The sequence below is a fragment of the Canis lupus genome, chromosome 37 (genome assembly GCF_003254725.2).
Source record: "Canis lupus dingo isolate Sandy chromosome 37, ASM325472v2, whole genome shotgun sequence".
Taxonomy (NCBI): Eukaryota; Metazoa; Chordata; class Mammalia; order Carnivora; family Canidae; genus Canis; species Canis lupus.
The window spans coordinates 19,330,715-19,402,803 of NC_064279.1; the positions used below are offsets into that span (position 1 = coordinate 19,330,715).

Sequence of the window (72,089 nt, forward strand, 5' to 3'; positions counted from 1 at the left end):
TTTGTATCTATACTTTATACTCTTGTTTTACAGAGGTAGTCACAAGTTTATAATTCATGAGAAAATGCAATATTTTTCATCTACTTATGACAAATTTTTCTTCTGAGTAGTTTTCAGTTCACTTGTTTTCTACTTGTTTTTATAACTTTTTTAGTAGTGTGTTTGTATTGACTCTGCATAGATCTCTCCAATCATCTTTCAATAAGGTGAATTTTCCTGGACCAGCTATTTGCAGAAAGCTGCTGTAATGAACAACCTGGAACTGAGATTTTGGCTAACAAGAAATTTTTATGAGTTAGCTTTTTTTATTTTTTTTTCTTCTCTTTAGCTGTGGTGAAAGGCAAACAGCTTCAAACTTCAATAAAACACCTTCCCTACTTCCCTAACTTTCAACATAGGCTCAGTTATTACCTGAAATTTAGCATTTAAAAAATTCTTCTTGTTCAACTCATTTTTTTCCTGCTTTTTCAGAACCAAACTGATAATAAAGAAGTTCCATAAATCAGCCCCATACATGTAGTTCCTTCTTCTGCAAATAGAAATTTCTGTGTTTTGCTTTGGTATATGCATTTCACTTTGGAGAACTGCAGTTTTGAGATTTACAAAAGTGTTTTTTTTTTTCTGAGATTTGCATTCATGGCTCTCTTCTATTTGCTTTTGCCCACTGTTTAATCTTCAACTATTATAATACAATTTCCACCTATTTTTCCCTCTAATTTCAACAAAGTTGGAATTTGTGTTTCCATTTTTCATCATCCTTGCTGTATGAGTAATTCCTATGAAAAGCAAAAGAAATATAGTTGTTATGACCCATCACCAAAATGGAAACTGTTTCTTAATACTTTTTTCTTTAATACTGACCTACTATGCTAATCTAGAAAATGGTGCAGTGCAGTTGTTTTTAGAAAAACATTGGCTGCTATCAAAAGCACTATGAATCTTAGTTGTTTTCTGCAAGTGAAAACTCACTTTGCAATCCCTGAACATTACTAGTGACTCTAAAATTCTCTTTATTTTAAGCCTTCATAGAAGAATTACTGAGAAATTATGATGGTACATTAATAATTAATTATTTAAATAATTTTATATAAATAAAATATTTATTATATTTCATTTTATTCTTTTAAAGATTTTATTTATCTATTTACTTGAGAGAGAAGACTCGAGTTGGGAGAGGGGCAGGGGGAGACAATGTCAAGCAGACTTTCCTGAGCATAGATCCACTCCAGATCCATCTCACAATCCCGAGATCATGACCTGAGCCAAAATTCAAGTCAAACACTCAATTGACTGAGCTACCCAGGGGCCACGAATATATTTATTTTAAATAACAAATTTAAATAAACTTAATTTTAAATAATTTTGCATAAATTCTAACCATAAACCAAAGAAAAAAAACATAATGGAAATGACTGAGAAATTTGATCCAATATTATGAAAAGCAAAACTTGCATACAGTGAAAAAAAAGAAATAAAAAAATTAAACTGGAAATCATGATTTGCAATATATATGATAAGTTAAAGGTTTGTAATTTAATATGCAAACAATTCTGACAAATCAATAGTGTAAGTATCAATACAAGATTTAAGGATGAGTAGGGTGGCTAAGTGGCTCAGTTGATTAAGCATCTGCCTTTGGCTCCGGTCCTGGGATAGAGCCCCCAACTGGACTCCTTGCTCAGTGGTTAGCCTACTTCTCCCTCTACCTGCCACTCCCCCTCTCCCCCATTCTCTCTGTCAAATAAATATATAAAATCTTTTTTAAAAGATTGAAAAATGAGCAAAGGGAAATTTCCTAATCATATATATCTTCATAAATTTGCATTTAACCCAACCATTTCTTGTGTTTCCACCTGTATTTTATCTAATATTGCTGTTTTTAGAAGAAATGCATCAAAATGAGAATAATGATTCTATCTTGCAAAAAAAATTCATTTGGCTAATAAACATGAAAATATTCAAAAAGTATAATAAATGAAAATGATAAGGCAGCATTTTTTTCCTATGAGACTAGTAACACTAAAAATAGAAGTTATAGTCAGATTAAGGGAAGGGATTTTCACATAAAATATAAATCAGAATGTAAATTGGCAGTGGCATAAACTTTGACATTTTAGCTCCTTAAGACCTTTTTTTTTTTGGCCCCTTCAACTCAAAAATTAACTTCCGGAAATTTATCCTCAGAAAAACTTTGTATAAGAATACCAATCATGATATGGTTTATTTTATGAAAAATATGAACAACCTGAATGTCTAACAGGCAAGAACTGAAAAAATAAATTATGGTTTGTGGATAATGAATATTATGTGGCCATTAAAAATAAAACAGAGATGATAGCTATACTAGCGGTGAGCACAGCATAATATATAGAGCATGGCATAACTTATTGTTAATTGTTGTACAGTGTTGTACAATGCACCGTAAGGGCAAAATGCACTCCAAATTTCAAGGATGCAGTATAATAAAAGGAATGTAAAATATACTATCTATAATTTTTATACTGATTATGTGGTGAAAGTACAATACTTCAGATATATTAGGTTAAGTAAAATACATTATTTATGTTAAATTTACCTGGTTCTTTTTACTTCTTTTAATGTGGCTACTAGAAAACTTCACATATGTGACTCACATTATACTTCTAATGAACAGTGCAGCTCTAGAGAATGAAAGTATGATTTAGTACAGAGGTCACAAACTAGTAGAGAATGCTTAACCCGCAGACCGCTATTGCCGGTCGGTGTAATATTTTAAAGCATTTTTATAATTGCCAGCATTATATATATAATATATATATATGCATAATTTTTATGTTTTACATTATATATATACAATTTTTGAAAATTTTTGATATCTGGCTGATTTCTAATTTCTCCTGAGAAATTAGAAAATGGGACAAAACTGCATTCATGGATTTATTTTTGATGGCAAGATTTTACTAAAGTGACAATGACTACCCCTAGCTAGCTCAGAGCTCTTCATTTTGCATAGCCCAGCTGCCAGTAAGAAACAAAATCCCTCTGCCAGACCTTTGAAGATATTTAGGTTTGAAATCCTTGGGGCACAGGAAAGCATGATGTAAAAAAGTGGGGATTTTACCCACTACATTTGTTCTAGCAAATGTTCTCTATATTGAGTAGTTTCCCTTTTCCTAGCTACAAAAATTGATCAACATTTTACAAGGTGAAAATCTTACTGAACATTTAAACAGTGGCTCATAAGTCAGGTAACAAAACCAGAATGAAGCAACAGCTTGCATCATAGTACAGAAAATACTAGTTTTGTTTAATGCGGAGGCTGCTCCTTTAAATTTTAGGGACCTCCCAGGTCCTCTCTGCACTATTGGCCTATATGACAGGCTTTAATTAGCACAGATTTTTCACGTTCATGGATAGATTAGAAATTTGGAAGTACTTAATGAAAAAGGTCTGTTACCTTGACCAGTCTGAAATTGCAGTTAGAGGACATTTGCTTGCTCCAAAGGCTGACTGCATACAAATATATGAATATTAACACTATGAATACAAAAATGAAGTTTTAGGCTTTTTACTAAAGGAATATTCATTTTGATCCACCGATAATACCCCCGAAGAATGTGAGTGGCATCTTTGTGTAATACCAATGAATTAAATATAACTAGATTTTTTGACACTCATTCAGTCTTCATAGCTTTCCTTTGGCCTGTTGAATTAAGGAAAATGAGGTGAAAAACGATCCTATTCTTCTTCTGTAGCTCGCTCCTCCAATGCAGTTTACAGCCTAATAGAATAGAGACTAACAAATAAATAGACAAATAGAGACCTATGTATATGCCAGCATGCATGTGTAATACATATATACATAAGTGAATAAGTAGAATGGCTACTCATTATTGTAAGTGCAGTGAAAAAAAATGAGCTGAGGTAAAGAATGATAGGAAGAGATAAAGTGGTGGTCAGGAAAGCCTCTTTAGGGAGGTCAAATTTTAGGTAAGATCTGAAGAAAGAGAAGTAGAGAGACATGTGAAGAGCAGAATAATGTTCCAAAAGCCTCAAGGTAGGCAATGCCATTCCAGAACTGAAAGAAGGTCAGAATGGCTGTGACAAAGGCTGACCTGGCCACCCAGCCTGTGAGCCGTGGAGCAGACCTGCCTGGACACCATCATGCTGACTCGGGCATGGCAATATCGTAGCAGAGGCAGCTGGACACCACCACCCTGGGTAGGGTCTCTACATGCTTAGCATGAAGCACACAGCCCACAGCACTCACCTGAACCCGCAAGACCACACCAACCCCCAGCCTCCCTACTAGAGGCTTTGCTCTTCTCACATAGTCTTGAAATGTTAACTTTCTCTCTCTCTCTCTCTCTCTCTCTGACTTTATAAAATCTACCTTTCTCTCTTGATCAACCTCTTCATCCAGAGCTGGGACTCTGCCAAATGGGGCTCCTTCTTGGACACTAAAGTTTTCCACTCTCTGCCAATTTTTGAGACTCTTCGCCTTTATTTTCTCTTTACTGTTTAAATCAAAGGGCTTAGGTGGGACAAATTGAGATGGTAGAGTCAATGATCGGAGGAATGGAAAGAAGTTTGGGTTTCATTATAAGTATAAAGTCAGATAACTGAAGAACATTAAAGTGGGGAATGTGACAAGTCCCATTTATATTTTAGGATGATTATTCTCACTGTTATAAAAAATGTTTGAAGGCGGTGAGAATGGGAGCACAAGGATGTTAGGGAGGGAGGTGTGTGTGGGCGTAGGAGTGGCTGTGTTTGCACGGAGGTGAGATCAACATGTTGAATGAACAGAATCATGCTAACAATAAACATTGGCGATTTCAACAATTGATGAGAAGAAAAAAATCAATATTTATTGGATGCAAGCTACTTTTCATGTTTCCTACATCCAATCCTCACCCAGGCCTGTAGATGAGATTGAGCTCATTTTACAATTGAGGAAATGCAGACTCAAAACAGGTTGTCTAGTCACACAGAGAGTAGCTTAGATTCAAACCAGATTGTACGATTACTGAGCTCATACTCTCACACATATAAATTTAATTCATTAATTCATTAACGAGCAATGCTGAGAGCCCGTTGTTTGCAAAGTTGCTCACTGCTATTCAAAAAGGGAAAACAAATGGCTGAAAAAATCTTAAGCCTTTGTTTACTGTGATGTAATAAAAACATAAACATGATTTTTTTCTATCAAAGACAAGAACATAGTGATAGCCCAGACATCTCAAGTTTTTGTCTCATTATCAATGGCACTTTTAATAGGTATTCTCCGTTTGAGTTCTGCATCTCAAAAATAACTTCACATAAAGTTTGGAGGAAACCACAGTAAATCAAGCATGTTTCTTCTTTAAAAATTCCTAGCAAGGCGATTCCAGCTTCTCCAAAGACAGAAATGGGAAAGAGATAGTGGAAGAAACCATGCCATGATCTAAATAAAGTACCACGTACTAAATAAAGTATTGATTTGCCAAGAGCTTTGCTGAGCTCTTTTGGGGGGGGGGCAGTCAGGAAGATCGATTACTATCAGGAATGTTCACCACCTGTTTACCCAGCCACCTTGTTGCGTACCCACTCTTCCTTACTTGCGGGGTATGAGTGAGGATGGAGAATTCATTTTGTGTCTTAATCATACCTGTTAGCACATCTCTTATTCTATGTGTTTTTGCTTTTTGTTTGTTTCATTTTTATTCCAGAACCAAGTTTTTGATATTTGTATCCTTTTAGTTCAAGCTAGCCATTTAGTAAGGCAGATTATTTTCAGCCTCGGAGTGGAGAATCGGGCACATTTTGCCTTCTAAGACCATCCACTGGGCCACTCGATTGCCTCACGCTGGGCAATTGGCTACAAGATTATCACTGTCCCCAGTGGTAAGTGGGAGTATGCAAACCCTCTTGCTCAAAAACAAGGAAGCTTTCAGTAACATTGTGTTTCATCTTCTTTTCTCTACTTCCTGCCTCTACTTCACACCCCATTCTGGCAGGATAGCCCCCATGGAAATGTTTTCTTTCTGTATCAACCCCCCACTTCCAAGAAATTAATTAAATGATGTCATGCTTCATTTTATCTGATTTGGAAGCAATTCATCACCCTTTTGCTGGTTGTATTAGTCCAAGTGATCAGCATATTAATTCATTTGTGAGAATAAGCTCAAGGGTAATTACAGTGAGGAGGTTTAATGCCTAAACGTGTTAATGTCTGTAATCAGAAGTATTTTCTCAGTACGGAACAATTGTTAGACAATTACTGTTGGATATGATTGCCCTGGTAGACAACAGACGCGGTGTCAAGAGGGAAATAGCACAAGCTTGTTTTGCAAGTACTGTATTATCAGCAAGTTCTCTCTTTTTTCCCCCCAACAATATTTTCTACTATGTTCAGCTCCTGTATAGTCATCCTAGTATTTACTCTCTACATTGTTGATTAAGTAAAAGAAAGTTGTATTTGTTATGTAAAAGGATCACAGGAGACAGCTTGGCACTTCCTGAAAGTCTTACCCTTTTCTTATTCTTTCTCTTCTGGTGCTTTGATTTCTTTCTGCATAAAATTACCAACTTAATAGCTTCCCTTTATTTCCCAATATGCCCCAGAGTCTCCATTACCTATTTTTTTTTCTTATAGTGAGAAGATTCTTATGTCTGACTGAATATCAAGACCCAAACATTCTTAACAGAGAGCAATCCCTCTCGATTAGCAAGTTGCAGTGAATTGGATAAACACAGTGGGAGAACTTGATTATTGATTATCACTCATTACACAGCTGGAGTGATCTTGAATGTGAATTTGGATTTAATCTCCCTTACTTTTCATTCCTTTTTCAAATTTTTCTCAAAGTTTTATGATGTAATTAAAAATGGAAATGCAGTCATAGCTTCCTCTCTATATGGTATTGCTTTCCTGGACCTCCTTTAGGCATGTAGGAGATTATATGGAGGGGGAACAGTACATGTGGCCCCAAAACATGCCATTTGGGAATGTGAATTATTCTGAAATAAAGGCAATCAAGATCTAGCTAGCTAAAGAAAAACTTACCTCAGGCCTCTGGTGGCAACTGCCTCTGTAAAATCATGATCTTTCCTTCTCTTCCACCTACAAGTATCACTGCGAAGTCTCTCATTGGCATATTCTAAACAGGAATCAAAAGAGCAGATGGGTCATCTGGGGGGCTCTTCGACGAGCCTCTGTCTTTGGCTTAGAGCGTGATCCCAGGTCCCAGGATCGAGTCCCACGTCGGGGTCCCTTCATGGATCCTGCTTCTCCCTCTGCCTGTGTCTCTGCCTCTCTCTCTCTCTCTCTCTCTGTCTCTCATGAATAAATGAATTTAATTTTTTTTAAAAGGAATCAAATGAGGATTCTGGGAAACGTAGTTCTTTGCTTCTGCTTTGCAATACCTTATAACGCAGTGGTGGCAATATCGAGTTGACACAGAAAATCCAACACACTTGACATCTTAATGAGTACTTAAAAAACAAAAAAGACCTTATTGGGATGTAATTTACATGGCACAAAAGTCACCCATTAACTTAAAGACTACAATTCAGTGTGTATGTATCTCAGTGTGGAGAAATATAGCAATAGGTACATACAAAGTTATCCAATCCAATCCAATTTTAAAACATTTTCATCACATTAAAAAATAAATCCTATATCTATTAGTAGTCATTTCCCCAATTCCCACTATCTCACACTTCCCAGAAGTAGGCAGCAAATGATTTTTCTGTCTCTCTATATTTGCTTATTCTGGACATTTAATACAAATAGAATTATCACAATACCTGATCTTTTATTGACTGGCTTCTTAGTGTAATATTCTAAAGTTTTATTCATGTGCAGCATGTGCCACTACTTTATTCTTTTTATTGCTGAATAATATTCCATTTTACAGATATATCACATTTATTTATCCATCTTTCAGATGATAGACATTTGAGTAGTTTTCATTTTTTGGCTATTTTGAATAATTCTGTTATGAAGATATATTTACACTTTTCTGTGCAGTCAGACTTTTATTTCTGTTTGGTAATGATGCATTATATTTTCTAAGTAATATCTGTTGTGAGCAGTCCTCCATGGGCCTTTTGTGCTCCTAAAATTTATGCTGATTGTATCAAAATGGAAAGATCCTGACTTCTCTTCCAGTTCAGCCGTTTCTCAGGATTGTTGTGCATCTGGCTTGCTTATTGCTTGCTATAAAAGCAGGGGTCTCCATAAGATCCAAATCTCTCAGCAGCAACATAAATCTGCTTAATGTGTGGCATCTGTCAAGGTCCATTGTTCTGTCCTGCTTGGGGGTGGGGGAACTGTGGTAACCTTGCTGATGCTCATGCTACTTGCATTGCTGGAAGAATTTTTCTCTGAATCCTTTGTCTCTTTTTTTACATTTAGTATCTATGGCAAATTGAGGCAAGTTTACTGCCTGCCATACTGCATGAGGTTGGATGTATTGACTACTTTATATCAGTTTTTTCTTTGGCTCCTCACAACAAGTCTATAAGATAGAAAATGGAGGAGTATTGAAGCCAGGTCACTTGCCCTAGGTCACAAACTAATTGGATCACATCTACATCTACTGCTTCCTTTATGTATTCCTGAATTAGAAACACACAGGAACCTCAGAGTGGATCCTGATAACCAGACCCTAGAGACTATCTTCTAAGATCCTATCCTAAGAAAGGATTATAAAAAAATTCAGAGAACAAAAATCACCACCCTAGAACTAGACATATGCAGATCTTTTTATATTTTATTATATATCTCCTGGTTTTGTCCATTTGATCTGTGCCTACTCCTTACTCCTTGCCACCTCGTGGCTAGATTCTGGTTGACTCACTTTTATGGAGAATACATATCTACATTTCTGAAAGTCAAGTGTAAGACTTGTGGCTTTTACTTATCTCTAACATTTGCCAAAACTCTCTTGATCCAATACCCCAAAAAAGAATAGCATTTTATCCAGAGTTACAATTACCTGGTTTACAAAGCCATTAATGTAATGAACCACTAACTAAAAACAGCTTCCTCAGTGTCTCTATTACTATATGAATCCTTTCCTTTTTTTTTTTTTTTTTAGGACTTTATTTATTTACTTGAGAGAGAGAGAGAGAGAGAGAGTGAATGAGTGGGAGGCAGAGGGAGATGGAGAAGCAGACTTCCTGCTGAGCAGAGAGCCCAATGAGGGCTCTATCCCAGGATGCTGAGATTATGACCTCAGTTGAAGGTAGATGCTTAGCCTACTGAGTCACCTACGTACCCCCAAATCAATCTTTTCAACTCAGTACTTATGGAAGAAAATTTTCCTGTGAGAAAATTTCAAAATATCATTTGAAGTGATTATTTTATTTTGAATTCCTCAGCCCTTAAGGATTGCTGCGGTACAAGGGGGCATCCCATTTAGCTGCATGACACTGCTTTGTACTGCTGTTTATATAATCATGCTGCTCGGCCTTAGATCAGCTAATGTGAAATGCATTTACACAGAAGGATATGAAACGTGCAAAACAAAACAGAGAGCTTACTGGGCTCTTTATTTAAGTTGGAAACTTTAAATGTCTCATACTTAGATGCTTTGAAAAATATTAAGTTCACATAGCAGATCTAAGAATGTAAACCCATGACTAAAGTATAGTATATTTGACAATGAGCTTTATCTGTTATCGAAAGGCCAGTGTACTTCTCCTTGTCATCTTTGTGGCTTTGGGTAAACCATTTAATTACTCCAGGGCCTCAGGTTTCTTTTTGTCAAATAGACTTCATTCATTCATTCATTTATTCATTTGACACAGATTCAAATGTAATAGGGCCAGACTCTGTTTAGGTGATAAATATCAGTATGTACATGAAGCCTATCTTGAGAATTCATTACATAGAAAGATATAGATTCTAGAAATGAATAACTCAGTGTAATATGATGATAGCAATCAATATATGGACAAAAGTGCTATGGAAATATGAAATTATGAAAGTAAGATAGGACAAATTCATAAAATTCATGGAAGAGTTTAATTTTAAATCCTGATTATGAATTTGCAAAGAGAATAAGAGAAACTTCAAAGAGTTATTGTGATAGTTAAATGAGCCAGCAAATATGTCAATACTTCAAATTTTTAAAAAAATGTTTAAGTGGAAATTAACATAAGTTAAACACAATTGCATATGAAATGAACACTGATCAGCCTTGAAAATATAATTTACCACTAGTATATCCCTACTCCACCTCCCCCCACAAATATATTTCTATAAAGTTCTTTGTGCTCAGGTTCTTTGAGATAATTATTTAAATAATGAATTAATTTGAATATTGAGAAAGTTCCCATTATGTTCTGGGTATAGTTAAGCCTGGGGTTTAACAATTTTAAAAATACTCCTACTCTCATAATTTTAAAGAGAAGAGATGGATATGAAAAAGGAAGGAAGGAAGGAATTTTATAATTACTAAATCACATAATGGCAAGAACTAAAAGGAAAATAAAATATATTAAATATATAAAAAACAAAAACAGAAATATTTTGAATGAAATCATCAGGGAAGAACTCTGAAAAAAATGACATTTGAGAAGAGAGTCTCATAAAGTAAGAGAGTAAGCAAGTGCAATGGTTTTAAAAAGATATTGTAGCAAATGACAGCTCTTCGATGCTTCCCAGTATTTGCAATTCCTGTCAATGTAGTAAAACGCCAACCTTGAGTTCAACCAATAGTTCATCTCCATTTCTACTCTGAGCTACCGAGAAGTAGTGGAGAATATCAAATGACTGAGTAGATAAATCTTCCACTACCAATTCGGTCTTCTATTCAGTAGAGTCCTGGATGGTCCCCATCAAGCATTCTGATTTCTATAGTCAGAATTCTTCCCCAATCTCCACCAGAACTACGTCAGATCTTCTCCATGCTTGGCAAACTCTGTGCCCCCATCTTTTTCTCTCTCTTCCCTCTCCTTTTTGTAGAAAAAAATAAGTAGAATTTATTATTAGGTACTCTTGCAAATTCCTGCCATAAGTAGCAAGATTCTTGCATATGCAATTTAACTCTCCTTCTTCTCTCTTATTTCTAATGGAATATGTATGGGGTCACCAATGTCACCTCAATCCTCAAACTTATGCTTTATCAGGAGCTTTGCTCTTTCTTGTGTCTTCAATCTTTTCCTCTCCACTAGATTTTTGCAATACACACATGCATGTTTGATTTGATGAATCTTAAACACTTCCTTGACTCCCATATTGCATCATTCATTTAAATTAATTTATTTAATAAATTCATTTATTTAATATGTGATGACATTGTGCTAGGCTCTGGAGTTACACTGATAAGTAAAATATAAAATAAATAAGGACATGGTATACACTAATAAAGTAGTAACACTAATGGATATCCAATTTAAGCTGTGATAAATGTTTTAAAGAAAAAACAAAACAAAACAAAAAAAAACAAAAAACAAAAAAACAGTGCTATAAAAAGAAGCTCTCTCCTTTAGAACCTGACATAGTCTAGAAATTCAGGGAAGGTTCCCTAAAGGAAAAATATGCTCCAGAACAATGGATTTTGGAGGGATAGGCTTTTTCAGGCTCAGAGAGAAGCACGTATAAGTCCAAATGTAAGAAAATTCTACAGTGTAGGTGGGATGGAGAAGGCAAAGGAAACTATATAATTTATTATCTAATCTTGGACATTTAGAGAGTAAAATGGGGTAATAAAGACATTTAAAAATATATAGTTATTTAAACTATTAAAGAGTAAATTTGCAGTGCTTGAGTGGCTCAGTTGGTTAAGTGTCCTACTCTTGATTTGTGTTGAGTTCAAGATCTCAGGGCCTTATTTCAGATTCTTGCTCTCCGTCTCCTATGTCCCTGCCCCTGTTTGTGCTTATTCTCTCTCTCTCTCTCTCTCTCTCTCTCTCAAAAAAAAGGACAAATTGACCTTATTGTATTCATTGGCTTGTAAGTTCTTTCTAAATAATATAAAAATAACAATGCTGTGAACATTAATACAAAAAATTTCATTAATGGTGTATGTTGTTAATTTTTAATTAACAGAGATTGCTTTTTAACACTTGATTAAACCTGAAAGGTAATCAGCAATAGCCCATCTCTCTTTGCCCAACACGTTCCAGGTGAGACATAACACTTTTCTTCAAAGACAGAATGCAAGATGCCTGCTCATAAACATCCTTGGACACAAGCAGCTGAGAATATCCCACCCATTCTGGTCTAAAGTGGTAATGGTAGAGGTATTTAAAGCCGCCCCCTTTCCTGACCTCTTGCTGCACCATTTATGTCCAATCTAGCCCTCCAAATGCATGGAGCTATTAAACCACCAATCAGTGAGAAACCTGGGAAATTATAGATTACATATGGAAGGAATATGTGTGGGAAGCAATCGCCGAGCAATCCTTTTGAGTATAAAGAAGGTCATTTAAATGTTGTTGCTGTAGTGGATATTTTATGTATGCTATAAATGTATACCTCTTTATTTCATTGTTCATTAATCTTTTTTTATTTTAGAGTAATTCCCTTTGGCAACAAGGAGTTAAAATAAAAGTTCATAATAATGAACAATTAAGTACTGAACTTCTGTTACTCACAGGGTCTAGGATGATTGTGTAACAATTTCCAATAGTGTCTGTGTCTATAAGATACAAATATTTGCAAATACCTTATTTATTTTAGTATTATAAGGTTGGTTAATTGTTGCAAACAGCATATCCTACTACAAAGAAACAGGTTTTTGACGTACCATTTGAATAGTAAGAACTTCTATTTTAAAATAAATAAGCCAGAGGGAATAATTATGGCTTTTATATAACTTAGAGCTAATGCCACTTTAAATAAACAAATAAAAACAAGAGCAGAGGCAAAAATAAGATTCTAAATCTAAAAACAAACAACAAACAAAACATTAAGCAATTTCTAGGGGGATATAATTGTCCATTGGCCAAAAAGACCCAAAGAAAGGAAAAGTATAATCTGGTATTGGATATGCCCTCAGAGCTCATTAGCACGGAGAATGAAATTTCCAAAGGCTGGGTAAAACTTCCCAGTAGGGTGTATTGATGTAACTTTGAGAGTTTGAATTCATATGGTAAGACTGGTTGGTCTGTTTCATTCCATATCAAAGCTCTTTGATTCTTTTTATACTCTTGGTTGTATTATGCTAACCTATCCTGAGATTTATAGTTCATCATTCCTTTGGTGGATATTATTGAAATGGGTCCAATTTATAATAAAAATCTTATAACTGAAGTTAAACAAAGAAAAAGAAGTAAAAAAAAATTCTTGATCTCTCATATATATAAACCCACCAGATGGGTGAGATGTCTTTAAACCAAAATCTGACATGTTAGTGTTTCTGACTAATGTTTCTTAAATCTGAAAAATAAATTCATGACCGCACTTTAAAACCATCTTTGCAGTGTTCACAGAGGTTGTCTCCATTACAATATTATTTCTGAAATTTTCACTTACTGCCATGGGCTGTTCACATTTTCTACATTCATTTATTACTTCCAGACAGCTTACTTCAGTAAATTGAAGTGATTGTATATATATATATATATATATATATATATATATATATATATATATATATATAATTGATCTACTCATGATGTCTACTCTTCATGTTACCCAAAATTTTCTGAAAAGCTAAGAAAGTAAAAGAAAGATATAGAATTTTTCTTTAAGAAAGACAGTGAAAAAAAAAAAAAAAGAAAGAAGACAGTGAAGATACATACTGGTTTTTATATGCTAGCTAGTCAATGTTTTCATGCCTCAGTGTTAAGATGTCAAAGCCATTTACCAGAGTTATCTCAGAATTCTCCTAGATTCTGGCCAAATTGACCTTTAAAATTCTTTCCTTTGCTGAGTTATTCTCTGATCATAGGCAGAGCCACTATTCAGTCAAGTGATGTATTTTGGAATATGTATAAGATATTCAAGGTTCTGAGTATGGACTGAAGAACACCATGTCTTCACTGGCACATCAACTTTTCCTCTCAAAAGCACAATCTAGGGATCCCTGGGTGGCTCAGTGGTTTAGCGCCTGCCTTTGGCCCAGGGCGCGATCCTGAAGACCCGGGATCGAATCCCACGTCGGGCTCCCGGTGCATGGAGCCTGCTTCTCCCTCCTCCTGTGTCTCTGCCTCTTTCTCTCTATGTCTATCATGAATAAATAAATAAATCTTAAAAAAAAAAAAAAGCACAATCTATCCTCGCTCTTTTCTTATCTCTATTATAATTCATGGTTATCAGTTCCATAACACTATTTATTGCAAATGTAAATATTCTTGTTATTTTGTTTGTTTGTTTGTTTGTTTGTTTGTTTGTTTTCAGCCTGTCTGGAAAAAGCACATATTTTAGTGGATCCGGTGACCCTTTTTCTCCAGACTTACACTTGAATAGCCATTACTACTTAAACCAGGCCAGAGTGATTCCACTATCAATTCATTATCCCCCTACCTGTGCTGAGACTTCCAGAGGGCTCATTCCTGGGTCTCCCACCTCTGTCATCCTCAACGTCTCAGCAGGCATCCCATTCCTGGCTATCAAGCTGCTGCCCATAAATAGATTGTCCTTAAATTTTTATCTACTGCTCAGACTTATCCTCCTAACCCTGAACTGGCATATTGAACTGCCTACGTGTCCTAAGACAACATCTATGAAACTGAACCTATGGTTATCTCTTTTAAGCAATAAAGTGCTTCATTTTTTTTTCCTATTTCAGACAAAGGCAGACCACCTACCCAGTTACGATAACCATAAATTTGAGAATCATCCTTAACATCTTTTTTCATCAACAAATCCAGTAATAAGAATATATCTACATCTGTGTCTTCATCTATCATCTTCACTTCCCTACATCACTATTCCCACTCTAGTTTAAGCCACCACCATCTCTCAGATGGACTGCTGCAAACAGTCTCTTAATCAGTCCAGTCCCTACTTTGGCACCCTTTAAACTAGTCTTCTCACTTCATACAGATAGACTATTAGATTTCAAATACAAATCTGGGGCACCTGGCTGGCTCCGTTGGTAGGGCATGCAACTCTTGATCTCAGGATTGTGAGGTTGGAGCCCCACGTTGGGTGCAGAGATTACCCAAATGCAAATCCGATCGTTAGTAATCTGTTTAAAGATTTCAATGACTTCCTATTGTTCTTAGGAGAAGGATCAAAATCCCTAACTTGATCTTTAATGGGCTGTGTGGTCTGAGCTTTATTTATTTTCCAGCATCATCTCAAATTTCTCTCTGCTTTCTTCTTATTGGCCAATAATCTACCCTCTCTCTGCCAAGAACACCTTGGTTTGACCCTTTATATCTTGTTTCCTCTCACGTGTGTTCCCTTTCTTCCTCTATTTATTTGAATAATTACAACTTGCCCCTCCATATTTTAGCGCAAGTATCAGTTCCTTGAGATTCTTCTCTGACCACCCTGACTGGATCCAATTCCTCATTATAATTTTTCGTAGCACCAGATGACTCTTTTTATCACAATTAATACTTTTGCAAATTGACTTTTGTGTATCTCACCACTAGCCTATGAGCTCCAGAGCAGCCGAAGATATGTCTGTTTTATACAGCATTGATTTTTATTCCCAGTCTCATGTTAGAGTTTAGTTAACACATCTACAAGATGAGTGTGTCTGTGTGTGTGTCTATGTGTGTGTGTCTATGTGTGTGTGTCTATGTGTGTGTGTGTCTATGTGTGTGTGTCTATGTGTGTGTGTGTCTATGTGTGTGTGTCTATGTGTGTGTGTGTGTAGATGGAGAAGAAATCAAAGCTAACGGCAAAGATGGAATAAGAATTAACCTTTATGATTTAAAATCTTAATAAATTATTTTCCCTTTTTCCTTATCACCATCATCATCATCATCACCTACTAATATTCACCGAATGCTTGCAATGTGCCAGGCATTAACCTAAGGACTTTACATGCATTAATCAATGCATTTTTTTTCATTAATCAATGCATTATCTCATTTGTCTAATTTTTTTCTTAGTAGAAACTGAATCCCATCAAAGAGAAGACAGCAGGATGGAGTTGTAAATTCAGATCCAAAATTGTCTGATTCCTGAGCCCGAGGCCATATTCTCTCCCGATTCCGCAGGCCTAATATAACTTACCTTCTCTTGGGAACTGTCTCTAGCTTTACCCATGAAAATCAGTGCATGTTTAATCATCTTTCTGATGCCATGAGCTAGTACTTTTGTTTAGCACTTCTTATTTCTCTTTTATTGAGGTGAATTATTTATGACTCACTTTCCTCTTTTTTAAATTTAAATTCAATTAAGCAACATACAGTACATCATTGGTTTCAGATGTAGTGTTCAACAATTGATCAATTGTATATAACACACAGTGCTCATCACATCATGTGCCCTCCTTAATGCCCATCACTCAATTATCCTGTCCCCCCCACCCACCTCCCCTCCAGCAATCCTCAGTTTGTTTCCTGAGCTAAGAGACTCTCATGGTTTGTCTCCCTCTCTGATTTCTTCCCAGTTTTCCCTTCCTTCCCCCATGATCTTCTGTGCTATTTCTTATATTCTATATGTGAGTGAAACTGTATGATAATTGTCTTTCTCCAATTGACTTATTTCACTCAGCATAATACCTTCCAATTCTGTCCATGTCAATGTAAATGGTAAGTATTCATTCTTTCTGATGGCTGAGTAAAATTTCATTGTATATAGACCACATCTTCTTCATCCATTCATCTGTCAATGGACATCTTGGCTCCTTCCACAGTTTGGCTCTTGTGGACATTGCTGCTATGAATATTGACTTACCTTCCTCTTTAAAGTAGTTACCAAGTCTTGTTCCTCTCTGTATCACTATGCAGTGCCTTAATAGTGACTTAAACACTATTAGTGACTAGTGAATAGTGACTTAAACATGACAGATGGTCAAAAATATTAAACTATTATATAACCATGTTGATCAAACTGAGATTGAGTATGGAAAATTGTGATTATGATATTATATTATTATGACCCCATATTCCTGGGGTCAATTACCAGAAAATTGCCGTTGAATCAGATTGAAATAAAGCGATAAAGCACAAAGCATCATGTTTTTGTAAAGGTCCTCATGTGATCCTAAGCGTATCAAATTTGGAGGCCTCACTGCAATTTGACAGGACCCTACCATCCTGAGAGTTGAGACTGTACCATCAGCTCCATTACATGGGGCTACCATGGGGCCATGCGGCTGTGATCCTGGGTCATGAATCACTATGTTTCCATGAAATTCAATAGATTCTAGAGACTAAGGCAGAAACCACTTCCAAGCCTGGGCTATTTGTTTCCCAGTGGCTAAGTTACTCTCTGTTCTATTTGTGAATTAGGAAGTTTATAGTTCGAATCAGAGATAGAACTAAACATAATATAAAGATTTCGTTAATATATTCTATTTCCCAAATTTGAAATTATTCTAGAGATACTATGTAGTGGTGCATTCTCTTTAAACAATGTTCTTTTAAAATCCAAAGGTTAGCTTACACTAATTAGCCTTGTAATTCTAACTTTAAGTAATGTTCCATAGCATCTGATCCAGCTGTCAGTGTCCCTTTACCAGAGTCTATCACTCTTAGTGAAATCAATCCATAAGGACTATGTCCCAATACAATATGAAAATACAAAATTTCATTCTCTTAAAGTTCTTAGAAGTGATACTTTATGCATAGTATTACTTTTCTAATTGCTAACTTTCTAACTGTTGCTATAAAAAGAATGGCCACAAACTTAGTGACTTACAATAGCATATATTTATTTTCTTATGGTATGGAGGTAAGAAATCCTAAAACAAGTCTCATGGAGTTAAAATCTTGGTGTCAGCAGGGCTGTGTTCCTTCTGGAGGCTCCAAGGAAGAATTTGTTCCTTGCCTTTTCTATCTTCCAGAGGCTCCTATATTCCTTGGCTCGTGATCCCCTTCCACCAATGGCATTACTATGACTCTGCTTCTATCACCATGTCTCCTTCTCTCTAATTTATACCCTCCTGCCTGTAAACCTTTCTGCCTGTAATTTACAAGGACCCTTGTGATTTCATTGGGTCCATCTAGATAATCCAGGATCATCTCCTTATCCCCAAAATCCTTAGTCATATCTTCAAAGTCCCTTTTACCTTTTAAAGTAAAATTTTCACAGATTCTGGGGGTTAGGTATGGACATCATTGTCCTATCTCAAATCATATCTCAATTGTAGACTCACTGATGCCTGAAACCTCAAATAAAACACAAGAAAATGTAGTTGTCAATTTATTACATTCAATAATGTTTTTTTCAAAAATGCATAGATGAAATAGATGTGAATGATGCTATGATATTTTGATTTATAATAAAAATATATATTTGGTCTTTATCCCTGTTTCTGGCATAAAACGTCTAAATACCTTAAAATGTTCTAAGTGATAAGAGCTATAAAAATATCTTGATATTCATAAAGGATCCCTTGCAACCACACCTGAGTGTATAATGAGATGACTTTGGTAAAGCACCTAAGGATAGTGGCTGGTTGCCAGTCATGTGATTGGAGCGTTGGAACTTTTAAGTCCCACTTCCTTGACCTAAGGAGATGGAAAGGTAAGGGGATGACTGGAAGTTGAATCAGTCACCAATGGCCGATGATTCTATCAATATTGCCTAGGTAATAAAGTCTCCATAGAAACCCAAAGGATAAGGATTGGAATGCTTCAGGGTTGATGAACATGGAGAGATTGGGGGACAGTGGAGAGATTGGGGAACAATGGTGCTCTCAGCATGGAAGTTTAGCACCTTTCCCATATACCTCGTCATGTGCATCTCTTTCATCTGAACATTCCTAAGTTATATCCTTTTTTCCCTTTTTTTTCTAAACTTTTCTTCCATTCTTTCTTTCTTTTTTTTTTATCCATCACCCACTTACCTCATCACCCATATCCCTCTCCCCTCCAGCGATCCTCAGTTTGTTTCCTATGATTAAGAGTCTCTTATGATTTGTCTTATATCATTTAATAATGAACCAGTAACCTGGTAAGTAAAATGTTTGTCTGACTTGTGGGAGCCATTCTAACAAATTCATGGAACCTAAGGACGAGGATCACTGGAACCTCTGATTGATAGTGGCCAGTCAGAAGCACAGAGTTGCAAGAGACTTGCAACTGGTGCCTGAAGGGGCAGTGAGGGAGGCAGTCTTATACCAATGAGTCCTCTAATTGCAGTATTGGATGATATGTCTAAGTAGATGGTGTCAGAATTGAGTTGAATATAGGACATCAAGGTGTCCAAGTCATGCTTGATGGCATAGAAAAAACCTCCATACATTGGAACTGAGTGCAGGTATTAGGTAGACAGATAGACACACCCGTACAAGTGCGCACACACACACACACACACACACACAAACACACAGGGTTTACAAGTTGGCCAGATCGACTTAAACTAGTAAATCGCATAGGGTGTTAAGGGGCTAGAAAAGTCTTGATCAAGATGACTGAAAACTTCAGTTGAAACTAAAGAAGTCTCATGAGAGCTTCTCTCTGTGCAACGTACTTCTCCCTACCTAGGCGAGGGCTCCTAACTCCATACATGTACACTCTAATTTCATTAATATTAACAAAATTACCTTTTATATACATTTGCTTTTTATTATTTAAAGCACAGTTTCTTTAAGAATAGGTGTGGAGGACAGAAATGTATCTCCTAATTTGTCAGGTAACTAAAGATCATTGAAAAGAAATCAAGAGTCACTGAGAAAAAAAACCACTTTAAAAAAATTTTTGTATCCTCAATTGGCTGTGACTAGAATTTTATACTTGTAGTATTTTCCCTGTTTGTTTTGTTTGTTTGCTTTTTCATCAAGGGTGGATAGGAAAGGCCCAGATGTCATCAGGCTTGCAATTTCTATAAACATTCCTCCTTTTCTCCCCTTTAACTTCAATTTTCTTTTCCTTATTTTTTAGAAGAAAATAATATTTTGAGAAACAGTAAAGCAGAGTTATCCTCTAATCTTTGTATAAATCTTAGGGACATAAGTTCTTAAAGAAGGCATTTAATGTCCTGAATTTCACTCAACAACATACAACAATGCTCACTGAAGTTGACTTGATTTAACTAAAACAAGAAACTGTTTATTGCTTGATTACTTATCCATTTTATATTATAAGAGACAGAGCTTGAGGTTTTTGTTTTTTTGTTTTTCTTTTTCTAGACCGAAGCATGTTGTGGAAATTTACAGAAGAGCCTCTGAAAAGCAGAGTATCCATCATTCTGACAAGTTCTAAACCCACAGCCTGTTTTCTGGTGAACATGTAAAGATCAGCCTTCCTGTGAGAGTTAACATTTCTATAATGTTTCTTGCTAGAAGAGTATGCTTATTAAATTGATAACAGAGAGTAACAACATTTTAAACCAGTCAATTTTCTATCTGCCTCATCAGAGTAGCCATTGTCCCTCGGCTTCCACCTCCTCAGACACCCCCACCACCTTACATTTATTAATTTTGGCCCAGGATTGATGTTAACTGGTATGTAGTACTTTCCATTCTCACAATGACTGAAAATGCAAAGCAAATCCCATCTTTCACAAATTGGTGATTGCAGAAGCTTTTTTTGGAAAGCTCCAAAATATGCAGTTTATTCTGCATTTGGAATTTCCTGTGGTTAAATATATATTAATTAATAATTATTAATATATAAATAATATATATTTATATATAAATATATATTTATAATGAATTGTATCTGAATCATTGTTTCTGTATGGTAATTTTTATCAAGCAAAATTCACTGGCAAAAAATCTAAGGTGGGTCCATGTGTAGCACTCCACTTTTGCTGATCTGTTCCAAACTGCTTCTCTTTCAAATCATTGATTTCCTTTGTCTTTTAAAACATTACTGTATTTTCAAAGAACCAACACAGCTTTTCCTTCCCTAATCAAGACATCTAGTACCTATTTTATTTACCCACAACTCTAGGATTTATGAATATATGCTAGGAAGTCATTGCATTTAACTGAACTTTGAACTCCCACTTAAAATATGCTCATCTTTGGGAAATGTGATTTTTTTCTGGGAATTCTATTAAAGAAACATTACTTGAAATTCTTCTACGCACATGAAAAAGTACTTCATCATTTTCATACTCATATATAAAAATTTTTAAACATCAGAACAACAAAATGAAGAGTTCTCGGTGTTAATGACCAATCCCTTTGCCCCCTTGTCACCTGCAAGAACGCAGGCTATGGCCCAGGCCAGCCATGACCACTTTGCAGTTGAGTTCAGCAGGAGCATACTGGAAAATTAGTTTTCACAAAGATATTCATCCCTATTAAGAATGTCCCATCCATGACAATAGACTTTGGAAATCTTTGTTACAAAATATACCACATATTGGCTTCCTCTGAAGGTACATAACAGCTCAGATATTCATCTTCCCAAGAAGAGAAAAACATGTTACATAGTGCTGGCAGGATAAGTTTTCATTTGTTTGTTTGCTTTTTTTTAGCAAATTATGATTGCATGTAACAGACATAAGCAAGATGTTATGCTTTTCCTAGGAAACTAATCCACCATCCTAAGTTATTACAATCTGCTACATTTTAAGACTTATTTTTGAATTGTAAGGTGTAACGTGAATATTCATTTGTCATAAAGTATTTTCAGTAGTTGAATCTTGATATGATATTTTGCAAGGTAACTCAAGCCTAATAATGTTTCTATTTTTTTTTTTTGATGATTTGATTGCTTCTTGTGTTTTGTGCAACTACAGCTAGGACTTTGGGGTATCTACCCCTAACTTACATTACATTAACTTACATTTAAGCACTGGAGTAAAGATGATGCCAAAATTTGTCAATGATATATGTGGTACACAGGATTGTTGTTATGCACTTTTTTTTAAAAAAAATATTTTATTTATTTATTCATGAGAGACACAGATAGAGAGAGAGAGAGAGAGAGAGAGGCAGAGACACAGGCAGAGGGAGAAGCAGGCTCCATGCAGGGAGCCCAATATGGGACTCGATTTGGGGTCTCTAGGATCAGGCCCTGGGCTGAAGGTGGTGCTAAACCCCTGAGCCACCTGGACTGCCCCAGCATTCCAGTTTTTTTTTTTTCTTATCGCTCAAAAGAAGCATAATCCAAGAACAATCACCATGTGCATGTGATATATGTGCATGTGATATATATATATATATATATATATATATGAGACACAGAAATACATATTTGTTTATTTGTATTTAACCTAGTTGAATAATAGTGTAAACACCAGCATTCACTAGAATACCAACTAGTAGCTTCCAGAATCTGATGTGAATGTTTGTGAAACATTAACCAGGAGTATTTTTTTGACTTGTACACCAAAACCTGATATTATTTACACATTTTTTTTTATTAAATATAGGTTAGTAAGGTGTTTCACTCTTATTACTAACAGAGAGAAGTTCGCTATCTGATTTTCCAGAGCATCTTGGGAAAAAAAAATCAGTAACAATAAATTCATCAACTGATTTGTTCAAAATCCAACCATGAGTTAAAAACAACAGCAAACGTCAAACTTTTGAACTTTCAGTCCTATCAAATATAAACACAATTATTGTCTGAATAGAGCTAATAAAGACAAAACTACAATCTGTCCATTTTGGGTGGTGAAAAAAAAACACATCAAAAGTTAATGAATTCACCATTTTTAGAGGTTAGATTCAAAGGCTAATCATGATAATCCCTTGAAATTTGCCACTAAAATGAACCGCTGCCTCTTAGGCTGCAAAGTATAAAGCTTGCTTTTTTTTTTTTTTTTTTTTTTTTTTTTTTTTTACCTATTAGAGACATTTCCAGAAGGAATTAAAGCATCTGACTTTACATTTAAAAATCTAGATCCTTTTCTGTCAGGGATGCAAAATAGAAATTCCAAGGCTATTACAATAGAGGATAGAGGCTAGAACTCAGTTTGAGCTCCACTCCATGAGAATGAAGTGCTCAGGGGTGTTTAGGGGCTTCGGCGGAAGTGGAGGTGGAGGTGGAAAGAGTGGAAATCATGTGTGATTGTTAGTTGACCTTACCTAGAGGAAAAGTAGACTTTATCTTCATGACCCGAGGTAACTTTATAACTTGGAGCAAGAGGGTCCACTGAAATCAGGCTACTACTCAGAAACGCCACTAGCTTACTGATTTCAACAGGTTGGTTCCCAGATCTTTGAAAAAGACAGTCCAGAGTTGTATATCTGGCAAGAGGGTTTTAAAAAGATTCCCATCTCAAGGGGGCAGAAAAAGAATTTGCAGTGGCAAGTTTTCTAAAGGAGACACTAGAGAAAGGGAAGTTAGGGATCTAGAGGAAGGAAGAAATTTGGCCACACTGAGGAATATTCAGGATATCTTGGTCATATCTCACCTTCAAAAAACTAAAACAAAATAGCATTATGTTCACATTTTCTTAGAAACTCTCTTACAAAGAGAGTATCAAGCAGCTGGAAAAAGATGTTTAGCCACTCTGTTTTTTGTTGCATTGCCTAGAATTCTCTAACCAAACCTGTGTTTTCCAAGGGCCAAGGCCTTGGGTCCAGGGGAGGGGTAAACATAAAGAGGGTGGGTTAGCATGAACTTGAGCTGGACATGGATGATGTTGGGTCAAGCCTTAAAAGAAAGGATGGGTTGCGTGAGGGCTCAGTGGAGGTTGCAGCTCCTGGAGGATGAGGTTCATTTTCAGGCAATTACTCTGAAGTACGGAGTTCACTGAGCTGCAGCTGGGGTAATTGTGTTAAAGGTTAAACTGAACAGGAATCAAAAGGCGGAAATCTAAACCAGAGCAAATAAAGTATGAGAGGAAAATGGCTAATAGTAAGCCCTTTACTGTTTTCTAAAAACCACTGATCTCTACCTATATTGATGCATTTCTTTAAACATTTCCAATTTTAAAATCACCTATTACTCCAATAGGTAGCAACTTCTCTGGGCTTTTTCCCTAAAAGTAAAACAAAGGATTGAACTGTCTAGTCATCTCAAAGAATGATTTGGGGATCGTCGACTTTTACATCACCTGGGTTGCTGGTTAAAAAATGACTAGTCCTACAGAGACTGTGCTGCAGCAGATGGAGAGCAGTGGGGGATGAGAAGCAGGGCAGTGAAAGGGAGCCCAGGGGAATGAGGAAAGAACCATTAAAAAGAAAAAAAAAAAAGAAAAAGAAAAAAAGTAAATACTAGAGTAGATTGCGGAAAAAGTAAATTTTTACCAAGCTAAAGCTTGAGAACTGCCAAATGTATAAGCAATGTGCATGCTGTCACAGGTTTAGTCTAAAATAGGTGGGAAAAAACCTGATGCAAATAAAACTCTTTATCATTTTGAAGTATTTTAAAAACACTGATGATTAATGTTTTCCACTAAAATTTGTACTGGCCCGGTTTTTTCAGTGAAGTAGTAACTGGTTTGTAAGAATTCAAGAACTAGAAGTTAAAAAAAAAACATAAGATATGAGAATGGCAAAAACCATTAAATATCCTTCTGCCCAATCAACTTAATTAGCTCTGAATTTCTAAAAGACCTGAGAAAAAAAGTAGCTTTCCATCTCGTGTGTCCTAATAAAGTAATTCTCCTAAAATATTATCTTTTTAATAACAGCAACCTGGGAACGTCTGCACTGTCATGAACATCTTAAGATGACTTACTTTGGGGACAGTCTTCTCTCCTAGAAGCTTGCTATAATCTTATAAATAAAATAATAGTATTTGTAATAAGGGAGGGATAGTGAAGAGGAAAATGCATGGAGCATTATGAGCCTGAGGCAGATTTAAATGGAATACCACAACTGAAATATTTGCTTGCCAGGAGGTTACACACAGGAATTAGAAGGTCAGAGAGAAAGAGAGGAAAGAAAAATGTGAAGGAATGAAGGCAAATTATTTCAATTTCCCCCATTACCAGCTCTTTGTCTAATGAGGTCTGGTTTACAAAAGATTTACCAAGAAATATGTTCATATTCAAAATGACTCTCTGCATATATAAGAATTGTAGTTGCTCTATTGAGAATAAAAAAGTATTTATTTAGTAAAAAAAAAGAACCACTATAATAATAGAGCATAATAGACAAACAGCAGTTGAAATAATTCAATAAATGATATGATTCTCTTCAAATTTAATCAAATCTCAAAAAAATTAATCAAATCTGTTTGTCTGACAATATACACTTGTAAATTTTGTAGTTAAAATGCTTTCACGTGCCACTTATTAGAATCTTTACACACTATAGTTATTCCCTTTGTGTGTGTGTGTGTGTGTGTTTTCCTTGTAAAACGTGTGTTAGTGAGGTCACATTTGATTCCAAGTGATGGAAGCACAACTTGAGTGGCTTGAGAAGCTTGAGAGGCAAGGGAAAAAGAAACCCCTACCAAGGGTGGCCACTTGGAGGGAAAAGTAGTTCCCCTGATGATACCAAGTTTGAATATTTTTAATGTACAATCTTAACTTTCACAACAATCCTGTGAGGCAGAAATAAAAGGAAGCTTTATATATGAGAAAACTGAGTAACTAGTAGCTTATCAATCTGGTTAATGTTGGAGGTTGAGCCTTCTGACAGCAGAAGGTATTTCCCTAACTGCTTACTGTTCTGTCTCCCACAGTTCCAGCCCCACCAACCCCAATTCCTTGGATTCTGGAAGGCTTTATGAACATACCCGGAGAGATCATCTCTAAATGTGTCATCAGCTAGTGCTTTATCCAGATTACATTCACAACTAATAGTGGAATTCATGTCAGCTCTTTACAGAAGTGAGAAGACATTTGCCTGATTCTGGATTTTCCGCCCTTGTCCTGACAGGAGGTAACCACAAAATGAAGCACAATTCAGTCTTTTCCCCCAGCATATAGTGCAAAAAAGTCACACATCTAGGCATTGATTTAGCTTTCAACTGGCATCTTCTAAACTAGATGTGAAAAAAGGGTTTAAATTCTTTGGGATGGCTGGCAAGACCCTAACTTCTTGCTTATTGATTTTTATGTTATTGCTTCTGGTTATGAATTGTGGATTTAAAAAAAAAAAAACTTTTATGGTGGCTAATAAAAGGGAAAGCCAGGAGAAAAATCCAGCCCCTATTCCACACCCCTCCCATTAGTTTCTTTTTTAAAAAATATAAATCTATAAAGAGAATTTAAAAAAATAGTATATATAAATCCAATTTGTGTCACAAAAAGGCATAAAGAAATTCCAAGATATAAGGACTCTGTATGATACAGCAAAAGGGAGAGACTCCATTTCTCCTGGAGACAGAGGGAAGGAAGAGAGGGCATTAACCTTTTCTTGGCTGAAAGGTATACTTGATGATCAATAATGAACTACATTCATTAGTCACTGAAAAAGGAAGGAGTAGTATTTTTTCTTTCATATATCCAGCCCATAATAAAGCATCAGGGCAGCCCCGGTGGCGCAGCGCTTTGGTGCCGCCTGCAGCCTGGGGTGTGATCCTGGAAACCCAGGATCGAGTCCCACATCGGGCTTCCTGCACGCAGCCTGCTTCTCCCTCCACCTGTGTCTCTGCCTCTCTCTTCTCTCTCTCTGAATGAATAAATACATCTTAAAAAAAAAAAGCATCAGATTGCACAATTTGTTTTATTACATCACTGCAGGCAGCTGGAATATGAGGTGTTGAATTGGTGCTCCTTTGCAAGAATTACAGCTCATGTGTTGCTTTTATTATGGTTCATTGGTGTTCTAGGTCAATCTGAATATACAGCTTTAGCATTTTCAAATTCCAATTTGACAAATAGTGTCCTGAAAAGTTTGAGGATAGGGAGAAATCAAATTCTTTATATGAACACATTAAAAAATGGGCAGGTTTTATGCTTCATAGGAAATGCTAACTCCTAAAAATATTGTCTACTTAATAAATAACATTGAATAACATTGCCATTTAATTCAAAAACTTTAGGGTAATAGAGTCCTGAAGGACAAACACCATTGCCCCAGGACTTGATTTATGATTGGAAGGGGAGGTCTTCTAGCCTCCCTTCTATCAGTACATTAAAATTCTCAGAGACGCCATTTCTGATCTCATGGATAGCAGGGATCCAGTGGAAAGCAATAAAAAAAATAAATAAAAGATTGGGAAGCACCATGAATGCAATGGATAATGGAATTACCAGCTGTATGAACTAGAAATTGAGATACTATTAATGATCATTTGATATAAAAAATATGGGTGCACTAACATTTCCAAAATGAGCATTGTCATATTCCTTTGGGGAATTTTTTTTTTTTTGGTAGCAAATGGTTTATGCAGAGGAGAGGATACGTTAATTTAAACAGTTCTGTGCATTTTTTTAGTCTAGAATATAAATCAGAACTCCATAATCACATGTAGGCCTGTATGGCGAATGCTGGAAGGCTTTCATTGGGCTTCCCTGGTGTGAATGCTGATGTGCCCAGCACCATGCAAGGTCCTCTGCATATGTTAATCGTAATACATTTATCCTGGAGAAAAATATTATTCTCAAAGTTTAAAATATGCAACTGTATTTCAGGAATATTATTAACTTCTCTAATGCCAAACTGGGATTCAAACCAATGTGTTGGATTCTGATGCTCTTCTATCATACTGTCCCTGCTCAATTTATCAGACTTGAAAAGAAAGACAAATTAATCTCTGGCATTCTTCTATTTTTTAAAAAAAACATTCTTCTGCAATTTCCACTTCTCTCCCTCATATAAGAAGACCTGTGTGTATAATTCTTTCCATTACACTTCTGTTCCCATCCTATGCCTACAACACACACATGCATGCACATGTGAACACACACATACATACACACGCGTGCTCACACCCTTTGGACCCTGACCTGTGTGTATAACCTTGCCTTCCCTAGCTTACATTTTCTTTTCAAGCTAGTAGTACTTTGATAAATTCCCTCAGATTCCTCTTCCCTCCTAGATGACAAGGCTAATACAAATTCCTGGCCTTAACCAAATTTCCTTACAATCCCTCCCTTCTCATTGCCAATAACCTCTACAGTATACCTGCAAATTAATTTATCCAGGGAATAGCCAATTACTCCTCTAGAATGCAGCTAAATAACTTTACAAATATAACCTATACATCTTTTCCTTTATGCTTTTTGCTCTGAATTCTCACCCTTTGAATAGTTATTATCTATCAAGTTCTACAGTAAATGCAGACACATCTTAATGACGACACAGTATGAGAAGTACCAAATTGTAGAATATTGGGGAAATGGGTTATTATTTTTTTTTAAATAAGAGGGTGACTAGTATTAGTTATGGAAAACTAAGAGCCATAAAGGGTCTATTAGTTAGTTTCTATTTCCACAGAACAAATTATCTCAATACTTGCAGCTTGAAACAATAAACATTTATTATCTGACACAGTCTTTGAGAGTCAGGGAAGCAAGAGCATCTTAGCTGGATGGTTTTGCCTCAGGGTCCTCATGAGGTTTTAGTCAAGAAGTTGGCTGTGGCTGCATTTCTCTGAAGGCTTGACTGGGGCTGGAGGATCCATGTCCAACATGGCTGTTGACAAGAGATCTCAGTTACTTAACACGTGAGCCTCTCCATAAGTGCTCTATGACATAACAATCAGCTTACCCCAGGATGAGCGACTGAAGAAAGAGAAAGTGGGAGTAACAGTGTAATGAAGACAGACAATGGATTGTCTTTTATAAGCTAATCTCAGAAGGGCTATATCATGATGTTTGCCAACTCTGTTCCATTGTGGAAGAAAACTGTAGAACATTACCAATAAGAGGAGATGGGGATTATTGGGGGCCATTCTGAAGGCTGACCACATCCCAGGGGAAGACTGGAGTGAGAGAGACCAAGCTACTGAATTCTCTTAGGCATAAGATGATAACTAGGAGATGTTTCTGAAATAAAAGAACAATTTGAATGCCAAAGGATGAGAAAGAGGAGTAAACAAGAATCTCAAAATGTATAACCTTAGACCCCAACACTGATATCATTACAGAGTATAAGCAGGTGATGGAACTGTGTCCAATTCATATATGCTGTTTCAGAGGCATGGAGATGTGTCTCCAGATGGAAAAGTGCAGAAAGAATGCCTTCTTCTTAGCCTCAGGATCTTCTGGAATTCTGCTCATCTTACAAAACTTACCTCTAATATTTTCTGCACGAACATTTTCTTATTTCCAACACTAGAAGCTATATCCCGTCCTTAGGATCTCTGTGCATTAAGTTCCTTCCTCAGAGTTTATTTTACTCTGTTTAGTATTAAACTATGCATGCCCACTCTTACTTGGTTATAATCTGCTTAATTTAATTGTGCAAGAAATTTTTTGAGGGCAATGAACATGTCTTCATCCAGCACTAAAACTCTCTAGTTTAGCACTTAGCACCTAAATCTTCCAATGAATACTTGTTGAATATCATTGAAAATGTCATTTCAATGAAATCCTTAATGAGACAATTTCAAGAAACATAGTCGGCTAAGAAGATATTGTTTATTAAGGTGTGTCTCTGTCTTCACATGGCTGTTTTCTTGCAAAGATACCAGTCATATTGGATTTGATGCCCACCTTACTCCAGTATGATCTTGTTTTTACTAAGCACAATGTCAATGACCTTCTTTCCAAATAAGGTCAATTTATGAGGTCAGGGAGTTTAAGATTTCAATATTTCCTTGAGGAGACACAATTCAATCCACAGCATTAGATATCAAGGAAATGGAAATTAAAACCACAGTAAGGGATCCCTGCCCTGGGTGGCGCAGTGGTATGGCGCCTGCCTTTGGCCCAGGGCGCAATCCTGGAGACCCGGGATCGAATCCCACATCAGGCTCCCGGTGCATGGAGCCTGCTTCTCCCTCTGCCTATGTCTCTGCCTCTCTCTCTCTCTCTCTCTCTCTCTCTCTCTCTCTGTGACTATCATAAATAAATAAAAAATAAAATAAAACCACAGTAAGATACCCTCTAGATCCAGGAGAATGACCAACGTTCAAAAGACTGACAACACCAAATATTGGCAAGAAACCCTCATACATTGCCAGTGGAAATGCAAAATGGTACAATTTTTAAAAATAGTAAGGCAATTTCTTAAAAAATTAAGAACACCTGAATGATACAACCCAGCAATACTCCTAAGTACTTATCCAATAAAAATGAAAACACAAGTGCTTGTATACAAATATTCCATATAGCATTTTTTCTGAGAGCAGAGAAGGGGAAACAACTCAATATCCATCAATTATGGGGATCCCTGGGTGACTCAATGGTTTAGTGCTTGCCTTAGGCCCAGGATGTGATCCTGGAGTCCCGGGATCAAATTCCACATTGGGCTCCTTGCATGGAGGCTACTTCTCCCTCTGCCTGTGTCTCTGCTTCTCTTTCTCTCTGTGTCTCTCATGAATAAATAAATAAAATCTTTAAAAAAAATCCATCAATTAGTAAATGCTGTGACCACTCACAATGCATTACTCAACAGTAAAAAGGAACAAAATTTAAGACATGCAGCAACATAGATGAATTTCAAAAAAAAATTCATTTAGCATTTACATTCATTTATACCATGCTAAGTAAAAAAAGCAAAATATAACACACTACATTTTGCATTGTTCCATTTATTTGAAATTCTAAAAGAAGGAAAACTATAGGGATAGAAGATCAGTGGTTGCCTGTGGATGAGAAATGGGGAAGAGGATCTACAATCAAGAGGTACAAGGAACATATTTAGAATGCTGGGAATTTTTCTGTATCTTAATTCTGGTGGTGATTACGAGGCTGTATACAACTATCAAAATTATCAAAATGTACACCACATGTGTATTTTATTGCATGTGAATTATATCTCAAACTGAAGGAGAGGTAAAATGGTAAAAATAAGTTTAAAAGTTATGGACCCATCTATGCAGCCCAATTCTATGGCTATTTTATTTTTAACACTTTCATATTTTTTTAATCCAAATTTCAAGCTTCAAACAAGGGATATGCTTTCAAATCAGTAGATACCCTTCATGTGACACAAAGAGTTAGCAGATAAGATTGGAGTGCTAATGGTATATAGAGAATGCATCGGCTAACAGTAGTCCTTTAAAAAATGTTTATTATTTTTATTATTTCATCTGTAGACTCATCATTTTCTCTCTGCTCTGCCATGGGGCCAGAACAGTGTTATCTTGGCAGGAAGACACGATCTGCTGCCATGTGAGTGGTAGGCTCAATGGCTCATCCATGAAAGTCACCTTCTATTTGGATGCAGTTTCCTGCACTCGCAGGTGCTGATTGGATCAGACACTTACCTTGCCTGGGGTTCAGAGCCTGTGCGGCTTCCTTATCTCACTGCTAATTCAAATTTTGTTTGACTAGTTGGGGCCAACTTTCTTTTCCCAGAGTCTTTATTCCTGAGATCCAATGTAGTGTTTACCACATTACCATTTCCTTGAGGGACTTTGTCTATGTTATGCTTCTGGATGAAGGCATAGAGATTTTTGTTCTTAATTCTCAGTGAAATTAGGAATTCATACAGAATACATTAAGAACAAAGAAATTGACTTTGGAGGACAACTTGGTGTCCTATTATCCCTTCTCACCAACCTCTCAACCACAGTCCTTTCAATCTTCTGGAAGCCGTAGAGATGAAATGTCCTACGTTTCTTCAGTTCACTCTCTTATATTTGAAATATAAATTAAAAATGTTCAGGATGAAGTTAAAAGGAATTTAGTTTTTTAAATCCTTTTAAAATGTTCTTTATCATCAAATCTAAGATTTATTCTAGGTGTAATTACTGAAAAAAGATGATATCTTTGTTTACAATAACAAATCAAAGACTAAGTCTATAGTTAAAATTTACTATAATTTGTGTTTTACTAAGCAATAGGGAATGTGGTTTTTTTACTAAGCTTATTTAAAATGTGAACTAGGAGAATTATCTGGAAATAATGAAAGATTATACTGCAAACTAGGCTGAAAGGAAGATACCTTAAAAATATATATATGTTTAAACACACACACACACACGTCAGACTTTCTCCATTTTTATACTTTCAGGCCCTTTAATCTTCTGGTCCTATACCTAACTCATATTATTTTCTTTCCTCCTTCTCCTACTCATAAATGATGAGGACTTTCCAACCAAATGTTTTTACCACAACTGGACACTTTTTCAGTGAATTTTATGGTATGTCATGTCATCTTTCCAGAACCATCTTACTTAGGACTTTCTTTTCTTTAATTAATATAAAAATATTAATGATTATTACCAAAATTAAGAAAAGCTTCTTCAAATATGCCATCTTCTCTTTTTTCTCAGTGTCACCAACTTCAAATCATCAAGGCAAAGATTGTCGAAAATTGTGCAGGTGCAAATATTTTTAATAATAACTATTACATGTTCTTGGGAACAACTGATACTCTTAGAGCATTTGAGGGGGGGTCGATTTCATAGATAAGACCAATTTGTGAGAGTCCAAGAATAGGATAGGGGGAGAAAATGGTAATTAAATTAGGTTTTAAAATATATCACTTGTTCCTTATTCCTATAATAATTCAATATCCAGGTGGAAGCAGATGGTTTGATTAGATTTTTATGGCACCCTTAAATGGTGCAGATTTTTTTTTTCTTTTTCCCATTGGGTGCTTGAGGGAAAATAACAATCAATGTAAATTTAATTTTCCTAAATGTTTGCTAAAGTTCATAGTATTACTAAACATGGTTTAAATTCACTTCACTGAGAGTTTCACTCAAATGATTAAGCTTGAGTTTTAGCTGACCCAAGAGGGCTATCAAATAAAATGCTAATCTGGACTTGGGTAAGGAGAGGCTGATTCAAAAAACTGTTGCAACTTGGGAAGTAAATTATTGTAATAGGAAGGTGGACTATGGCAATAGGCAAAGAGGGATTTGGGATATAAGGAGGGAAACTATTTTAATAGAAGAAGAGAGACTATTACAATAGAAATGAACACTGCAATCATAAGATCTAGAATTTTCTCAAAGGTCAGGTAGAAGGCTTCTCCTTTATTGGGAGGCTAGAAAGAGCTGTGGTGGGTGTGCAGGATGATCAAGTGGCAGGATCAGAGAGTTGAGCAGAATTTTTTTTTTCTTCAGCTCATTTTCACTAAGGGGTTGTTCTGCTTACACTTAAGAATGTACTAAAGTTCAGGGGTCTCAGGGAAGGAGAAGCCTGATTAAAGTTGGATTAAATTTGAGGGCATTTGCTCAAGATTGAACAGTAGGGACAATTAAGCTAATTGTTTATGAGACAAAGAATGGCAATTTGCAGGGTCTGCAACTGGTGATGAAGGCGCACCCTCAAGTCTTAGAGTCTTAGCTAAGTCATATGTGAAGGGTGGTTCTTCCCAGTAAGGCATTTTCTAAAAAAAAAAAAAAGATTGAGACTTTCTGAAATGTCACTGTTTTCCAAGAACGCAGAGCTTAGGTAAAGTCTGACATTGTCAGGACCCACTCAAGCTAAGCAAAAATGAATATCCTGTCATGTTGATCTAAGATTTTTATTTGATGCATTGGTCATAACCACAAAATTGTTAATTGCCTCATAAGCAGTCAATATGACTGTTTATATTAAGAATTTCTTATTTTTCTCTTTTTTCTTTTATATTCTCAACTATCAGTAAGAGAACATTAGATTATTTGAGTATATCTTTGTTCACTAATTTATTTGTTCAGCAACTGAATCTAAGATAGTGGAGTAGGAAAGAGTCTGGAGATGGATCATGTTGGGTCGTTGGACTGTAAACAGGAGATGGGGAGAATTTCAAAGGAGACCTAAGGTTTTATTAATGAAAGCAGGTTTTGGCTTCCCCACTGTCCTTGCAATCACTTCTTAAGCCTCAGTTGTTAAAGGACCCTGCTTTAGTGCCTTCCACCCCCTACTGGTGTGAGCTTTGGTCTCAGTAAAGAGAAGAATATCAAAGAAGAGCCTGCCAAGCACTCTCTACCTTTTCTCAACATTCTAGGATAACACCTGCTGCTCTTTCCCGGGGTTCAGCTACTTTTCATGAGAAGTAATATTGAGAAACTGATGGGCCTGGGTTCACCTCGGATTTTGTCATTCTAATAAACACATCATTAGTGTTGCTTTTTTATTTTTAGTATGATAATCAAAACTTTTATTAAGCAATGGTATATATTCTTTAAAAAACTGTTACATAAACATGGTGATTTGTTTCCCTGCTCCTTGTTAAAGGGATTATGTATGAAGAAAGTTACCACAGTATTTATTCAAAAATAATTGTACATATGCGGTTGTAATTTAGAAAATTGCAGTAAGGTTAGCTGCATTTTGGATTTAAGAACCCCCAACTATGAGAATCATTGAATTGTAATTTAATTGGCCTGCCACAGTGGGAGTCCGGGATTGTTTCCTTGTCCACCCTTCCAGTCTTCTTCTTTGTCCTACAATAAGATGGAAGACAAAGATGAAAATGAATGGCGTGGAGAAAAAACAATTTTAATGTTAAGTACCGTGAATTTTTCTCTCCTCTAGAAGTAATAATATGTCAATTTCAGCTTCAGGGACTTCATGAATCAGACATTCAAATGATGGAGTGTCAGGCAGGCACTTTGAAGGGAATAGAAAGTTGAGTCCCTTGTCAGCTTTTGGGGCGGTAACAAGGTTTAGTGCATATGAATTTGCAGCTACATGTACAGGCATGTGAGAAGGCTTGTGGTTCTTCATTTCTTTAAATCAAATTAAATCTGGTTTTATCTCTGCTTCATGAGGCCCTGAAGTAAAATTTTAGATCAGTCTTCCTAAAGATTCCAATTGATCTATGTCAGTTATGCAGAGTAAAACATTCATGAATGACCACTCCCGTTTTAATCCACACAGATGACCTCAGTGAGCTCATTACTGAAACCCATGTGGTTCTGTGATATCCGTTGTCTCCTCTACTTCTCTACTGTTTTTGGAAAAGGAAACACTGCCAAAGTGTGGGGCCACAGATCAACCTCCTTAAGTGTCTTGTATATCCGTTCTCCCAAGAAAGTGTGCCATTGTTTAAAGTCCCTGTGAAGATACCTGTGGTCTTCAAACACTGCCCCTTTCCCAGCCTAAAACCTTCTCCCCATAGTCTCCCTCTGAGTTTGCCACCAGAGTCTCTGTCTTCTTACAAGAAATAATTCAATTGATTTAGATTTTCACAAATGCTAAGATGATTGTGTACCAGTCCTTGAAAGGAAAAAATAATACTTTCTGGAATGGCAGAGGAGAAAATACAGAGAATAAAGTACAAATAGTTCTCTGAGTCTTTCACAGCAGAGAAAACAAAATATAAATTACCATCTGAATACATTTTTTTTTCTGCCACCTTGGATACTCAAATGTTTCAAGGGGATTAGCTGAATTATTATCCTCTCCCTTCATTCACTATAAAGGAGGCCGATGGATGGGAAAAAAAAAAAATCACATAATTGGATTCACAGTCAGGCCATTTGCTTAGATTAATTCATTAAGTAATTAGTTAATTAATTTTAACTTGATTAAACTGGAGTGATTTCCATGATCTAGGAAAAAATAGTATATTAAATCTCGATGGTAATTCCAAGCAAGGTAAACTGAGTAGAATATGGCAGTAGGTCTGGAAAGTAGGAGTGAGGAGCCAAAGGGTAAAATTGGCCCATTTGACTAAACAAATATCTGGGTTGGCATCAGAATATAATCAATCAAATATTAAACACCTTGTTTTAAGGAATGAAGATATTATACAAATTGCATATTTTCTAATGGTTTGGAGATGCGCTTTACGTTGGGAAATACATATAATACTTAGAATCTTTAAAACTTTTAGTGCCTTTCAGAAGCCAAACAGGAATCTTCTGACAGAAATAAGACAAACATGATATATTTCCTATGGGACGTTTCAGGTATGAATCAAGATCTACAAATGTGTACACAATACTTTAACCCAGGCACACAGCAGTGTGAGTTTAAGATTTTGGTGCTTATGCTTTAAGCTTTAAATTAAAGGCCAGCCTCCTTGTTTATGAAGCTTTCCTTATGCCTTTCTTTCAAAAGTTGAACCTCCAAGGTCTTAAAAATAATAGCTTATACCCAGCTAATTCCTGTGGGGAGTGTGAAGATGACAAAGAAGGATATTTGGAAGAGGAACTTCGCATCCTAATCTGGCAGCTGATCATCCTTGTTTCATTCTTGTATCCTTTATGTCTCTCAGTGTCTAAGAAATAGTGTTTCTTCTTTATCTCCAGTCAAGTAAAATTTAATTGCTCATGTCCTGACAGCTTAGTTCTTTCAATTTCTCCTGCAAGTGAGCCAATGGCCCCTTGTGGCAAGATGAGTAATGGAAGCAGGGGTGGGGTTGGACTTAGAATCTGAAACTCCCTTTCCTGTTTCCGTGCCTTAATAACTTTGAGATTGCTTCAGTCATTTAACATCTCTTGATTATATGTTTATTTTACTACAAATAGTATTAGCAATCTGTTAATAATGCTCTCATTCCATTTAGTACAGGGTGATCACAGTGACCTACTGATACATGGTCTATAAATACTTGGTAAAATAGTATGTAAATAAAAGAACTAGTCCTGGTATTAAAGCAAAATACATCTGGCTGGATAAATTTTAGTTAATAGCCTGGGCATTTCACAATTTCCTAGTCAAAATGATCCCAAAAAGATAAAGCCAGAAAAAACAATTTTAAGGAGATGCTTGAGCAAATGTCCCCATGGGTTTCAGTGAAGGTGACTTAGTGGATATGTACCTTGTGGGGTAAAATCATTTTTTGAGATATTTATTTGTGTTTGTCTTCCATATTTTCTTTCTCCCATTTAGTCGGATGGGATGCGAGGTGCTCAGGGGAGAGTTGTGATAGTGCAAAAAAGTAGGAGTAGCCTTCAATTTTAATCCTGGTTTTTGTTTTCAAAATTTACACTCACTGAAAGGATTATGCGAAATTATCTTCATAATCATCTGAAGAGCTAGTGTCTCGGAGGGAGTCATTAGTTCTAAGGGATTATTGGAGACAGCAAGGGGCCAGGGATCTGGGAGTGGGGAAAATGGACAGCTGACACTTTGATTCTGGCATCACATTGAGAAGTGGCAAGAACTCGAGAGAAACCAGCTGCCTGGATCTCCAGCTTTTTAAATTACCCTCTTCCTCAAGTATGTGCAAAAGTTGCAGAGCCATGTGAACTGGACCAATAAATGACTTGTCAGTAAGGTGTGGCCTGTTCATTACAACCCAAGGGGTCTCCCTAAGGACCTCAAAGTCAGTCCATTCCTGCAAGAAGGGACAGCTCCAATTGGTCTCATTTGTCTTCTTAACTAGCATAATCAGCACTTATTGTGAAAATTAGGTTCACTTTATAAAAAGTGTTCATTCTTGCCACCTGAATTATGAGGTGTCTTAAAAACCAAATTAAATGATAAAAAGGGAGTCAATTGAATTGGCAAATACACCTCTTCTTTCTTGCCAAAACTAAGCTATACCCCATCTGATTGCTTCAGCAGATTTAATTATTATTAATTGGTCAATCAAATCTATTTAAAATATCACACCAGTCAGTCAGTTAATATTTATTAAACATCCTCCATGAACATAGCACGGAGCATGGGAATAATTTAATTATTACATGGTAATTGAATTAACTTGTAATATAAATAATTGTTAGTCTGTGGGCCTCCCTCCCTTCCTGGAAATTATGTACCCAAATAAAGCAAAAGCAAAACTTACAACCATGCCTGAATCAATCATCATTCCCCAAATAATATTTTAATTACAATTATTAAAAAGTAACAGTATAAATTAAAGTGAATCATCTCTTTTACATAAAATTATGGAATTTTAAAGCTGAAACTGGCCTTGTGTTACAGAATTTCTTTTCCTTTAGTGTTCTGGGGTTCTTGGTCACACCACTTGGAACAATGAAGAGGTAGACCAGATGAAGAGTGGTGGGCAGCAAAGCAAAGTTTATTGAGCAATAGTGACATGGGAAAAAGCTCCCGAAGAGGGAGCATGTGAGAGGGTTGCCACTGGAGTTTCTAAATCTAGGGGTTTTCAAAGGCTTGTTGGTGGGCTCTTTTAATTTGATTAGCCCTCCAGGCCCCATCACCCAATCCGGTTTCTCTCATCTGCCTATCATGCACATATTAAGGGTGGAGGGCTCCTCTCAGGGTGGTATAAAATCCTTTTAAGGGTGGTTTCATCCTAGAGAGGGACCCCTGCATCCCTGCCTGCCTTTCTTCCAACTATCCTTCATAATTTTGAGAGTGTCTAACTCTGACAAGCATCCCCAGAGGTATGAACAACTGAACCAAAAACTTAAGCTAGTTTATCTCAGGCCACAAAGCTCATGAGAAAAGGATTTGAAACTCTAACTCTTTGATTTCTAACTTCTGGTCTTTAGTCTTCCTTTTACATTATGAATTTGCATTTCCTTATCTCTGTAAATATGATCGTATCCAGGTTAATTATACCTGAAGAAAAACTAGCATTGAATGATAGTATTATTATAATAACCAATATTTACTGAGTTTTTACTATATGCCAGGCACAGCTCTGCCTGGATTTTCTCATCACATTTGAAAAACAATTCTATAAGAGAAGTAACATCAGTGTTGTGCTTTTATATGTTAAACTAAACTGAACTAAACCCCACAGACAAGGAGTCAAGTCCTATGTCTAGTAAGAGGAGAAATTCCTATTTAAACATAAGCAGTCAGACATGAAAGCTCAACCTACTGGACTCAGTTTCTTGAATTATAGAAAACTGACCAAATTAATGTGTTAGTTATTTAATCATTTGGCAAATATTTAAGTCCTAAAACTTAAGATTTCTAGTACTAGGCACTGATCTAGGCACTGGAATTGAACTATAAATGAGAAGAATAAAGTCTCTTACCTCAATGGATTTTGTATTCAAATATTTGCTAGGTATTTTTAGAGTGTAAGGAATAAAACCATGCTTGGCTATTACAATTGATAAGAGTGAAAGATAATCGGAAAAAAGGCAGGCAGGGACAAAACCCCCCACCCAACCCCTGCCCTAAGAGGGAGCCATCCTTAGAAAGATTCTATGACACCCTGGAAGGAGTCCCCCCCACCCCTTTCCCATGTGAACAACTACCTGATAGGTAGATGAGCGTGTGGACAAAAACTTGATCGGGTGACAGGTGCAGGGAGGGTTAATCAGATTAAAGCAGCCGGCCAACAAGCCCATAAAAACCCTTAGACTTAAAAATTCCCAGTGGCAACCTTCTTGTGTTCCTTCTTTTTTCAGGAGCTTTGTACTATTGCTTAATACCGTTGCTTGATAAACTTTGCTTTGCTGCCCACCGCTCTTCATCTGGTCTAGAAGACCAGATTCTTCATTCTTCCAAGCGGCATGACCCAGAACCCTGGAGCACTAAAGGAAAAGAAATCTTGTAGTAAACAGAGGAAACTAGAAGGTAGAAAATGCCAGAGAGGAAGCAGACCACACAGCTGCACAGCCAGGCTTCCCAAGGGTCTAGTAATCTGATATGGGATTCCCTAAACTGGTGGTCTGAGATTTTGAGGATTTGGTATAGTCACCCCTCTGCTCTGACTCACTTATTTAGTCTCTGGATGGTTCCCCAAATTCCCAGGAGAGTATGTGGCTAGCTCACCTGTCATTGTGTGATTTAGAGCAGGCCTGTTAGGCCAAGGTGCCATGTCAGGTCACATCACTGCTGGTGACCAGCTTCTAGGTGGCTGCATTCTCCATCGGGTGCTGACTCTGGTTGAGCCACCCCTGGTAAGGATGCAGGATCATATTAGATAGAACAGAAAGTAAGTTATGGGGTGATACGTCTTAGAAGCCCTGCCCAGCACAATTGCAATATTCCAATTCTATAAATGACAGACTTACTCATGATTATTTTGGCTACATAACTCTGTCATTATTCTTTTTTTTTTTTAACTTAAACATTTGCTGAGAATTAGATAGGTGGAATTTAACAAAAACCATATTATTTGCATTCAAAATATACTTACCTTGGTCAGATTCATTTTGCTGAGAGATGAAATATAAATTTCACAAAAAATGACAGTTTTTATTACTTTTACAGAAACTTTTCTGGTAGTCATTCATTTCACTTATACACAGTGCATTTTTAAGTATTAAAAGTTGAGGATCCAAAAATAAAAAGGACCGAGTCTCATCCCAAAAGGGTCCCAGAGAGTCAGATAAGAAAGTAACCAGAGGGAAGACACAACATAAAGCTGCCCTCTAGGCACTAAGGGGATACAAGGTAGTGGTATTTTCTGGGACTATAGCTGGGAGCCAGGGAGACATTAGAAGAGGCTTCCAGGAGACAGTAACACCCACATTACGCCCTGATGGACACGATGTGGAAAAGGAGAGAGGCTTCCTAAGGAGAGAAAATACACAGATTATCAGGCAAAAGAAAGCAAAACACCTTGGGGAAACAGAAGTAATTAATTCAGCACAGCAAACAGGAAGAGTTTGTGGATAGCTATAGTAAGATCACAGTAAGTTCAGAAAGTTCTGGAAAGGTGGAGAGGGAGAGTAGGAGCAAGCATACTGAGCATATAGTCGAGAAAGAGGTTAGGATGACAGACTTTGGAATAGAGAAGGAAGGAAATGAGAAGACACTGCACGGATCAACTGGGAGAAAACGAGGATATTAAGATCTCATGATGCTGGTTGATATTGGAGGACAAATTTATTGGGCAAAAAAGAAAAAGAAAGCTAGAGAGTTGGGCCTAGATGAATCTTGAAGCATACTTTTTTAGATGCCGAGACAGTTCCTGGTGATGACAGTTTTGGTGACGTGGTTTATAAAAGGGAGAGTTTATAAAAGGGACGTGGGGATAAAGAGCTGGGATGAAAATATTAAGGCTGAGTTGTTAGAATACCACACAAATATAAAGGTCACCTAATGTGAGGGCAGACATAGAAACAGAGAGGAAAACTGTGAGCCGGTGCTAGAATCGTCAGTGGAAAGTGATCTAGAAGTTAACAGGATAGACTGAGGGTGTCTGGGCTAGAATACTTGAATCCTAAAGGAGGAGAATTGTTTGCATAAGAATAGAGGGAATTCTTGTGTGGAGATAGTGTGTAGAAACAAGGAAAATGAGGGAGAGCTGTAAGATAAGAAAAGCAAGATTTAATTGCTTTTAAATTAAAAGTAACTACCATCCACAAAGAAAAAGAACAACAAAATGTAAAGAATAACATTCACAAATCCTGATCTGAATTGGTGCCAGATGTCCTGGCTATCATACTTTTTTTTTTTTTTTTTTTTTAATTTAGGTAGATTATACTAGGATGATAATGTTGCTGAAAAGCGTGGTGCTGGTAACAGTTCAACAATCCGTGGCTGCTCATTCCTGCCTACTTTTACCCTCCCTCTAAAGCAGGTTAGCACTGAAGGTGGTATGGAAAAGCCTGCATGCATGTTCAATTTCTTGTTTCTTCTCCTTCCCTTTCCTCCTGGCCCCCCCACCCCCCTTCGCTCGCTCCTACCTCTTTTGTTCAGTATATGTACCTTGAAGCTAACTTGTACTACTGGATATGTGACTGGAGCCACAGATACAGAATCTGTATTGTTCTTACTGAAACACAGCATGGGATTAATATTAAATTTAAATAAATCAAACTTAAATTAAAAATGCCCCCCCCAAAATTAGCGACAAACATACTGTATATTACATGTGGCGCAGCAGGATCAGAAACAAACAAAAAAAAAAAGGCAAAGATAAAACAACTCCATCAAACACTTAGTATTTCTGTGGCAAAGTATATAGCTTTTTATAACAAATAAAATATCAAGCAATTTTAGGGACCTGGGTACTCAGTTAGTTAAGTATCTGCATTTGGCTCAGGTCATGATCCCATGGTACTGGGATTGAATCCCACCTCAGGCTCCCTGCTCCACAGGGATCCTGCCTCTCCTTCTTCCTCTGTCTCTCTCTCTCATAAATAAATAAATAAATAAATAAATAAATAAATAAATAAATAAATAAATAAAATCTGAAAAAAAAAAACCACCCAATTTTAATAATTTTAATAATTTTAATTTGAAGAATCAGTTCAGGCCAAGTTTTCCCATCAATCGATTTTCCATAAACAGAAAATGCGCCTATTTTCCCATTTTTGAAGATTTGGGAATTTGGGGGACTTTGGAAGTGTGGGTAAGAGTTTATGGATCTGCAGGTCTTAAACTCAGAATCTTTTATAGACAACCCTCTCCACAGAAGGCCTACATTGAATGTCAGCATTAATTGATTCAGTCTTGACTGCTGATAATCCCTATGTAGTTTAATCCAGAGTGGGTTAACAATGGAGAAGGTATAACAATGGGACCTATTTTATTAGATTTTGGGAACCATCAGCTCTCACAATTCACATAAGCCATTTATCTCAGTGTCTGATATATATTATGTTCTCAGATTATTAACTATTACCATATTAATAAAGGCAGCCCTGAGCAACAAGATTTTGGCTTCCTCTTTTCTGAAATCTGCTCTGGCCCTACTGATTTTGCAAAGCACAGCAAACTTCGCATGGAAAAGGCAACCCTTCTGTGCATTCCCTTTCCCCAGGGTAGAGGAAGACCACTCCAAAAAAGAATCTCAACTCTCTTCTTCCATCTAGTAGAGACCCGCAGCCATTCATTCTCCAGCTCAAGTAATTTATAATCTTTTCATACTTTCCTTCCGAAGGACCATGCCCCACCTACAGGGGAGAGGCCACAAGGGAAGGGAGATTTCTTTTATTTTTACAATTTGTCACTGAATGATGTGGATTCTCAATTGTCTTGCTAATTCAACACCATTTCTTGGTAACCTCTACCGTAGGCATTGAGTTACATGTTGAGAATTTAAAGATGAACAGAATGAATAGTCCTTGGCCTTAAGTATATCATAGTACAAAGAGATAGAAATGTAAAGAAGTAATTCCAGAGAAAAGAGTACTTGTTTCAAGTGTTGAATAGAATGTAGAGGAGGACAAAGAATGATGGAACTAGAGCTGAAGGTGCAGGTTTTGCCCATATGAGAGGGGTTTGGGCTTTATTCTGGAGGCAGTGGCCAGGACTGAGCAGATAAATTAAGCAAATAATGTACCTTGTAGTCTCCTCCTTTCTTTGAAAACTCTGTCATTCCTTAAGTGCCATGGACTCCTTTGTCTCGCAGCATGGTGTTATCAATCACAGGTGAACATTTGTTTCCTCTCTCTCCCTTTCTTTTTCACACATACCAGATAGAATGAATGCTCACTGTACATACCACACACGTTTCCCAGCATGAAATCTAAGAATCAGTTGAGCCATTTTTTTTTAATCTATGTAATTTAAAATGCAATCACTTCAGCTCACCATAGGTAAGTGCTTAAGGTCTGCCCTCCCTAAGGCAGGCACTGATGGACATTCCCAGAAAATCATGTGATGACTTTAGACTTGATAATTTAATCCTTGAACTGAGAAAGGCAGCCGTCATTGATAATTCTGGTTGATTGTGAAAATTACCATCTTCTGAGAACCTCAAAGAAATCAGGCATAGCCTAACATAATGAGCAGGTCTTTATAAAGATTTTTACTTTTTAAAATGATGTATTGGGGTGACTGACTAGCTCAGTCAGGTAGGCGTTTGAGTCTTGATTTTAGCTCAAGTAATGACCTTAGAGTCATGAGATCCAGCCCTGTGTTGGCGCTTCTGCTTAAAATTGGGTGTGGAGCTTGCTTAAAATTCTCTCTCTCTCTCTCTTTCTCACTTGCACTGCCCCCCCACCTCTAAAATAAAAAATAAATAAAATAAAATGATGTCTGGAGGACATAAGAAATCTCCCCCTCCTCTGATAATAAAAAGTGTATAAACCTTGCAGTCAAGAAGATCTGGGTTAAAATCTCAGCTTCACCATTGACTTGTTGGCGCCTTTGTAAAAATGTGTTTTTACTACTGACAGTATCATCACCAGTAAATTGGGTACAGTAATCACAGCCTCATAATATTGTGATGGACATTTACTAAGCTAATTAAGTTTCTAGTAACTGGCAGGGTTTTCTGTAATTGTGTAATAAGCAATCCCCAAATTTACTGGCTTTAAACAACTATGAGTCAGGGATTTGGTGTGTGTGGGGGTGCAGCCAGGAGAGCTTGTATCTGTCTGGAGCCTTAGCTGGGAGGACTCCAAGATGGGCTGACCTGTCAGCTGGAGGCGGACATCAGCAGGAAGTATCTTCATGTGAGTCGCATATGTCAGTCTCTTATATCTGACAGTTGATCTGACTGTTGGCAGGGACTTCAGGTGGGACTGTCCAGCAGGAGACTCATGTGGTGCTTCCATGTGGCCTGGGCGTTCATTCTCAGAGCATAGTGGTCTCAGACTTTTTATTTTTATTATTTTTTTATTTTTTTAAGATTTTATTTATTTATTCATAGAGACACAGAGAGAGAGAGAGAGAGGCAGAGACACAGGCAGAGGCAGAGGGAGCAGCAGGCTCCATGCAGTGAGCCCGACGTGGGACTCGATCCAGAGTCTCCAGGATTGCACCCTGGGCCAAAGGCAGGCGCTAAACCGCTGCACCACCCAGGGATCCCAACAAGCTCATTTAGATACAGGGTATGAATATAAGGGCCCACCTCTCAATGGATGGAACATCCAAGTCACATTGTCAGAAGACTACACAGGGTAGAAAATATTGTTGTGGCTAATCTGAGAAATACAGTCTGCCACAATAACTGATACATGATAGTTCTTAATAAATATGGTTTTCCCATATTTATCATACTTATCATGACCATTTGACCAAATTTCTGATCAAGGTAATATCCATTTTATGTTCCTTAATTCAGCCAGCAAGTACTTATTTAATACCAACTATGATCATTATTATAGAGGATCAGCGTTATTAAATACTTAGTATGTAACAGGCACTATTTGAAACACTTTACCTGCATCATTTTATTTTATCCTCATAACACACTAACAAGGTAGTGACTGTATAAATGACTGCCTCCTAAGAAAGGAGCAAACTGGAGTTTAGAGAAATTAAGTCACTTTCCTATGTCAGTCACGAAGCCAGGATTGAACCAGAGTAATGTGGTTCCAGAAAGTACTGTTATAGCCACTCATTACACTATGTCTTATCTTCACCAATATTTAAATCCAGGATTGTGATTCATGAACTTATTGCTTTGTGACATAATAATAATACAGATTTTGTTACATATATTAATACATAGATTTTGTTTAAAGGAATAAAACCATTTTAAATATAACTTCTCAAGAAAGTCTTAGAAGGATGAACATCACACTCATGTATTATTACTGTGGAAAGATAATTAACATTCATTAGATGCATTTAACATGCCTAAAAATATGCTAGATTTTTTTCTTGAAAATAATGTTGTATGTAGGTACTGTAATTCCTATTTCACTATATGCAATATACTCTCTCCCCCTCCTTTTTTTTTAGAGAGAGAGGGAGAGACAGTTGGTGATGGTGGTGGTGGGGGGTGATGGAGGGACAGAAGGAGAGAGACAATCCCAAGCAGGCTCCATGCCCAGCACAGAGCCAGACACAGGACTCAATCTCATGGCCCTAAGATCATGACCTGAGCCAAAAACCAGAGTTGGATGCTTAACCCACTGAGCCACCCTGGGTCCCCTACTCCTCTTTTTATTCAATCACTATTTATTGTGCTCTTTCTCTACAGTGAACACTCAGTCAAGATTATAGACAAATACTCCAGGTCTTGGCATATTTATGATCCTTTCTCTCAGAGATCTTATAGTTTATCAAAGAAGATAAAGAAGATAGATAATTAAGGAAGCAATTACAACAAAGTGTGCAAAAAGTTATATGATCAGGGAAATCCTAGGAACCATGGAGCCACTGCGGGAGACCTGGTCTTATCTAGGGATGATTGTGAAAGAAACCCAGTGGAAGTAACACTGAAGTTTGATTATGAATAAAGGAAAAAGACAGTGGATAATAAACAGGATCTCTATGTATATTGTTATTTTCCTTCCAATTCCTAAAAGATATATAAATCTCTATTTTACTGTTAGAAGAGTATTAAAGCACATCCTGGCATACTATTATTTTTTTAAAAAAGTAGATTCATGTCTAGGCATTTCTGACTATAAAGCCAAGTGTTTTACTATACAGCAGGGCTTCAGAAAGTGTAATTCTCTAACCACCAACATGGTCAGCACTGTTAGATTATAGAAATGCAAATTTATTGGCCCCACCTGACCAACAGAATGAGAACCTCTGGGAGTAAGGCCTCACAATCTGTGTTTCATTTACCTTCCAGTTGATTCTTGTACTCTTGAAATCTGAGAATTGTGGCTCTAGACATAAAGTGGGAGACTTTGGGCTGGATGAGTAACAATCGCCAAGGATTTAAAAATCAAATATAGAGATAAAGCAAGCTCACAAAAAAATCAAAGTGAAGGCTGAAAAATTGCCATGTAAGTAATCCTATGACTTTATAAGAATTCAATATGAGGCAATTTGGTGTGATGTTTGGATAATCAAGAAAGTGATTAGCAAAGACCTACTGAAGAAGGTGGTATTGAACTGGAAATTGAAGGCTAGGGAAAATATTTGATAGAGAGTAAGAGAAGGCCTTCCAGAAAGGAGTAGCCCCAAGCCTATGTTTGGCAATGAGCAAGTAGACAATCCAGAGCCTAAGGGCGGCCAGTGGACCAGAGCAATGGCAGGATGCTTTTGTCTTGTAATAGATCACTAGGCAATGCTCATGGACATTAATGCTTGAGAACAGCCAATCTTGTCCAGACTGACAGCTCACTTGAGACAAGTGGGGAAAATAGGTTGAGAAGTATTGATCTAATAAACCTCTAAGGTTTTATAAATGAATATAGGGGAGGAAAAATAATCTTCCCTCTACACTTCTAAGTTCTTACCTAAAAACTCTGCAATAAATGTCAGATTAACAAGAGAAAAATAATATGTTTATTAGCATGCATACCTCATTCATACCTGGGAAATACTGAGGGAAAAATGAGTAACTCTCAAATATGGCTCAGATTTCTGGCTTGCGTATCATCTTGATGTGGAAAGAGTAGGCTTCCTAGAGGAAAGTGACTGGATTTTAGGGAAGATGAACTCTTAGAAGAACAGATGGGAGGTATGATAATTTGTGACAATTTGTCTGGGTATAGTATGAACTTCTAATCTCTTCTTTTGTGATAAGACTCAATCTTCCTTGTTTGATAAAATTCCTGGGGAGATTTATGACAATTGAATTCATTTTGGAGGTTCTGTATGTAGGCAGATAAGGAGAGTTCAGAGAAACTATATCCCTCCATTGATTGTTTTTCAAGGGCCTACAGCTCAAAATAATCAATATACCAACGTGGCATATTTTGGAACGGCACGTCCTACACCCCCAAAGTCATACGTTTGTGTGTGGCATATTCTGCTCCCTTTATGAGGGGACTGAGCCCCAATAAAGTTAAATGATTTGAAAATATCACACAGAGATTAAGCAGGGATTAGAACAAGGACTTCTTATGGCTTTTCTATATCAAAGTCAGGGAAACAACTTTGTAGGCTGTAACACTACAGGTCAACTCTTCAGTTCAGAGTTACTGAGAATAACAGATCTAGGAATGGAAAGGAGAGATGGATAGGAACAACTTGATAGAATTTATTAGAAAATAAACTCTCTAGAGGCCGTTAGGCAGCCGAGTAGATCAGAAATGAATTTTCAAAGTCATATTTAAGAATTTTTCTAAAAAAAAAAATCCCCCACCCAAATAATGTCATGATTTAGAGAAAAAAAAAATAATTCAATACAATCATCTTGAGGTGAATCATACTCCAAAGGTATAGATCTCAGTGTGGATTGAAAGGCATTGATTTCTCCTTCAGACTGAAGAGATCCAATATTAATAGCCTATTAAGAGCCTAAATAAAAGAAATTTTGTTCTCTGGACATATGAGGCAGAAAGTGGAACTACTAAAACAAACAAGGACAGTGGCAACACCCAAGAGCAGCCTGGAGTCTCAAAGGCTCTGGCCTTACTGCCTCCCGTCAGAACCATTGCCAGTGGGCCTAGGAGGAAGGTCAAGTCAGGTAAAGGGGCAATAAATGAAGAACCCAGGATGAGATGGGCCAAAAAGATATCAGAAAAATATAAGTCTTCAGACAAAAATGTGCAAAATAGAAGAAAGAGGGAGCAAAAGGAAGAGAGGCAGTGGTGGCTGACCAAGAAACTTAATCAGGTAGGTATGCAAGAAAATAGTCACAAAATCTGAGAAACCAGTCTCCAAAGAAGCCTGAGGGGAAGAGGCCACTTGTGATACACATCATACTTTTCAGTGTTATCCATGTTACCTTTACATCCCTTCTCCCTCCAAAGGAATGTTTTTATCGACTACTTTGTAAATACAAGTTTTAATAGCTACACAATGGCATTTTTTTCTTACCTCATCCCATTTTTTAAGTATATTTTTATAAACTTAGTGTAACTGCTTTGAGAAGTGAAATTTTATGCTGAAGGGTTTTTTGTTTGTTTGGTGCATGTGCATCCAAAACCTATGAGGATGTGGAATTAACAGAGCTTTTGTCTTTTTTTTTTTTTTTTTTTTTAGAGCTTTTGTCTGCTGTATCAACTTAACATTTCAATAGTCAATGGCTAATAAAACAAAGTTAGAAACCCAGTGTTTAGTAGGAGAGAAATGTAAAGATATGGAAAAATAGGCATGAATTTCATCCCACACATAACTCAGGGCTGTGAACTTTGTGTAAATTAGCACACACATCTATTTCTGGCATGTTACATGCAGGTTAACATATTTTATATTCCAGACAAACAATGAGAAACATGGACACTTCCAGGTAAGAGAATTACATTTCTAGGAAATGACCTTTCCAGGCTAGTGAATGTAAAATATCGAGGTCGTTCAAGAAACAAATAGTTGGCACCTAGGGAAATTGGAATATTTAAAAATATGCCTTGAAGAGCTAAATGACCTTTACTTTTTCTCACTAAATATTAAATGCTCACCTGCGTCCAGATTACATTTATCAGGAAAGTTTGATTTCAGGTGTTCAAGCATTTAGACTCAGGGCATTTGACTTACCAAAACTCATAGCATTGAAAATGAAGAGGAGTTTGCCTGGAAAAATTTTTATCTGTACAGCTAACGCCCCAGGAGAAAAACAAATGGAAATGCACTATGATCTAATACACTTGGATAAAACACAAAGCAACCGTCACCTGCACTTGCAAACAACTTTACAGTTAAAGGATATAGTTTCCCCTTTCCCTAATTTGGCCGGGGAATTGGGGGTTCATATCAGGCCTAGGAGTTATTGTGATGTTTCTATCTTGTTAACACCGTATTTTGATCATCGGGTAATTATAGGTGCTTCTCTAACACCTCTATAGTTGAGTAGTGGACTTTTTCTCAAGCATTTACTCTTCAATGTCAGAAAATTATTATTCCTCATTTATATACTAAAAATGAATAATGCTTGCTCAATAAATAGTTAACAAATCTAAATTTCTTTTGAAAATTATTATAAAATCCAAATTTCTGTCTTGTCCTCTTAGAAAAGGGCCCCATTAGAGTTTATCCAGGGTCTTGCTTTCCCCTGGGTTTTGTTTCAGAATCACTTTGGTACAGGCATTCACAGAAATGCCCATTTATCTAGATCATTTGAATGTTTCTCCTCTCAAATTCAACTGATGATTCTCTTACTGCATTTAAAGCACAGTCATGAATTTGAAAAATGATATAAAAATAGTAGCAGTGACTACTATTGGAAAAGAATATGTAATGGAGTGGAAGCGGTCTTGGTGGTCGCTTGAAAGGCTGGTGAGTCCAATTCTAACTCCTTTCAAATGGATAGCACAGTCTCACTGATATTTTGAATATACATTATAATTGTTCATTTGGGGCTTGATTTTCAGTGGGGAATGAGTGATGTTATTTCTCAAAGAGCTCTAAGCAATTAAGACTATTAGAAGGACAGTGAAGATATTTGCATAACTTACATAGTTTCATTTTAAAAACACGTAAGTAAATGTAAGGACCTGGTCTTCAAAGTGCAGCTGTTAAATATCTATGGTTTCTTTTTTAATAGAAAATTAAATATAATCTGTTATCTTCTCTGATTTTCTGCAGCCATAATAGTATCTTTGGTGGTAGTGATGGGGGGAGTGAGGGTGGAAATTGAAAATAAAAGAATGGACCCCAGCACAGAGTAGTATCAATACCAGCTGGCATATTTGATATGTAGCAAAAGAATGCTGAAGGAATATATTTCACATTCCCCAAGGGAGATTCACAGGGTCCTAATACATGGCTAATGCAACTCTGGAGCTACTATTGTGGTTGAAGATAAAGTACCTCAAATGAGGAAAAGACATTATGGCTTCAAAATCTGTGTCCTTGCTCATTCCACTCCTGTGTTAAAGACATCTTCATAAGGAAAAGCATCTTGGCCTCAGATCAATTATCTCTTGCCTTATTAACCCATCACTTGCTCATTTCTCTCATACTGGAAAAACAAAGTCAAAACCAGGGTCACTAAGGTAAAATGTTGCCAGTGAGGATAAGGAAGTTCCCTGCTATACAGAAGGTAGGGCTCATCTTATCAACACGTTATCTCTGTGAGATGGGAGCTGAAAGTCAGCATCCTTAGCAAGACTGGCACATGTTGTTCCAGAACCGAACTGGCAATACTGGCTTCCTGTGGGCTTTTATTTTGTTTCAAATGTTTCTAAGTTTGTCCACAAAGATCCCCCAAAGCCAGACATGTAAATTGTGGCAAATTAAAACATGCTTTCACAGTCTCTTAAAAAATGTGCACATTGATAGACTTCAAAATCCTACTTCTAAGAATTTGTCCTAAGAAAATAATGTACAATGTACACGAAAGGCCAGAGCAATGTAGATGTCATCAATGAAGAATCGGGTTAAAAATGTAGTATATCCAGACAATATAAGAATATGTACCTGTTATAAACAAACTTTTAAAAGAGTATTTATGGACCTGGAAAGTGATTATGATATGTTAAGGATGAAAAAGAAGTGAAGCCAATATAGCAAACAATCTCATGTTTGAAAAATATTCTGAGTGTATTCAAGGATATGATGGCATATGACTACTTAAAATTTTTATTCGCTGCATCTGTATTTCCTCATTTTATACAAAAAAATATGAATTATTTTTAAACTAAAAACTAAAGTAGCTAAAATATTGGCTCAGTTGGTTAAATCTATTTTGCCTCAGGTCATGATCCTGGAGCTTTGGGATGGGGTCCCGCATCGGGGTCCCTGCTCAGAAGGGAGCTTGCTTCTCCTACGCCCTCTGCCCCTCCCCACTGCTCGTGCTCTCTCTTTCACTCTGCTCTCTCTCAAATAAATAAAATAAAATCTTTTAAAAAAGATATTGAGTTTGTGCTGTATCTTCTGACTTTCTAGGGTCATTTCCATCGTGCCTGGAAAGTACAACTTGGCTAGACCTCCTTGCTCAAGGACTATAATACAAAGTTGGCCTCCTGGGTTCACTTATTCATTGGGAAAAAAGACAAAGCAGCTCATCATACCATCTTTCTCTTGTTTACTATCCCCAAAATGAATTTAAAAATTTGAAATTTGAAATTTCATTTGAATTTCAAATTCTCAATTTGAAAATTTTCCTAAATGTCAAACCTGCCGTATTTTACAACATCAAAGAGTGATACTCACTAATATCTCCCTTAAGCTGTGGGTTGGGTAAGGGAACAGGCAGAGGAATGTAATCATTGGGTCACATTCCCATCCTACTCCCAAACATGCCAACACAGATGCGGGGAAAGAGTGAGCATATCAGCTCTGGTTGCTTAATCTTTGCATGTTTCCACGGGAGCTTGGAATCATTACTGACCCTTACTGACCCTTAACTGACCTCTGGAAATGTGCCTCTCAGAATCCTTTTTATGTTACTAATTGATGATGTCGTATGGTGTATGTATGCCTGGAACGATGGGGCATGCTGTGCCAGCTTGTCAGAATTTGTCAGCATTGATTTACGCAAACAGGGGGACTGGTGATGTTCCTGATTTTACTGTTGGGATTCTGAATTTCAGTTACCATGGTTGGTTGCATAGCAGGACGTGCCTACATGATCCACTCTCCATAGAACCCTTGGATCCTGAGACCTGAGCATGCTTCCTTGGGCAGAGACACTTTGCAAGCTTCTCCACAGTTCCCAGCTAGAGGGAAAAACGCATCTTGTGTGATCAGAGAAGGAGAAGGACTCAGAAGCCAGGGCCTGACTTCTCTGGACTCCTTCCAATGCATACTTTTCTCCTATAACTTTGGCTACTTTTGCTCCTGGCTGTGAAGATAGCTTGCTATTGAGTTTCATGAGTCCTTGTAGTGAATCAGAAAGCTTCAGGGTGGTAGTCAGACCCCCACAACTTTGCCTCTTCATCCCACCCATGATTCCCAAGCCATGTGGTCTGTGTTACCATTTCTGTTCCCTACCAAGACGGTATTTGATATTTGTCTAGAATTCTTTTTTTTTTTTTTTTTGGTTTTTTTTTTTTTTTTTTTTTTTTTTTTTTTTTTTTTTTAGAATTCATTTGTTTAACAATCTTACAGAGCAACTGAATCTAAGAGGCTCATCTCAATGGCCTTCTCTTTTTGTCACATGAGGAGTTTGCCCCTCTACATCCCCAGCTTGGAGAAGCAAAATGTTAATGTGAAGTAGAGAGTACTATAAACAGTAGTGAGAATAAAGCCCAGAGTGCCAGAGAGGTACCCAGGCACAAGATTGAGAATGGTGGCTGCAGGGAAAACCAACAGAAAGAAGCCAACTGCCTAGAACCCCAGCAGTCACTTTTGTTCCTTTGGGTCTTCGGTGTCAGTTAATTTGGAGAAATCATTTAGAGGACTAATCACCGATGCTCTGTCACTTATCTGATAGTTTTTTTGTCCTGAGAGTTATTGGTTCTTTCCTTGGACCTTTGTCCCTTGCTCTCTCTATATTTTGTTCTTTCAGCTTTTTCCACCTAGGAAACAGTTTTATTTATTTATTTTTAAATATTTTATTTATTTATGACAGATACAGAGAGAGAGAGAGAGAGGCAGAGACACAGGCAGAGGGAGAAGCAGGCTCCATGCACCGGGAGCCCGATGTGGGATTCGATCCTGGGTCCCCAGGATCACGCCCTGGGCCAAAGGCAGGAGCCAAACCGCTGAGCCACCCAGGGATCCCAGGAAACAGTTTTAAATCATTAATCATTTGTTGAACATCTCTGAGATGTTTTGAAATTTTATAGACTATGCTTCAGGTATAAAGCTACTTTGGTAACATAACATTTTAGCTGTTTCTGTAGAACTACTAGAAAATCAACAACATCCATTTCTATATGTTTCTCCTTTGCACACAAGCCTTTCCTATATCCCCTATCTGGGACCATATCTATTGTTGGGTGAATAGAATTTTCCCAAGTGTTTAGATTTCTGGGAGTTTCCTGGAATGGGAGAATCAGAGTGCACTCACTAGACAGTATAATTTTGCTTTGTGGGCATTTGGAACTTGAAATCAATGGATCAGATTATAATAATGAGCTTTTACTATCAGAGTGATGAATTTGGTCATTATTCTTAAATTTAAAACTTTCTCAGAAGACTAAAATAAGAAAAAGAAAAGCAAATATCAGTTTGAAAAAATATCTTCAAGCAGATTAGCTCATTTAGAACCATATTATTTGATTAAATTGTCTCTATCTTATTCCTCTGTTTGGTATTACCAGAACTATTTTTCCAATATTTTCTCTTTCTTCATCTTAAAATTCAAGCCTAGTATCTGAGTAGGCAGGGAAACAGCAAATTATCTGATTAGTACTTTGTTATCTGTTCTCTGACAACGATGGTAACACTGTGACTATATTCAGTGAGAATTCCAATTCAATCCAGGTCAGTGTTCAAATCTTTTCAGCAACGTCCCTTCTATTTTAAGAGGAAGATATCAATGTTTTTCATCATATAATTCTTCAACTTATACAGTCTTTGAATTAGCTCAGGCTGTTAAATAACATTGGAACAGAGTGCATATTTGTCAAACGGTAGTAAAGTTGACCCCTCTGATCATTGGAGTATTAAGTACTTTCAGGATGATTACTACTTGATCTGTCATTCAGAGAGAGTTCTGGGGAGTATAGCATGTAACAAGAGGGAAGCCAATCATTTTCTGCAGAATATGCAGAAACCCTTCGGATACAAAAATGCTCTTTTACCAGAATTACAATATCAATAAATACAGTACTTTTTAATGGGAAATTTTTTTTTCAAAAAAAGTTTTGAATTTATTTTTCAAATAATGTAAGTACAATTTCTCTCTGTCCTCCCCAAATACCTTCTTTCTCACCCCTGAAACTCCGGGAGACAAGTGGGGTAGACAACTGGGTCCCAAGGACCAAGAGATTGGAAAGCAAAATGTGACAAAGTGAAATTTAAGTCTGAGCCGCCAGCCTGGACAAGTGTATTCACAGAAACTCAACACATGATAGCTCCTAGTGGTCATGCAAATGACACAGCATTCAAGACAGGAGAAAGAAAAGATCCAAAATGAAGAGTGAAAAGAAAGCCTGATAAAGCCCTCCTAAGGAATATATAAGAGAGAGTATATAAGATAATGGCTTCACTTAGAGAGGTCGTACAGCAAAGATCTCCCTGTGTGACTTGGATGAAGTGACTTAACACTTCTACATTTCAGTTACTTGGACTGAAAAGGGGAAACCATGACAGCTTGTAGTGTAATATTTAATAAGTGCTGTCTTGACCCAGTTTTGAAATCATGGCTAAAAATTCTCAATACTCCTTTGTGGGAAGTTTGTTAAACCTACACTTGAATCCCTTCCCTTATCAGACTCTAGCACTCCTGGGTTACAACAGACACACACACACACACACACACACACACACACACACTCATCCACTTGCCAGAGGCCCCAAGATGCCAAACATCCTTCTTCCTGAGGCCTGTAGAATTATTCAAAACAATCTATAGAAAGCCCAGGAAACCTCCCTAACTCCATCTGGCTGGCCACATATAAGCTGTGTCCTTCAGTTCCAGCTTTCTGTTCCTCTTTCCTCTGGGTGTACTCCCCTGGGTGGCCCTGCATGGTAGCCTTTTCACTGATACAGCTGGAAGTAATAAAGAATCCTGCCTTCCTTCTATCTGAGGGTCATTTATTATATCCCCGGATCATCAGAAACTAACAAATGTTAAAATGAAGCTCTAACTTTATAATTTATAAAGATTAAGTGAGATGATGCATTTAATTTGCTCAGCATACTACCTACATAACTGTTCCTCCCAGTTTTTTTTTTCACCCAGTGAGAAACTCTCTGTGCCACAAGATGGGACACCATGGCACCATGGGGAACAGAACTAGAAAAACAATAGAAACTTGGTTTTTAAATTCACTGTTTAGAAAACTATTGATTAGCTAGAACCAATTCTTCACAATACTCTTCCTTCCACACCAATCCCCCTTTGCAATCAATAAAACCCTGACTTGGAGGGGACACACTGAGATGAAGAGGAAAATGGCAGATTCTGGTGGATGCCCATGAATAGAATTTGATTCTATTCATAGAAATATGATTTTTGTTCTGCACCCTCCCTTAGGTTTGGAAATGTAAATGATTACCCGCTTTCTGCTGGAAACTTTGAGAAGTATCTTCATAGAATTTCACTTATCCTTGAGCTGGGAGTAATAGGGTAGAGTTTTCAGCATGTGGAGCTGCAGGTAGCAGGGCTAAGTTTCTAGATCCTCAAAGTGGTGTAAGCAAATTTTACTGCAGCCTGTAGAAAGGTCCAGGGGTTTATAGGAAAACCCAAGAACCATGGTCACATTAAGGGTATAGGATACTGGGATATGCATTAGACCAAATAACTGGACACCAGATAGGAATGTAAACAGTTCAGTGTAAGATAGAGTAAGAAGAAGGCTCATTATCAATAACCAGAGCAACATTATATATCCTAACAGATGCCATCATCATGTATTGGACAAGAACTAGACATTTTCCTTCTTTGATATAATGCTACATCAGCCATGTGTCAGAAGAATTTATGTACCCTCAATATCTATATGTGTGCCCACAGCTACCTTGAACTTGAGTAGGACCAGGTGACTAGTTTTAAGTGATGGGTTGTGAGCGGAAGTGATAAGTCACTTCTGGGCTGCGGCATTGAAAGCCCCTATCTAGCCCCCCCAACATCCTTTTCTCTGTTACAGCAATCATGGAGGTAACAGGTTGAGATAGATGAGCCACAGATGAAGCTAGAATGGTTGGTCTTCTGAAGGACCATTTGGAGGAAAGCTTTCATATCTCATAGCAGAAATAAGCTTTAATGATAAGCCAATGATGTTTCAGGGTTAATTTATCATTGCTACTGAATCTTAATTAATAAAGGCCCTAGAATTTAGCTATCTCCCCTGAGATAAAGTAAAGAGAAAACTTTAAATTGGAGGAATATATTTTGAATTAGTTTTGAACAATCCTTAATTGGTCTATTTATGTTTGCTGCTTTTGGATAAATTGGAGATTTGGGAAAGACACTACAATTTATTATGGAAAAAATAAACACGATTATTGCACTGAGTTTAAATGCTTGAGGAAGAATCATACCTGCTCCCTCATTAATATTACAAGAAAATACAATACAGCTTCTGGGATAAAGTATATTGATGTCAAGCGGATACATGTCGCAGCTACATCACTTTTTGTGTGTCTTGCACAAGCTTTTGAACCTTTCTAGAATTTTACTTTTCTCACTTCTGAGAAAAAGAAAATAATAGTACCAAACTTACAGGTTGTGGTGAACATCAAACAGGACAATGAGTATAGAGTTCTTCATAGAGGGCCAGACATAAGAGAGATATTCAATGTTTATTATTATTTTAATGTTGCAATGGCTGGAAATCTGCACAAATACAATAGCTTTGCACTGAGTAAAGGCAAGATGAATTAATAAATCCCTGTAATACATGGAAGATGATGACATAAGGAGATATTTAAGACAATTGGAATGAGATCTTAAGATTTTATCTTCAAGATATTTTATGGTACATATGTGCCTCTTCTAGTAATCAGTGGACAGCTGATAGGATATGTTTTTAAAGCTTGGATTGTATAATTTTGTACAACATGCTACTTCTCTTGGAGGTATAAATAGGTAGAAACAGGTCTGGGAGATAAGTGTATTTCTTTTAAAAATCTGTGGGTAACTTGCAAGAGCAGGTATTTCAATATTCACATGTCTCATGTGTACCATTTGGTTTACAGTCTCCTGATTGCTATCTTGTGGTGAATTGTTCTGTTTATAGCTTTAAAATTGCTATCTGGGTGACAGTCTTCTGTTTCTAATCTTAAGATGGTTGTCTAGTGGTTTTGCTCCCCATGGTTTATCATGCAGCTTGATGATACTGTGGAGGGAAATACAATTAGCTAACTATGCACCCGCTCAGTTTACAATTTTATGAGTATAAGTTATAGTATGATATACATCTTGAGGTGTGTAGTGAAATCACTTGAAAATAGAGACTCTGTATGAAATCTGTAATATATAAAAATATCTAAATATTTTTGTAGTATATTGTCTCTATATATTCTCTCTCTTGATATTTGTGTATATGTATACATACATGTATATGTACATACAAACACACCCTGGCTTAAAAGGGTTGACTTTGAATTTGACTTTACAATGGTGAGAAAATGCTACACATTCGGTAGAAACCATATTTTAACTTCGAATTTTGATCTTCTCCAGGGCTAGTGGTATGTAATAAATACTCATGGTGCTGGGCAGCAGCAGTGAGCTACAGCTCCCAGTCAGCCATGTGATCACCAGGGTTAACAATTGATATACTTAAAACCATTCTGGTTTTCACTTTTTGTGCAGTATTTAATAAATTACATGAGTATTTAATAAATTACACCTTGTACAAAACAAGCTTTGTATTAGATGATTTTGCACAACTGCAGGCTAATGTAAGTGATCTGAGCACATTTAAGATAGTCTAGGCTAAAGTATGATGTTTGGTAGGTGTATTTAATGCATTTTTGATTTACAATATTTTCAAGTTACTATGAGTTCATCAGGACTTAATCCCATTATAAGTCAAGGAAGATCTGTATACAGATATATGTATCTTTCCAAAACAGGGCTTATACAATTAAACTGTGAATTCAAATCTGAATTGTGACGTTCATTTTGGATTCTAACCTTCTACTCCCTTATATACCTCACAGCTTTTCCATAATTTTTTTCCCTTTTACCATCATCATTTTAATTGAAGTTTTGTCATTGGGTCAGGATCAGATTCTATGTTGTTTCTCGGAAAAAGTTTCCAGTGACTGTTTAGCATGTAGTAAATCCTAGAAGATTTACCAAGTTATTTATAAATTAGTTTTTTCATGTGAGATCTCAATTATATTAATATTAATGTATATAATAAAAGCACTAGACCTAAGTATAGTACATATATTCTCTGAAATATGGAGGGAACAAGTGGTGCTGTTACCAGGCAGATTTAGAAGACCCTGAGAAAGGGACACAATCCATAGGTTCTCCCCACAGTCATTTTTTTTTAAATCTGTTTACTTATGATTATGAGTCATAATCCTTCAATGTTCCTTCAATGAAAGGAACATGACCCTCCATCACGGATGAGTTGCTCTTGTGTAGTTTGCGAAAGTAGAGAGAAGTTTTCAGTTTTATCAGATCAGTTGTCAAGGTACTGATGAAGACCACTGGTGGTCTTAAATTGAGTCAATGTGTCAGCATAAAGTACTGAGTGATCAGACTGAGGTTCCCCTTTGCAGAGGAAGAAAGAGAAGTGGTTAAGTAGAAGAAAGAACGATATTTAAATCAGAAGATGCAGCTTTGAGGGTGAATATAACCAATTAATGGTCACATGACTCTAAATTTGTTATTTTAGTCTTATTTTCCTCATCCGATGACAGAAGTATTCCAATAACACTTATTTCAAAAGGGAGTAGTGAGCCCAATGAATCAACGTATGGGAATCAGTTCATACATGGTAAAGCTCTATGCAACTTGTGCTTTGAACTAATACGGTGCCACTGGAAATGTCAACTGTACCTTAAGGTATTAGAAACATAAGTTGTTTCTTCCTCTTCTTCAGTCTATCAATGGCTTCATATACGTGGTGCCTTGACATATGTCATTCTGAGCACAACAAAATGACAGTGATCCCAAATAAATGGGTCTAAACATTTAAGGAAGAGAATATGTGTGTGTGTCCATGCAAATAGTAGATCCTGTTGACTACAACAGGATCTATAAAGACCTATATCTGAATAGATTTAAGAGAACTTACTCCATTTTTTTGTTGAATCATATACTTTCTATCCACTGGCCCATTTGAGATCCTATGTAATCAAATAACCATGGTAGTTTCAAAGAGTAATGATAGAGTCTTGAATGAGAAGTTATTGGAATCTAAAAGTTCTTACACTTTGGAGGTATGAGGGAGTAAGAAACGATATTTGAAATAGAAAAGTTAAAATAAGAAACTTGAAGGAGGAAGCTTTTCATATCATCAGTCTCTCTAAAATTACTCTCACACATTTTTGTGGGCTTATCTCAAATCAGCAGTCAGTTCGTTGACTATTTATGGACCCATTCCCTCTTCTTCTCTGTAAGCATGGTACTAACATTTGATTTTTGATATTCTTGCTAACAAAAGATTTGCTGGAACCATTTGAGTAAATTGCAAAGAGGGCAGAATGAAAAAATATTATAAGAAAATGTTATTATTTGGATACTACCTACCAAATATTATATTATATTATATTATATTATATTATATTATATTATATTATATCATTCATTATATCATTATATCATTATATCATTCTCTGAAAACAAACCAACCAGTTAATTAAGCATAGTCTGCACAGAGGAGTAAGTCTGTACACATCAGTAGGCATATGCTCTAGATGGCAAAAACATAAGGAATGTATCACATTCCAAACAACCAAAGAGTTCCAAGGAATAATTAATGACATTCATAAATGTGGAAAAAATAAGCCCACAGTCACATCTTCAAATTATTAAATCTAGAACAAATCCTCTTCTTTCCTAATTGGTTTTTCTTGTAACAAATTTCTGACACAAAAGAGAACATTTGTTTCATATTTTATTGAATTTCATTTATATTAAATTAAAAATATATTTCTGACAGATTCATGTAACAAAAAGGCAGAACAGTTTTCAAATTGTTCAGCTGGGATGATCAGTACGGAATGAGGCAAAGCAGGTCGCATTCTATAATTGCCTTGTACAGGTACAATTCTTTCCCAAGAGCCAAGAGAGGATCCTTGAGAACTAACTGAAAGCCTAATTACAGAAATTTAAAATACTGTTTGTCCCTCATTCTCAAATAACAACAGAAACTGGGGGAAGGAAAGTAGAATGGGGTGAAGGGTTGGCGGAGAAGAAAGAATAAGGGAAATTATACTAAAAATATACCTAACATTAAAAAAGTTAGTATGTGTTAAGTGCATAATCCTTCATAGATAAAATAGAAAAAAAATCAAAATAACATTACACCACACACAATTGGCATATCCTATTGTGTAAGCGAGTGCAGAGGTTGAACACGTCACAATAGTGCTGAACACAGAATCACAAGTAATGTCAAATGATAACTTCCAACCAAAAGGAAACAATCACAAGCCAATTACTTATATACAAATCAATCCTAAAGACATTATGTCCCAAATAAAGATGTCCACAAAAGAAAATCAAAGCAACATTACCCTTATTTACAAATGCAACTAGCCATGTCTTTAACAAGCTATAAAAATACTATTCACATTTTCAAACATACAGTAGTATTTTTTTGTTTATTTCAAAAAGGCAGCTAACTTTGAACACCGGGATTTAAATGAAACATTGATGGCTTACCAGCTAGGTATTTTTGCACCCCTGTCCTTTGAAGATACTTCACAAGAGAGAGGGCTTGTTTTCTGTTTGCAAGTTAAGAACGTAAGGAAATGAATACGAATGTATATATAATACCTTAAGCCTCTGCCTTTTCGGTAAAATGTCTCCCTTTATCACCTGAACTGAGCTTAGTCAACTACTTGGATGCTTGTATGAGATGAGTGTTTGAGTGAAGATTTAACATGACTTAAGTTTTTTTTTGTGCTGTGAATTGTCTTGCAGACCGATCTCATTTTTGTTTGATCTTGCTGTAATGGTGCCTAAGGAGATGAACAGCTAGTCATACCATGTAAAGATGCAGTTTCGACATGCAGCAATGCGAGAGTCCCTGGTGCTCACAACAGGAGATGTAGACACACCGGCCAGTGAGGTGTGCATTCAAAGTTAGCTGCCCTCACACAGCTGCTCAGTTTTATGATCGACCCATTTAACAGCAGTACCAGTTTATGCTACATTTTTCAAAGTACCTTACTTTAAAAGAACAGCTTACATATCTACATTTAGAAAATAACTTCCATACTTGATTACTGGAGTAATCCCAAAAGGGTTCTTGGAGTGCTATGGTGTAGTCCCCTCACTCCCCCCTCCCAGCCCCTGAGAGATCCAGAAATATACAGGAAAATGACTCTCACATTAGGGAAAAGGTACAACCCCCATTAACGGAAGAATCTGGAAATGATACTCGAGAACCAGGTTATGTCAATATATAGGAGGTATGATTTGATTTCCTTCACAAGAGCCGCAGGCTAAGGGGAAAACATCTACATATTAGGAATAAAAATAGCAGTAAAGGCAAAGTGGTTTGGACAAGTCAGACTGTTGCCTACAGGTATGAAACTTTGTTTTCTTATATTTGTATATGTGTACAAATATAACCACTTCTCATGATATGGGTGAGATTTGTTAGAGCATTGAAATAAAAAAGTCCTTAAAGATCAAAAGTAGAGAAAAAAGTGGCAACTTATCAGACAACATGGATTTTCATTGCAGTGAAACTGCCCTCATTATATATTTATCAGATAGATGAATGATCCAATAGAGGATTACAGGTGGTTCTCAAAGCTGAATAACCTTTACTTTTATGATAAGACTCTTTGTTGTGAAAAAAATTACAGCAGCTGTAAAATATTTGCGATCAGGAATAAAATAAATACGTAAAGTAAATAAGTTAATTTGCTGGCAAAGCTAACTTCTCATTACATGTAAGTTTTTTATGAAAAGATTAAATCTAAGACCTGCCAAGGGTATGTGCACATATGTGAGTTTCAAGATTTGTCACAGGGCTGACTCGACTCAGATTCCTGCAGAGAAGGATATAGTAAGAGAATTGATCTTTATGGAGAAAAGTAATTTTAATATCAGAAAGTATACTCTGTGCAGTAATTTATTTGAGAAGTATTTTAAACAGCGTCCACTTTGCTAGAATCGTTTATAGAAAAGTCAGGCATTTGAGGGCAGAGGCTAAGTCAGTGTTTCACAAAGCAATGTGTGGGACCTCAGAGATCCACTATGGCTTCAGAGAGGGACAGCCTCAACAGGGCCACTTTGAAGAAGGTTGTAAAGTGAAGAGAACAGAGGTGGTTGTGCCAATGGGGAAAGGAGGAAGGGTGGTATTTTTCTCTAAGGTCTAGAGAAATTAATTTTTCTGTGACTCCTAACAAGATAATCACTTACTTGCAAAGCTGGTCATTAGACAGTAATTTCCAAGGGAAGCATAAAACTACCCCAAGAAGTTGGGGCTTAGAGTGTTTTCAGCTCATAACTGAAAGAGAAACATTTTCTTCTGCCCAAAATATCACCTGGCTGGAAGGAGGTGAGGCAGGAGTCTGCAAAAGTGACCACATCCTACATTTTTGTACCTCTACAAAAGCAGTGGGACTTGAACAGTGTCTGAAGTTTTTACTATTTTATAGAAACTTGCTTTGTAATGAAAAGAATGAAGCCGCCCATGGTGTTAAAAGCCATTTGTCCATACAAATGCAAGTGTTCCTGACCCAGCATGATGCCCACAACAGCTTCATGCTTGTAAGTATGGAGAGAACTACTCTTGCAAAGGCATCTCTGGGATTAGAAAAAATCGTATTCATTCTACCCAGAAGTATAAAAGCTGGCCCCAGTTGTAATATTAGTAAAATCAAGGTCTCGACTGATAAATGTTATTTTAAAATCACGCCTAATTTACATCTGTATAATGTCATTTGTTCTTTAGCAAATGGCAATCAGGAGACAGGAGTCTGCCTTCACGTGTCTACATGGGTACAAGGCTGCCTTTCAAAGTCCATATACACAATGAGAGGCACAGCAGAATTTTCTTGCCCTTGGCATATACGGTAGAAGTTAGTTTCTCTGGCTTTCTAATGACCAGAAGTTTATACAGCTGGACTTCTCGTTTGCAATATTAAAAATCACTGGTCTATTAACTAAAGTTCAAAACAATGGGAATAACAACAGTTTGAAATGCTTGGTTTAGCATTATTTATCAGAATATTGTTAACTAATTGCTTCTTTTTGTTTCTGGAAATGGGAAGGTATCGTGAGAAAAAAGGGACATTTCATAAGTTAAATGTATTTTGTTTGTTCACTAAATGGCACCACTCAATCTTTGTCTCTGCATAAGGTAATAGAACATTTACATTTCCTTTACTTCGTTTTTGAAGACCTCTTGCTTAACGTCATGTAACCTATTTGCCTGTTAAATTCTGCAACGTGGTGTTTGCAATACAAATTAATTTTTTTTCTCTTTACACTTAATACAATTAAAAGAATAAGAGAATGAGAACAAAATTTAATTGCAATGCTTTAAAGCAAGTTTTCACAAGTGGAACCAGCTCTTTATATGTCTACTTTCAGCTAAATCTAACAAATAACAATTTTAAATGGCAAACTTATTTTTTACTATGCAAAATCCATCCTACATTTTCATTATCCTGCATTTTATCTTGTTACCTAATATTTTGTGGTTAATTTTCTAGTTTGATTTATTTAATAATATTAAAATCATTTAATATCTGATAACCTAACTAAATCTACATCTTACAGCATTATCATGGTTTTGCCCAGTTATATACATGCTCTCATGATCACCTTTTCTATTACCTTATGAACTACATACTAGTTAAATAATCAACATTTATAGATGGATGAATAATTCAAGTTTTGAAACAAGGGTTAGATAGCTCTAGAAAACATGTATTTACATCCTTCCCTGTCGGGCTGAAACAATTTCACTTTTCTTTTCATGTTGACACTTCAAAAAGCATATTGATAGCCCCTCAGACTTCATCTAGCAGCAGAACCTCACAGACCTTCTACTGATTTGACCTCGGCATCAGGACTATGCACGATCTTTTTGTCACATCCTACTTTTAGAAGGTATTAACACATACATTATAACACTTAGAGCGCTATCTCTTCTGTTTCTCTGTATACAAACAATCGGTTGTTCTTCATGATCTACTAAGATTGTATATTTTAATAAAATCTGAGTTTGCATTGTTTTTTATTCTATTTCAAGAATATTACTTGAGAAAGAACTCTCACCCTAACCTGTGCTGCTATAATTTGGAAGACCAAGTGTTACTCAGTAGTCCAAGCATCTCTCTTTATGGTGCAGAATGCTTTGTGGTTCTGGGTCTACTCTGGTTTAGAGAACATCTTTTCTCATCTAAGAACTAAAGAATGGTTCTTTAAACAACCATTTAGCTATACAGTTTTTCCTTATCTGTAGGTTGGATTTCCCAAGATAGGTATAAGCTACAAAATCTGGTGATTTAATAAAAAAATACAGTCTGTGTAAATTTAGTACCAATTTTTCTCAAATTGACTTAATTGGTTCTGCATATTTGCATTGATACAATTAGGCTCTGGGATTTGATATTCGGATGCACGTTGCAGCCTTCAATTGGTATTTTAAAATTTCACTCTATTGGATTGAATAGGTTATTTTTTTGGAACAGATAAAACTGTATTTTTTTCTTCCTTTCATAAACTTTGAAATATATTTTTCCAGGGGGACAGAAATAAGAAAGAAATCCTAAAACAACTGAAATAAAATATGTACTACAGAAATCATTCAAAAGGAATACTAAAGTATTTTTGTGAAGCATTTTGGGTCATTTTGAATTATACTTGGATCTATCTCTAGTTATTAGTGGTAGATTACCTGATGTGTAAGGGGTTTGCATTCTTAAAATAAAGGAAACTACATTCACTGAATACATTCTATTACCTTAACAGTAAAAAAATAAAAATAAAAATTTATTTCCTTCTTAAATGATTCTTTTTTCCATATTCAAGTAGAAACCATATGAATATTGGAAATCAGAAGGAAAAAAATCAAGTACTAGTATCCAACAAGGGTGCTGTCCATGGTAAGTTGGTAGAGATTTATCTAGAAAGGGAGGTTCATATCCAAATTTTCATAAGAACTGATGTGAGGTCTCTTTCTCTGGAGACTCCTCTGAATGGGTGGGAGAGTTGAAAGCTCTTGGGCTGTAGGCCCTAAGTCATTCTATGTCTTCAACCCAGAAAAGTTCATAGTTGAACCTCACTAGCAGGGATCTGACAAACTGCTCCCTTGCTCTTCGTCACTCTTTTAGCTTACCTTATTTCTCATAACTTAGTAAGAAACCAGTCCTGACACCTCCAAATTTCTTGGCCAAAGACCAACACCCACAGTGACCTAATGGTCAAATTAGAATCCAAATAGGCCAATTAATCAGTGAGGCAATATCCTTCTACCAGTTCCTGTTTGGATGATAACATTGAAACTATACTATTTGTCAACTTCAGTAACTTGCAGGTTGTTTAATTCATGTTCCAAATGAGTTCACAGGAGATCTTTTAACAAACAATTGATTTTATGATGACTGCTCACAAAATAGTCCATAAAATCTTATTCCTTGAACTTACGGGGAAATTCAATCTCATTCCAAATAAACTGACTTAAAATAATTAAGTTAGGGATAATATTGCATTTATGTTGATGTTCCCCACATACACAGTGCTTTTAGTAGACTCTAAATAAATACCAGTTGAAAAAATAAGGGAGTTGAATAGATGGATTCACTTATTTTTTCAAAATAGGCAGAAACCTAGATTTCTTTGCATTTTTTTTTCTCTCTCTGTAAACCCTCTGCTTTACCAATGGAGATTTTTAGTCTCATGGCTTTCTTTTTTGTGATAGACTTGAATTTGATGTCAACATTTTAACAGACGAAAATTTTTTTTAAATCCAAATGACTCTTCAAGCAGATTTTCCTAGAAAAGAGAGACTACCAGATTTTCCTAATTATTGACCGTAGGCCTCTTGTTCCTGGAGACTCATTCCTACCATTTTGTTCCCATTGCTCATCTTAACTCAGTAGGTATTCTTTAAAATGATACATAAAAAGATGGCTCTAGAACTAGGATGATGTGTTTGAAGAAAGTACTATTATACAAAGTATCAAAAGATTAGTATGTTGGATATTAAAATAATTACATGAGAAATTTTTCATGTTTATTTACAACTTTTGACCCAAGAACCTATCTATAAATTGTGAACGTTTGTGTATTTTTTTATTATACCAATTTATGTGCAAAGAGTTACCTTCTACTTAATATAAATAGAGTCTCATACTAGAAATTCCATGGAGTCAAGCCAATCCTTACTTGCATTCCTTCATATGGAGTGTACAAACTGGATAACTTTTCTTGCGTAGCAAATGTGATATCACTTGTTGATAATGTGCTGGCCCTCTCACCATAATCTCTTGGATACTGTTCCAAAGTCCTAATTTGCTTGGTTTGGCATTTCCACAGTCTTTCCTTATCTTAGCTCTTTTAAAAAATGTACTTAAATTATTTTGCTGGTTGCTTCCATATTGCTTCATTCAAAATCCAAAATGGAGTTCAGAAAGAGAACGAATAAAATTATAGCTTAAGTGCAAACTACATTTCTGAGTATCTGCCAGGTAGACATACCCAATCCAGTGTCTCTTCCAGTTCAATGGATTCCCCATTGGACCACCCCTGAAAGTGTCAGTAGTTTTCATGAACCACATAGAACTGTCTCTTAGTTTCCCATTTACTCTTTACACTACCAACTGCCTATCAAGTACTGTCATTCATGGAGAAGAAAATGTTGAAGAATGTAAAGGATGTGGGGGTACATATTCCATAGTGTAAAACATGAGAGTTAGATTTGATGTTACACTTAACTAATATCTTGGCCTCCCCTTCTATTTTAAAGGCCATATATTTAAAATAATGGTCATTTCACCATAATAAAATATTTTTTTTACAATTCTGTCAATTTATAGCAACACATAAGAAACTTTGATGTAAAAATATTTGCAATTAGAAATTAAAGTCAAAATATAGGGAGGTAAAAGTAATATAAAGAGACAGATCAAAGCTGTCAGAACAAAACAAAACAAAAAGACCAAAAAAAATCCCTCCAAACATTATTACTAGTTATAACTTTTAGAGAGATTAAAAAATTATGAAAGCTGAGTTGGCCATTCTTGCTTGTCAGGATAGAAACTGTTGGAAAAGGAAATTGGATTTTCAATTTCAGTTACTCCCATTTGTTATAGAAAAGGTTATCCTTTTGTTCTAATGGAAACTTCATTACAATTTCCAAGGATAGTGTAAATGCATACATCAGTTCCTACAGATAGGAACAGATAGCATGGGTCTTTCAGGCATCTGCATTAAAAAAAAAAAAAATAGAAAGAAGAAAGAGAAAACGTTGAGAATTAGCTTGACAGCAGGCAGTATTGCCTTTTATTTGTTGGCCCTTCTCTAGCTGTTCCAGTCTCCTGACCAACCCATGCAGAGAAATGAAGAAACAGTGTGGTTCCTCCTGTCTTTCTCTTTCAGTTCTTCCTTCTAGTGTTCAAGTTAGATAAGCACATGACTATCATTGCATCTCTATATCTTCCATTGGGAAGTGTCAAATCTACTGGCCTTGGGAATAGAAGGAAGACCATAAGAGAAAGAGAGGCGGCAGGGAAATTGGAGCGGGTGTGTCTGTATCTTAAAGCCACTGCTGAGCTTACACCACAGTATTTCGGTGTCTGTAGGGTGGAGGAGGCAGCACAGTGCCTGGCTTCAGCGAGAACTCAGAGAGGTATTCAGGATTCTCTGCCACAATAGGCCGGATCCGTCCATTTTGTTTATAAAAATATTTTGTGCTGTACTCCTGCAGGTAGTCTGGGTGCTGAAGGGTGCTCCGAGGTGGCAGGCTGTGGTTCCAGTAGTCAGGGTTGTCGAATGCTTTCTTGGCCTTCTCTGGCACAGACAGTACATTGTTCTTCAGGTATTCGGCATTCCCCAATGCGTTGGCAAAGGTGTTGAGGTACAGTGGCTCATTCACATACTCATCCTCTGCCTTGGGTGGACCATTGGAAGCATTGTGATATTCGGGATTATCCAAAGCTTGAAGGTCTCCATTCTTCCTCCGAGAAACAAAAGGGTTCTCCTCCACAGGGTTCAAGTATTCTGAGGAATGCAAAAATATCAGTTAGTATCTACTTTCTGGAAAATGTTAATTAGAAGAAGGTAATGCAGGATGGTCAGCTTCTTTCTCCAGAATCATAAAGCCATGGATTTGTTTTCATGAATTTTTACAAAAACTACTTTGTCTATTACTTTTGTCATATGAAAAAAAAGAGTAGGTGGACCAAAACTCTTTAATGACTTAGCAAAGCACCGCAGGCCAGAAGCCCTAGTTCCTGTCCCCTACATTGTTCCTTTTTCCTTCTAATTGCATTTATGTCTCCTACATAGAAGGCCACTTGTTTGAATGCTTCTGTTTTCTAAAAGTCAGTATTTTATTGTTGATGAAAAATAAGGCAATCTATCAGGGGTAAATAGCTTTTAAATGCGGAGAAATTGGAATTTTTTAAAGGGTATTGGAAAATCAAAATGTCTATGGCTTAGCTCCATGCCAAGGTAAATGGATAAAGTGAAGGAATAGTGTTTTTCAGTCTGTGTGTTTTGCTCTGATGTCCATATAGGTAAAGTGGATTTGATTACAGATGTTTTTCAGAAAGCACTACATATAGGAAAGGAAACATCTAAAGAAAAGACTCAACTAATAAAATCTGATAGACATCTAGCATGTCACTAGATTGACTTGCTCGACAATACATATGCCTAAGAATAAAGTGTAATTAGAGCATTTACTTCCAATGGCTAACCATAATCACAAAATAACAAATTATTAGTTTGAATTATATGAAATAACTGTTTTGTAGATTGGCACCAGTCATTATAATGGCTATTTTGCATGATCTGATCTGATAAATTAATACAGAATATTTACCCAATTTTTAAAAAGGTGTTATCAATGCTGTTCTTCTCAAATATAATTCTCTCTATGTTTATAGTATAGACGATATATAGACATCTATTCATGCAGAGAGTAGACCTTTTTGTCCTCTCTTTTAATGTCTACACAGAAATGACACTTCAGCTATTCCTATTTTGGTGTTGGGGCAGGGGAAGGGCATAATTGTTTGTTGAGATGCCACCGTTCTGAAACAAACTTTCTATCCTCTATATATAGCCTGACAAGTAGAGAAAAAAATTGCATCAACTTAGGGTGATTAGTCCATGGTCTTTGATATACTTAAGTATTTAGCATCATGTGCAAGTTCAAGGATAGTAATGACTATCCCACCATCATACATAGGCATGACAGGAACTTACATCTTCCTCACAGCAATCCTGTGAGAAAGGAAGTATAAGCTGTATTTTTTTTTTCAGTTTTATAAATAGAGAACCAAGATTAAATGATGTATGAAGGATACAAGCAGTATTGAACTAGAATTCAGTTCTAAAACTCCTGTTGAGCCATTTCCTTGTTCTACTGTACTGTTTTAATTATTGTCCCTAAAGGGGTAGGAAAAACTTTTCACTTCATAACATGTTGGAATTTGAATGGTGTTTAAAGCAATTGACATTTTAAGAAAAATATATGCAAACAAACTTTTAAGGGAGACAGAATCTGATTTTCCTTACCAGGTTCCTGAAACTCATTAATTGAAAGTGTAATGAAGGTCTATACTAACATTCTCTACTCTCTGAGAAGTAGGCTGGAGTACAATAATCTTCTATAGAAACTTGTATTCAGAGATAAAATCAAGGGATGCTCCACAGTGAGTCTATACAGGCTGGCTTGTACTTTTTCTCTTAGAAGGTTCATGGTACCTTTTCTCAATGCAATCTACTTATCTATTTCCTGATGCAAACGTGCAGCCATGTAGTTGTAAACAGAAAAACAACTCTATGGTTGAGCTAAGAATCTTCCCAGAGACCATTCCACTTTTAGGAATCTGCCAAATCTTCTCAAAACCTACATTTGCGTAACTACTTGGCTACCTTCCAATTCTTTCAATTCCTCTAATTCTTCAGTGCAGTAATACCTTTATATACATCAAGATAGATATGTTTTAATAGGCTATTTACAATACATATTTAGGGATCCCTTAATCAAATTCTATAAAATGGAATATAACCATATATTAAGGAACATAACGGGCTCTTCTACAGAGTCTTAAAAAAACTTTACTTGATACTTGACACCCTGAGATACAATCATCAGTTTTTAATAACAATCATCCTTCTTCTCCTTCCTCCTTTCTATGATGCCGTTAACATGGAAAGAAAGCAGCTTTTTCAAAATTGAAATGTCATTGGATTTGGATGTCTCACATTTCTACTACTAACTTTGTAAAGTCAGCACTGAGCTTTGTAGAACTACAAATGGAGTATTTTCAAGACACGGTGGTATACATGTATGTAAACGCTATGTCAGAGTTTTAATTTTTGAAATGTGTCATACAAGGAATCATAATCTCCTGTAATAAATGATCATTCTAATGATGGAAAATTTTAAAGAACTGACCAAATTTTTTATTGGTGCCATCATAATACCAGTGTTTATGATCTCCACAATAAGTCCAATAAAGCCATGGTGGTGAAATTTTGTGATGTGCTTCCTCACTCAAATAGTCCAACAAAGATAAGTTTAGATCAGTGCTTCTCAGGTTTGTGCATAAAAGTCACACAGGGAATTTGTTAAAATGCAGATGACTATTCAAGTGGTGCTCGAGATTCTGATTTCTAGAAAGGCCCTGGATGATGTAAATGTTGTGGATTTGGACAGTATGCTACATAGAGCAGCAGCCTAGGCCTTTTCTGGGTAACAAATGTTACATAGTCCAGTGGTTTGGCAATTTCCCTTCTATATTATATTGCTCATTTTGATGGATGTGAATGTTGAATGCGAATCATTTCTGAACATTGTATTTGTACCTTGTTTAGGTTTATCTCGCATAGGGGTCATGTAACCTTCTTCATCCAGCTCTCCTCGTGGGCTTCGTTCTGGGGCAAACACAGTGGGATCAGCGCTGTACCTCTGGGTGCTGCTATCCTCTTGGACATGGGGTGCCACTGGCTTGCGTAGGGTGCCATTACAACAGGAGTCATCAAAAATCTCAGCTGTAGCCCCCTGAGCAACTGGAGCTTCTGGAATCGTGCTGGTCGTGGCTCTGTAGGGCACAGGCACTCCTTGTTCTGCAGCAAAACCCCCATCTCGGTATACAAACTGGTTCTGTCAACGGTAGAGACACATTTAGCCAGGAGTTATTTTAGAAATAGGTATAAAAAAATAACCATGGATATGAAAACTTGTCTTTCAGACAAAAGTCAGAGCTTCCTAATTGAGTTTTTCCCCTAAATGGCTAACAAGTTTGACTTACAATCACCTAAAATTACAATATTTCTTAAAAAGTGATCCTGGGGAAAGAATTTGGAAATATATTTAAATCTTATTGTCCACCTAAAACATGACCTAATACTTAGTATTTCGTGCTATTTTCCCACAGTTGCCTATTTTTTATATAAAATTCAAATTTCATGACAAATGGAAATGTTATTAACTGTAGACAGTTGACATTAAGAATAGAAGCACAGTGATGCCATTTGGATGGTGATATTTTCTCTTCTGTGGTCAGTATGACTTTAAGTCTCCAAGTACCTAAGTAGGGAATCATTATTGAGACTCCAACTTTTTAGCACACAACCTATAATCATGGAAATAATGATAACCTCCTCGTCCAAAAGCATAATTTATGAGTCCAGATAAATCCTTCAGGTAAAAATTGAAGCTTACTGTTGATGCATGGC

The 72,089-nt window shown here is 36.5% G+C and overlaps 1 protein-coding gene and 1 long non-coding RNA gene across 10 annotated transcripts in view; one reads left to right on the forward strand and one right to left on the reverse strand.

The window, feature by feature from the left end:
* The first annotated feature begins 18,704 nt into the window (after positions 1 to 18,704).
* On the forward strand, positions 18,705 to 26,486 carry LOC118353511 (uncharacterized). The gene is made up of 3 exons (XR_004812612.2): positions 18,705 to 19,000; positions 20,178 to 20,295; positions 25,585 to 26,486. It is a non-coding gene; the product is annotated as an uncharacterized LOC118353511 (long non-coding RNA).
* A 33,603-nt stretch (positions 26,487 to 60,089) lies between these two features.
* Positions 60,090 to 72,089, reverse strand: part of ERBB4 (erb-b2 receptor tyrosine kinase 4) — a 1,110,465-nt gene continuing 1,098,465 nt past the window's right edge. For all 9 annotated transcript variants that reach the window (XM_025441721.3, XM_025441718.3, XM_025441722.3 and 6 more), the window contains 2 exons: positions 71,217 to 71,514; positions 60,090 to 68,396 (listed from right to left, as the gene is read on the reverse strand). In XM_025441721.3, coding sequence (XP_025297506.1) covers positions 67,951 to 68,396; positions 71,217 to 71,514 — 744 coding nt within the window. In that variant the 3' untranslated portion in view covers positions 60,090 to 67,950. The remainder of the gene's footprint in view (positions 68,397 to 71,216; positions 71,515 to 72,089) is intronic.